General features: G+C 44.0%; 1 protein-coding gene and 6 non-coding genes across 7 annotated transcripts; all 7 read right to left on the bottom strand.

Moving 5' to 3' along the window:
- Window positions 1-29,424: 29,424 nt before the first annotated feature.
- LOC139235547 (probable G-protein coupled receptor 139) lies at window positions 29,425-51,259 on the bottom strand. The gene is made up of 2 exons (XM_070866606.1): window positions 51,160-51,259; window positions 29,425-30,317 (listed from the first exon to the last, which is right to left on the bottom strand). Exons 1-2 carry the CDS (start codon window positions 51,257-51,259, stop codon window positions 29,425-29,427), a joined length of 993 nt encoding a protein of 330 aa, XP_070722707.1.
- On the bottom strand, window positions 35,520-35,602 carry trnal-uaa (transfer RNA leucine (anticodon UAA)). The gene has a single exon. It is a non-coding gene; the product is annotated as a tRNA-Leu (tRNA).
- trnal-uaa (transfer RNA leucine (anticodon UAA)) lies at window positions 37,924-38,006 on the bottom strand. The gene has a single exon. It is a non-coding gene; the product is annotated as a tRNA-Leu (tRNA).
- On the bottom strand, window positions 40,329-40,411 carry trnal-uaa (transfer RNA leucine (anticodon UAA)). Its single transcript has one exon. It is a non-coding gene; the product is annotated as a tRNA-Leu (tRNA).
- On the bottom strand, window positions 42,736-42,818 carry trnal-uaa (transfer RNA leucine (anticodon UAA)). The gene has a single exon. It is a non-coding gene; the product is annotated as a tRNA-Leu (tRNA).
- On the bottom strand, window positions 48,686-48,768 carry trnat-cgu (transfer RNA threonine (anticodon CGU)). The gene has a single exon. It is a non-coding gene; the product is annotated as a tRNA-Thr (tRNA).
- Window positions 51,260-53,191: 1,932 nt separating the features above from the next.
- Window positions 53,192-53,273, bottom strand: trnas-aga (transfer RNA serine (anticodon AGA)). Its single transcript has one exon. It is a non-coding gene; the product is annotated as a tRNA-Ser (tRNA).
- Window positions 53,274-72,089: the final 18,816 nt, after the last annotated feature.

Here is a 72,089-nt window from a genome sequence, read left to right as displayed (position 1 = left end):
AGCATGGAAACTCTTCTGTAATTACCACAATCGCTCTTGTCACCTTTCTTGAAGATGGTCACGATCACAGCGTCTCTGAGATTCCCTGGCATGCTCACCACCTTCCAAATAAGAGAGATGAGTTTATGGATTCGCGCCAAGAATGTTTTTCCACCATACTTTAGCGCTTCAGCGGGGATTCCATCTGCTCCTGAATCTTTTTTGTTCTTCAGTTGTCAGATGTCCTTTTCAACCTCATGCCGGGCTGGGCAAGTGCTGAGGTTATGGAGTCGAGGATACTCTCGTCGAAGACAGTGTCTTGGTTAAGGAAATCATCGAAGTGCAACTTCCAGCGGGCAGTGACCCCCCCCCGCCCCCTCTCTGTCCTTCACGAGTAATGCTCCGTTCTTGGCCCTCAGTGGGGTAGATCCTTGGGTGCTTGTGCTGTAGGTGGTCTTGACTTCGATAAAGAGTGTTTGCATGTCGTGGTTGTCGGCTAGTTGCTAAATCTCCTGCATTTCTCCACACATCATCTGTTTTTAGGTCGCGAGTTTTTTGTCAGACCTCTTCTTCAGACGTCAGTAGATTTGCTTTCTTGCTCTTGAGTTGTGTTGCTATTTCGAGTTCAAGAATGCCTTAAACTTGTCGGCTATTAGCTACTGGATCTCTGATCTTTCTCGTACAACCAGTCTTGGGATTTCCTGGTCGAATGACCGAGCGTCTTTTCACAGGTGCTAATTATAGAGGCCTTGAGGCAGACCAGGCACTGTGGAGATTCTGTGCCTCTGGATCACTGGTAGTCGTCAGGTTGGCAGTAAGGCGCTGGCTGAATAGAACTTTCTTAGTCGGGTCTTTGAGTGCTCCAGTGTTGATTTTCCTGCCGCATTGCTTCTGTTGCCGTTGCTATTATGGAGCTTCATTAATGGTGATGACAGAGCGGATTAAGAAGTGGGCCGTCCAGCAGTCGTCAGCTCCTGTCATGCCGTGGGTGATGCGCATGAACTTGCGGTCCCTTGCTCGGACGATGACATAGTCTAACAGATGCCAATGCTTGGAGTGAGGGTGTTGCCATGAAGTCTTATATTTGTCTTTTTGATGGAATAAGATGTTGGTTATTACAAGGCCATGTTCCAAGCATTTCGTCAGGAGGAGGGTGGTGTTGGAGTTGGTTTTCCCTACTCCCTCTCTGCAGGACACAAATCCCCGGAGGTCTGTGTCCTTTCCAACTCTGGCGTTAATTTCGCTGAGGAGGATTAGATTGTCGCCCGCTGTTTTGGATCATAACAATAATAACAGACCCAGGTTCGGGATCTGGATGAATGTTAACTAAGAGACAAGACAAATGAAGTAAAGAATAAAATGCCGTTTACTGAGAGAAAAGAAACATTAGTAATACAGTTTACGAAGAAAAGAGAAGTATGATAAGATGCAACAACACTCACGGTCTTCTGCCCGTCTGGAACTCCTCAAGGGACGCCTGGTCTGGAGCATTGGGGTCCAGGCACCGCTCGCGAATCACGGTCCAAGGTGAAGTTCGAAGAGCTACGGTAGAGTGCTGTACCTTTATACTATCAAATAACATATTATTGAGCAAAACATGTGTGCATGTGGCTTATGGCCAACTCCTAATCTGTAAGGCCCCAGGTGCTCGTCCACAAAGCATGAGACCTCAAGGTCTCTCTCTCTCTGTTTCTCTGCATAACATTCCACGAGGCCTGGGGCAGAAACACACACAAGATGACTAAATATCATAATTAACCTTATATGATTAACCCTATAAAATACAATCCACCCTTGATATCTAGACATTCTAAGTGATATAATCAAGTTAAAGGCGTAATGCATCAGTTACACGTTGAGTAGGCACAAGCAACACACGCAATCTTCACCAAAGAATACTTACAAGCAGTAATATCAGTAATAACACGACGAGTCAAATGACGATCAGTGTTAGCTTTTAGAAATTGAGCTAAACGAGTTAGGTCTGCAGTGGGAGGAAGGTTAGTCATTGTCGTGCATACGACCAGTGTTAGCTAACCGCCACCCTATACAGCCATCCCATGCTGTGTTTGAGGATGGAGTAGCACGGTCACAGATAACGAGACATAGAGACTGGCCAGCATGAGTTGGTAAGTCGCCATTTTGGGCAGAATTCCTGCGGGAGGAAGCATAGGTATGTTAATTCAGCCTCGTTTAGTCAATTTACCCTTGTCAACACAGCGAGGAATATCTTGACCAGTCAGGAACACCCAATAAGTGTTTTCTTCTCCTTTCGCTAAGATTTCTCCTGCTTGTAAGGGTTGCTGGGGGTACTGCACCACCACTTTTCCTCCTTCACAAACTGAGTCCTGAGTCTGATTTTCCTTTTCAATAGCAGGGACACTAACTTTGCTTAACATGTGGCTTATGGGAGCTCCCCCCGCTTAATGGTCGGTGATTCAGATTGCGCACTGCTTGTGGTACGACCTTTAACCACCCTTGCAAGGTGTTAGTGGGAATTAATATTAATCTGTTGTTTAAGTAGACCATTCATGCGTTCTATTAACCCTTTGCTTGCAGATAGTAAGGTATGTGAAACATCCAATAGATCCCATTGTCTAACACCCACTGTTGCACTGCTTGACCTATGAAGTGCGACCCATTATCGGACTGTACTTCTGCTGGCTCTCCGTAGTATACGTTTAAATTCTCCAGTCGTTTAATCGTACTTTGTTGATTCGCTTTAGTCACTGGATAAGCTATCAAAAGTCCAGAATAGTTATCGACAGCAGTGACGAAATATTGGAACCTTTGTTGCAATGGTAAGGTCCTATATAATCAACTTACCATATCTGTGCTGGTTGAGTCCCTCTCTTAATATGGACACCGGTTTGTCATTGTAGGGAAAATGCTTCACCGTTTGACAAATTTCACAGGTGTTTATGATCTGTTTAACACCGTCCGTAATCAAATGTAACCCCCTATTTCGTGCCCATTTTATCGTACCCTGAATGCACAAACGTCCAGATTTGTGGTGGGTCCACTTGCCTATGCCATAGTCTTCCTCTTCCGCCTCTTTGACAGCCCATACCCGGGCTATATTATCAATGGTGTTATTATATTCAGAGGTCTTTGAAGTGTTTTTCATGTGAGCGTCCACATGATATACAGCTATTTTCATCTTCTGGGCTTTGAACGATATTTGTTCCCATAAGTGCTTTCACCACAAGTCTTTGCCAGTTATTTGCCAGTTATGTTCATGGCAGTTTTGCATCCAGCTCGCCATGACTTTGGCTACTGCCCATGAGTCAGTATATATGTTTACTTGTTGCTGTTCCTCTTCTAACGTAAGGACTACAGCTGCTAGTTCTGCGAGCTGGCTGGAGCCTCCCACGCCCTCATCATACACATTTGTCTGGGTTTTTGTATTGAAGGCAGCGGCTCGCCATCACCGAAGGCCGTTTTAGCCAGACCGCTGAGCCATCTGTGAACCAGGCATGGCTACGTTCTTCAGGTGTTAACTGTTCAAAAGACACGCCCCAGGAGATCGGTGACTCTTTGGTTAAACTGACAGACGACTGCGTAAGTTCAATCTCAGCTATATGTAGGCACTCATCCACATGATCATGTAGTCTGGTGATTCCTTCTATTCCTGTACTTGCTCTGTCTGCGAAATACAATTTCCAGCGCATTATGGAGCTTTCCTGCGCTCGCCTGACCTTGTGTGTCTCATTGGCCAGGTCGATTACCGCATACCACTCCGCACCTTCTTCAGACAGCCGCTCTGTTATAGTTGCTACATCTGGGACAGCGGTTGCCAGGGGAGCGGTAAATTTGTTCAGTTGTCGGTAGTCCACAGTCATTCTCCAACTTTTGTCGTGTTTCTGCACAGGCCAAACAGGACTATTGTAGGGAGACACTGCGTGTCCAATGATACCCGCCCCCAAGAGCACTTGTATGGTGTCCGCTGTATGGTTCACACTTTCTGAAGACTTCCCACATACAGGACAACACTACGAAGGGTTAAACATGTTTTCACTCTGTTTGAAAAAATGGGTGGAGCTAAAACAAACAGGCAGCTCCACTATTTTTCCAAAAAGGCTTTCAGACATATGAAAAATTCATTCCGCAGTCAAAAAAACACAAATGCGCTTTCATTCACAGACAGTCATTCACAAAGTCTTTCGTCATTCAACAAACCTGATTATGTTTACTCCGCTGTCATGTAAGTAAGCAGAATATGTGGCCTCAGATCCCTGGGAGCTTGGGTTTATATGGTTGTAACGGGGGGTGCTCCCGGATTCCGGCAACACCCCTAGTCGAGGGGATCTTCTACATCCTCTAACTGTCTTAAAAATAGGCAGGCGTGCGCCACCCGCTGCCCTTGGGCTGGTCCCAATAATGCGTGTAGCGCACCCCTCATCATAGGAGGGCCACTCTTCATCAGGCTGCTCCGCCTTCCTGCCGTAAAGAGCTCCTGATCTGGCCCCCCAGATTGTTGGTGATATATTCCTCCCTGTGTTGCCATGTTGCGCAACTGTATTGCACACTCTGCCATAGTATTTCAAGGTTTTACGTCCCCTTCCCAATCAACGGCAGAGGGATTGTTTTGCTGGACCCCAATAGTAACCATTTCTTGTAACTCACTAGTGGTGAAGTCATGCACCCCTCTAGCGGTTACCGGCTGTTCCCCATCTTACTGTTTCGTCTTATTTGTCATAAGTGGTCTAGCTTCCGTGCTCGCAGCGTATGGGGGAGGGTCTTTAGTTTCTCCCGTTCCCCCCTCCTCTCCATTTCTTCCAGCTTGTATACATTCCCCATATGATTTTGCATGGGCTTTTAAACACTCACTGGGATCGGATTGAGCAAGCCCATACCACATGCAGCAGCAAATACAAACGATATATTTCGAATCCAGCTGTAATTTCCGTCGTCTAGCTTTCTTTTTAATTTGTACTGTCACCAGACGGCATATTAAAGATTCTGTTTGTTCATTGACCTTGTCCGCCCGCTCTTGTGCAGTGTGGACTGCTTCAGTCAGGGTCGAGTTTTGACTTTCCAAAACCTTAACAGCTGTTTTTAGCGGTAGGTTTTCTGTCTCACTTTCCTTCAGTTGTTTACACATCGCCCTTAAGGCTATCAACAAAATCCATTCCATTTGTGGGAGACTATTTTTCTCCTGTGGGAAGCCCTCTTCATCCAGGAGAGGCAGTACTGCGTGGGGTACGGCTCTACCTTTATTCTGTTCCAATAACGGCGTATCCCCATGTTGCCGGGGTCCAAACCGGGCTAGCACCTTGGCAAGAGAGCCAAAACCCTCATCCCTCGTGCCCCACCCTGGTATTCTATACTTCTCTCTCGCAGGAGGAGACTGCTTCTCGTCTTTTCTCTTCAGCATTTTACCAGATCCTGTTTGTGACGCCAAAATGTTTTGGATTGATAATAATAGACTCAGATTCGGGATCTGGATGAATGTTAAATAAGAGACAAGGCAGATGAAGTAAAGAATAACATACCGTTTACTGAGAGAAAAGAAACATTAAAAATACATTTTACGAACAAAAGAGAAGTATGATACAAAGTAACAAAGCTCACGGCCTTCTGCCCGTCCAGAACTCCTCAAGGGACGGCTGGTCTGGAGCATTGGGGGTCCCGGCACAGCTCGCGAATTTCGGTCCAAGGTGAAGTTCGAAGAGCTACGGGACAGTGCTGTACCTTTTTATTATCAAATAACATACTATTGAGCAAAACATGTGCATGTGGCTTATGGCGAACTCCTAATCTATAAGGCCGCAGGTGCTCGTCCACAAAGCATGAGACCTCAAGCTCTCTCTCTCTGTTTCTCTGCTTATCATTCCATGAGGCCTGGGACAGAAACACACTCAAGATGACTAAATATCATCATTAACCCTATATGATTAACCCTATACAATACACCCGCTGAGCCGAGGGACAGGGATTGTTCGAGCCTGGAGTAGAATTAGTCTTTGGTCACGTCTGTTGCTTCCAGGGTTGGGGGGTACGCTCTGTAGACCGTAGCACCCTGGTTCTGGGCTAGGGTGAGGCAAAGAATCATGACGCTTTCGTTTATCCAGCAAGGGGAGTCTCTGACACGGCCGACTAGCTCATTTTTTTATGGCGAAGCTAACACTACGGAGCCGGCATTCTTCTTCTGGTTTATCTTTCCTGAAGAAGCTGTCCCCACCGCCTTGATTTTTGAGCTGGCTCTCCCCTAGCCGCTATCTCGCTTAATGCGGTGATGTGTCCATTAAAACGTCAGAGTTCCCGGGCAACGACAGTAATGCGACATTTCTGTCTGTCACTGTTGAAGTTGTCCATGAGGGTCCTGACGTTCCAGGTCCAGCACTTCCTTTTGAAGGGAGGAAAATGCCTGTATGTGATATATTTTAAACTCGGGTTGCGGTTGCACACCAGCTATCACACGGGCTTGGCAGAGCAAGGTCTTGGCCAAGTGGCAAGGGGATACAAGTTGACTGAAGACCACGCTCTGCTGCAAAGGTATAGTACGTACACTCATGCATACACCAATTGTCTTCGTCTCTCGTTCCAGCAGTTCCTGTCTCCCTGGGATACATGGGACTCGAAGTTGCTGCTCATGGGTACTGACCTCGCTGTTCCCAACATCTATTCCTCGCCACTTCCCATCTCCAGGCCTCGCTGGTCCCGTCCTCCGCTCCTCGCTAATGTCCACAGCTCGCCGACCTCCTGTCCTCTCCCTAATCGCCGACTTCCGAACCTCCTGCTGCAGGCCGACCTCCGAACCTTGCCACTGCTCCCACTGCTCACCGACCTGCGCAGCTCGTGCTGATCGGTGACATCCGGAACTCCCACTGGTTACCGTCCTCCGGACCTCACGCTGCTCGCCAACCTCCGAAACTTTCCATTGTTCGCCAAACTCTTCTGGGCCCCGACCTCGCCGCTTGGCTCGATGTCACTCCAAGTTACGCCAACAACCAGCTACCTGAGTTGCTGTGAAGTCGGTTTTGTCACCCACTTTGCTTTTGTCTTCCTCTCAGGACGGCTTACGCTGCTCCCTGCGTTGGGCTAGCTCATCTTATCTCCGCTGTAGTTGCTGGTGTTCCCAACCAGGTCGGCCCCGGTGACTCCACCACTCTTTCAGGCAGTGCATTCCAGATCTCAACCAGTAGCTGTGCGAAAAAGTTTGTTCCTTATATTGCCTTTGGTTCTTTTACCAATCGCCTTAATCTGTGTTCTCTGGTTCTCTATCCTTCTGCCAATGCATACCGTTTCGTTCGATCTGCTCTGTGCAGCACCTTCATGATTTTGGACACCTCTATCACCTGCCAAACATCTCTGCTCTAAGAAGAACAACCACAGATCCTCTAGACTGTCCAGGTAACTGAAGTCCCTCATCTGTGGAATCATTCTTGTAAAACTTTTCTGCACCTTCTCGAAACCTTTCGGATCGTTTTTAAAATGCAGTGCTCAGAATCTGACACAATACTCCAATTGAGTTGGAACCAGTGTTTTGGGCGTGTTCATAACAATGTCCTTTGTACTCTATACCTGTATTCTTGAAGCCCGGTGTCTCGTGTGACTTGTAACCGCTTTGTCAACCTACCCTGCCCACCTTCAACGATTTGCACACATATACAGCTAGCTCTCTCTGTTCATGCACCCACTTTAGGATTATAACCTTCAGTTAACATTAAAACAGCCCCTGAGCTCAGGACTGGGTCGCTGGTAACACACACTCGGTTCTAAACACAGGACTCGGCCTCTGTTAACATTAACCCGGCCCCTGGTAGCAGGAGTCAGCCTCTGTTAACATGAATCCGGTCCCTGAAGTCAGGACTGGGTCTCCGCTAACATGAACGCGGCTCTGAGCACAGAAATCGATCTCTGTTAATATGAAACCGGCCCTCTGAGCACAGAACTCGGTCTCTGTTAACAGGACCTCGGCTCCTTTAACACAGGACTCGTCTTTTCATCAGAAATGATAGAATAGTTACAACGCAGAAGGAGGCCATTCTGCCAGATAAGCCGGTACCGGGTCTCTGCCAGATCATAGAAACATAGAAACATAGAAAACAGGTGCAGGATTAGGTCATTCGGTCCTTCGAGCCAGCACCGCCATTCAATGAGTTCATGGCTGAATATGCAACTTCAGTACCCCATTGCTGCTTTCTCGCCATAGCCCTTGATGCCCCTAGTAGTAAGGACTACATCTTACTCCTTTTTGAATATATTTAGCGAATTGGCCTCAACAACTTTCTGTGGTAAAGAATTCCACAGGTTCACCACTCTCTGGGTGAAGAAGTTTCTCCTCATCTCGGTCCTAAATGGCTTACCCCTTATCCTTAGATTGTGACCCCTGGTTCTGGACTTCCCCAACATTGGGAACATTCTTCCTGCATCTAACCTGTCTAATCCCGTCAGAATTTTAAACGTTTCAATGAGATCCCCTCTCATTCTTCTGAAATCCAGTGAATACAAGCCCAGTTGATTTAATCTTTCTTGATATGTCAGTCCCGCCATCCCGGGAATCAGTATGGCGAACCTTCGCTGCACTCCCTCAATAGCAAGAATGCCCTTCCTCAAGTTAGGAAACCGAAACTGTACACAATACTTTGGTGTGGCCTCATCAAGGCCCTGTACAACTGTAGTAACACCTCCCTGCCCTGTAATCAAATCCCCTCGCTATGAAGGCCAACATGCCATTTGCATTCTTAACCGCCTGCTGTACCTGCATGCCAACCTTCAATGACTTATGTACCATGAAACCCAGGTCTCGTTGCACCTCCCCTTTTCCTAATCTGTCATCATTCAGATAATAGTCTGTCTCTCTGTTTTTACAACCAAAGTGGATAACCTCACATTATACTTCATCTGCCATGCATTTGCCCACTCAACTAACCTATCCAAGTCACTCTGCAGCCTCATAGCATCCTCCTCGCAGCTCACATTGCCACCCAACTTAGTGTCATCAGCAAATTTGGAGATACTACATTAAATCCTCTCGTCTAACTCATTAATGCACAGTGTAAATAGCTGAGGCCCCAGCACAGAACCTTGCAGTACCCCACTAGTCACTGCCTGCCATTTTGAAAAGTCCCCATTTACTCCTACTCTTTGCTTCCTGTCTGCCAACCACTTCTCAATCCAAGTTAGCACACTACACCCAATCCCATGTACTTTAACTTTGCACGTTAATCTCTTGTGTGGGACTTTGTAAAAAGCCTTCTGAAAGTCCAAATATACCACATCAACTGGTTCTCCCTTGTCCACTCTACTGAAAACATCCTCAAAAAATAAGAAATATGATGGTTGGGAATTGAACCCAGGTCAACTGCTTGGAAAGCAACTATGTTTACCACTGCACCTCTATGACACAAAGTACGTCGAAGGTACCTGGGTGAGGGAATTGAGTTACATGGAGAGACTGGACAAGCTGTGGTTGCTCTCCTCAGAACATGGAAGTTGGAAAAGTGACGAGATTGAGGTGTTCAAAATGTAGCTAGCTCCACTACCCCGTCCTTTCCCCGTATCTTTGCAGTTTTTTTTCCTTCGGGTTCTTATCCAACTCCATTTTGAAGGCAGTGATTGAAACTACCTCCATTCCCTTTCAGGCAGTGCATTCTAGATTCTAATCACTAGCTGGATAAAAAATGTGTATCCTCATGTAGCCTTTGGTTCTTCTGCCAATCACGTTAAATCACCTGTCCTCTGATTCTCCACCATTCTGCCAATGGGAATAGTTTCTCTCTAACTACTTTGTACAGACCGCTCATAATTTTGAACACCTCAATCCAGTCACTTTTCCAACTTCCATGTTCTTCTGAGGAGAACAACCACAGTATGTCCAGTCTATCCATGTAACTCAATTCCCTCACCCAGGAACCTTTGACGTACATTGTTTCTGCACCTTCCCTAAGGCGTTAACAGCCTTCGTAAAATAGTTGACCAGAATTGGAGACAATAATCCAGTCGATGCCGTACCAGTGTTTCATAAAGGTATGTCAAAGCTTCCATGCTTTTGTACTCTATGCCTCTATTTTGAAGCCCAGTATCTTTTAACGCTTTCTCAACCTGCTCTGCCATCTTCAACGATTTATGCACATATAACCCCTGGTCTCGCTATTCATGCACCTCCTGTAGAATTGTCCCCTTCAGCTAACATGAAGCCGGCCCCTGACCAAAGTTTTCGGCCTCTGCTAAAATGAACCCGGCCACTTAACATACAACTCAGCCTCTGTTAACATGAACCAGCCCGTGAACTGCAGGGTTTGCCACGATTTGCCGAATCATTTAACCTCATTTAAAGGTCTATATCCATTTTGAGCCTCCTTGCATCCTGCCCACAAATTACCTTCACACGTCACATTGTTTCATCAGAAAACGTGGATATATTTCTGCACGTCTCCTCATTTAGTCATTGATGTAGATTTGAAATTGCTCAAGCCAAAGCATTCGTCTTCTTGGTAACCCACAAGTTGCAACCAGCCATTCAGAAAAATACCTGTTTATACCTGCTCTCCTTTCCAGCCGTGGCTCGGTAGGCAGCACACTCACCTCTGAATCAGAGCTTCTGGCTTCAAGTCCCACACCAAATAGTTCAGCACAAAACTCTAGGCTGAAGCAGTGTTGAATTGTTGGCGTTGCCGTCTTTCAGATGAGACAATAAACTGAGGCCCCTGCTGTGCTCTCAGGTGTATGTAAAAGATCCCACAGCACTGAATAGGGGAATATTCCCCGTTGTTCTTGCCAATATGTATTCTTTAATAAATATCCCTTAAAACAGATTATCTCGACATTGCACATTGATGTTTGCGAGAGATTGCTGTGTGAAATTGGCTGCCGTGTTTCCTACAATACAACAATAACTACACTTCAAAAGTCCTTTATTGACTGTAAAATTCTTTGTGATGTCCGGTGTTCATGAAGCGTGTTCTATAAATGCAAGTCTTTCTTTTTCATTTTTACTGGCCGTAAGCAATCCTCAATCCATGCTACATTTTGCAATTGCATGATCCCTAATCCTGTGTAAAAACCTCTTGTGTGGCAACTTATTGAATGCCTTATGGAAGTGCAAATATACTACATCCACCGGTTCCGCCTTATCTACCCCTTAAAAACATGAATATATTTGTCAAACACTATTTTCCTTTCATTAAACAATTTTGGCTCTACCTATCTTTTTTGAGTTTTTCCAAGTGCCATGTTGCTATGCCCTTAATATTAGATTCTTGCATGTTCCCTATTCCTGATGTCAGGCAAACCAGTTTATGGTTTCCTGTTTTCTCTCTCCCTCCTTTCTTGTATAGCCGGGATATATTTTCCACCTTCCAATCCACTGGTACCGTTCTAGATTCTGGGGAATCAATGCATCCACTATCTCTGCAGCTACCTCTTTTAGAGCCCTATGAGGTAGGCCGTCAGGTCCAGGGGATTGTCGTCTTTCAGTCCATTAATTTCTCCAATACTTTTACTTTACTGATAATAAATACTTCAAGTTCCTCACTATAAATACACATTTGATTCCCCACAATTTCCGTTATGATCTTTGTGTCTTCTACTGTGAAGACACACAAAAAACATTTGTAGAAACCCTCTGCGATTTTCTTATTACAATTAACATTTCTCATGTCTCTGCCTCTCAGGGACCGACGTTTAATTTCGCTCATATGTTTTTTTCCATACTTGCAAAAGCTTTTAATATCTTTTAAAGTTTATTTCTGTTTAACTCTCATAATTTATATTCTCCCTGTTCATCAAGTTATTACTCATCATTGCTGATATTTAAAACCTTTCCAATCTTTATGGTTATTAGTAGTTTTTGAAACACTATAAGCCTCTTCTTTTAACCAAGTACTATCCATAACTTGTTTAGTTCGTCATGGCTGTCGTGATTTTCCAATGGAGTTTCTTCCCGTACGTTATGTATACTCGTTGACAATCATGAATTATTTATTGAAATATTTTCCACTTCATCTTCCGTCATATTTTTTAATCTAATTACTAGAATGTATCTCAGCCAACTCGCCTCTAAATGGCATTGTTTAAATTTAAGACTGATGTTTCGGACTTAACATGGAATACTATCATAATTTGATGACTCTTCTCCAGATGATACTTCACTAGAAGATTACTAATTAACCCTGCCTCGTCACACAATGCTAGATATAAAATAACCTGTTCCTTTTTGGTTCATCGACACATTGTTCTAGTAAACTCTCTCGAATGCATTCCAATAACTCATCCTTCAAGTACTTTTTGCCAATGTGTTTCTCACAGTCCATATGAAGATTAATAATCATTCACAATTTATATATTGTCCACTACTATTAGTACTCTCAGTGCAGCTATAAAGTACTCCCACCACTGTTTACTGCCCTTTGTTTCATCCGACCTCCACCCATACTGAGCCCACATTCTGATGTTCTGAGCTAAGAGCCTTTCTCCCCACTGCCTTTACCTCTTTCTTTAATATCAGTGCTACCGCAACTCCTTGGACTGATCATCCATGCTGGAGAAATAAAGTCATTTCTGTATACTGAAATGACATGTGCAAACTCGAAGCATGTTGGAAGAATCAGCGATGGAAAGAGTTTGACGAACATTGGTAAGATGTTTGGTGTCAACGTTATGATATATATCTACGACATGACATGAATCTGATAAATCGGTGGGTCACTGGTCAGAATCTGTTTTACACGCAGATGGGGATCGACTCCAAACACATCCTGTTCCTGAGGCTGTTTGTATCCCTGGTAAAATAAATGGGAATATTGTCTCTCAGTGACTCACTGTGACTCCCATCGATATCGTTCATCTAGGAAAGCGTTTATTTGGGAGTAACTGACTGAAGTAGAGTTAACATGTCAGAGTCATATTTTATGCTCTTATCCTTCATAAAAGCTTCTCGAAGCAGCAAAGAATGTCATCTTCCAGTCTAGATGGCTTCCGAAGTTGGTCCTTGCAGATGACATGGGGCAACTTCTAACGCAGCAGGTACAGAGGGTGCACAACAAAGATATTTAAGGACATTTCAGTCACACAGCGGCGTGCCTGAGTGGTGGTGACAAATGAGGGAAAGACAGCGGATGGGCATGGTAGGTGTTCTAAATTCAGGAACCTTCCTATTATTGGTAATTGAATCCTTCGCAGGACGAACATTTAGTTAACATAGAAACATAGAAAAATAGGTGCAGGAGTAGGCCATTCGGCCCTTATAGCCTGCACCGCCATTCAATGAGTTCATGGCTGAACATGCAACTTCAGTATCCCCTTCCTGCTTTCTCGCCATACCTCTTGATCTCCCTAGTAGTAAGGACCATGACACCCAGGTCTCGTTGCACCTCTCCTTTTCCTAACTTGTCACCATTCAGATAATAGTCTGTCTCTCTGTTTTTACCACCAAAGTGGATAACTTCACATTTATCCACATTATACTTCATCTGCCATGCATTTGCCCACTCACCTAACCTATCCAAGTCACTCTGCAGCCTCATAGTATCCACCTCGCAGCTCACACTGTCACCCAACTTAGTGTCATCAGCAAATTTGGAGATACTACATTTAATCCCCTCGTCTAAATCATTAATGTACAGTATAAACAGCTGAGGCCCCAGCACAGAACCTTGTGGTACCCCACTAGTCAATGCCTGCCATTCCGAAAAGTACCCATTTACTCCTACTCTTTGCTTCCTGTCTGACAAACAGTTCTCAATCCAATTCAGCACACTACCCCCAATCCCATGTGCTTTAACTTTGCACATTAATCTCTTGTGTGGGACCTTGTCGAAAGCCTTCTGAAAGTCCAAATATACCACATCAACTGTTTCTCCCTTGTCCACTCTACTGGAAACATCCTCAAAAAATTACAGAAGATTTGTCAAGCATGATTTCCCTTTCACAAATACATGCTGACTTGGACCTATCATGTCACCTCTTTCCAGATGCGCTGCTATGACATCCTTAATAATTGATTACTTCATTTTACCCACTACTGGGTTCATGCTGACCGGTCTATAATTACCTGTTTTCTCTCTCCCTCTTTTTGTAAAAAGTGGGGTTACATTGCCAACCCTCTACTCGATAGGAACTGATCCAGAATCAATGGAATGTTGAAAAATGACTGTCAATGCATCCGCTATTTCCAAGGCCACCTCCTTAGGTACTCTGGGATGCAGTCCATCAGGCCCTGGGGATTTATCGGCCTTCAATCGCATCAATTTCCCCAACACAATTTCCCGACTAATAAGGATTTCCCTCAGTTCCTACTGCTTACTAGACCCTTGACCCCTTTTATATCCGGAAGGTTATTTGTGTCCTACTTAGTGAATACCGAACCAAAGTACTTGTTCAATTGGTCTGCCATTTCTTTGTTCCCCGTTTAAGACTTCCCCTGATTCTGACTGCAGGGGACCTACGTTTTTCTTTACTAACCTTTTTATCTTTACATAACTGTAGAATCTTTTGCAATCCGTCTTAATATTCCCTGCAAGCTTCTTCTCGTACTCCATTTTCCCTGCCCTAATCAAACCCTTTGTCCTACTCTGCTGAGTTCTAAATTTCTCCCAGTCCCCAGGTTCGCTGCTATTTCTGGCCAATTTCTATGCCACTTCCTTGGCTTTAATATTATCCCTGATTTCCCTTGATAGCCACGGTTGAGCCACCTTCTGTTTTCTATTTTTACGCCAGACAGGAATGTACAATTGTTGTATCTCATCCATGCGGTCTCTAAATGTCTGCCATTGCCCATCCACAATCAACCCCTTAATTATCATCCACCAATCTATCCTTGCAAATTCACGCCTCGTACCTTCAAAGTTACCCTTCTTTAAGTTCTGGACCATGGTCTCTGAATTAACTGTTTCATTCTCCATCCAAATGCAGAATTCCACCATATTATGGTCATTCTTCCCCAAGGGGCCTCGAACAATGAGATTGTTAATTAATCCTCTCTCATTACACAACACCCGGTCTAAGATGGCCTCCCCCCTAGTTGGTTCCTCGACATATTGGTCTAGAAAACCATCCCTTATGCACTCCAGGAAATCCTCCTCTACCGTATTGCTTCAAGTTTGGCTATCCCAATCTACGTGCATATTAAAGTCACCCATTATAACTGCTGCAACTTTATTGCATGCACCCCTAATTTCCTGTTTGATGCCCTCCCCAACATCACTACTACTGTTTGGAGGTCTGTACACAACCCCCACTAACGTTTTTTGCCCTTTGCTGTTATGCAGCTCTCCCCATAAAGATTCCACATCATGAAACTAACATGAAACTAAAAGTCTAACACATCATTGTTGCGTTTACATAGTATATGGTTATACATCACACTATTGGATTAATTCGTTTATATTATTGGTTATTGTCATGTATATTTATTGCTTTATGTGAAGATATTATAGAATAGTGTCATATATCGCTATTTACTTTAAGTAGAGGCATTATTGATAATTGTCATGTATCTGTATTGCCTATGTTTAGACGTATTATAGCATATTGTCATTTATCCTTATTGCTTTAATATGAAGGTATTAAAATTCATCATGCATTCTTTACCTGTAACACAAGTTCGAAAAATGGAAAACAATTAAAAGATTATTTAAAGCTCCTGCATTTATATAGCGCCTTTCATGAACCGCAGATGCACCAAAGCGCTTTACAATCAATAAAGTTCTTCTGAAGTACAATCGCTGTTGTAATGTAGGAAATCAATTGAAAGAGATAATAATACACACCAATTATGCACAATGCATATGAGATCGGTAGTATTTATAAATAATTTGCAAATGATTGGTCATCAGGAGATCACATGCGTGTTGTGTTTGCTTTTTACACTAGCCTCAGAAGAAGCAGATTGAAGATTTTCCAGCAGCTTCAGACAGTGGTATTTTTCTAAAGAATGTTTGTACCATATGTTAGGACTACCTCTCTGCGTAAATGCTATTGATACAGTTGCACTCATTTTGTCCTAAGTTTAACTGTTACCATTTGTTGTGCATGTGTTGATGTCTTATATCTTCAAACCTTTATTTCATAATATTGATTTTCTCTTTTCTAAGCTGGCAATCGAAATTCCTTCTTCACACTCCCCTCTGATAAAAGCTCACTTCTACAGCTTTGCATCTCGCTGTTGTGTGTTTTAACCTTACAATCTTACAGTACTTTCGTTTAATTACACAAAATACCAACTAAGTTATTTTATTTCATAATCTATACGTGCATCTGCTTATATTCAATAATCTGACTATCTCAATTATTAATGTCGAGATTGTCAAGGGTGATTGGCGCTCTAAAATCTGTGCAAAAGTAAGACAGCGCCTGCAGAATGGATAGAATTACTGAAAACCTAATCAGAGCCTTTTACAAGATTCGATTTGGGAGAAATAGTTAACATACCCTCAAACATGCCCACGTTGTGTGTATGTGGAACAATCTTGGAGCGAGAGGCAATCTGAGAGTTCCGTGTGAAAGCAAAGGTAGTGAGTGCATATGTTTGGTAAAGGTCTGCATCGTGGGATATTGGACAGAATCAATGTTACAATCTATGTAATTATGTAAATCATTTAACAAGTAGATTGAGAGGAAAAGTCACCATATTCTTCAACTGTTGTCTGAATTTATTCTGGATAATGGCATAAATACAGGTGTTGGTGTAGGAACTCAAAAGCTTCAGCATAGTTACAAATAACCTGAAAATAAACTTTGGCTCATTGAAATTGAAACCCACGGAATAATTATCTTTTGTAATTTCAACAAATAATACCTTTGCAACATAGCCATCAATAAAAAGTTAAAACTTCCTGACATGGCGAAGAGTAAAACGATGGAATTTCTGCGGTTCTCTGTTTCTAGCTCACTCTGAGTATCTTCATTGCCGTGGGCTCGAAGTCTCCTGCGGGCTCTACTGGCCTAGAATGCGTCTAACGGTCAGAGCATTGAGCAGCAAGATCAGAATCAACGGGAGCCACGGGGCTAGAATGCAGCCACACCAGTTAAACGCTGTCCATAAAGGAGGCGTATAAAAAAGTAACTTAACGTTGCAGTAACACGATATCTTGTTAATTATATACGATGATTTATAAATAAAATCAAAATGGATGTAAAGCACAGCGCACAGACCGTTCAAAAACCACAGCCGCCGTTTTCTCGATGCTGTATTTTGTTTTACGATTTTGCAAGAAATGGCTACAAATTGATCGAAAGTGAAAGCGATGTGTGAACCAGGCCGAACTGGCTGCAAATATTAATACACTACTGACATTAAACAGCGGGGTAATGGATAGGAAGCTACCTGGGGAATAAGTAATACTGATCCTATTTCATATTACAGCGATGATAATGACCAGGAGATCGGTCAGCCCCATCGACACCAGATACAAAATGATACATCTGGAGAGACCACACCTTCCTTGGGAAGGGATCCCTTTCGTCACAAAATTCGCTGCAAGTAAGAGAAATGGCAGATTAGAATTCCAATATGACTTTGTGTGAATGGTGTCTGAAGTTAGTAGCCTCTTTATTTTACAGAACTAACATAGTGTCCATTGATACCGATGCATGGCATATAACCAAGTGGTATAAGTGCGAAAGTAAATTGTGAGGAGGACATGAAACATTGCAAAGACCTGCAGTACATAGGTACCTGTGGGGTCCTTGTGCATGAAAAACAAAGAGTGAGTATGCAGGTGCAGCAAGTAATCAGGAAGGCAAATGGGATGTTGACCTTTATTGCAAGAGGGATAGAACATAAAGCAGATAAGTTCTCCAACAACTGTACAGGGTATTGGTGAGGCCACACCTTGAGTACTGCGTACAGCTTTGGTCTCCGTATTTAAGGAAAGATATACTTGCATTTGTCGGTGTTCAAAAAAGGATATTTCCACTCATAGGGGAACTTAAACTCGTGGACAGAGATTCAGAATCAAGGCCGACCATTTAAAATTGAGGTGAGGAGGAATTTCTTCTCTCAGAGTGTTCTAAATCTAAGGAATTCTCGACCCCGGAGAGCTGTGAATGCTGGGTCATTGAATAGCTGTAAGGCGGGCAGAGACAGATTTTTGAGCGGAAGTGTTTATGGGGAGCGTGCAGGGACGTCCATGATCACATCAGCCATAATCTCATTAATTGGCGTTGCAGGCTCGAGGGGCCAGGTAGCTTAATCCTGCTTCTTTTTCACATATTCTTATGTTTTTATGGAATAATACAGGAACATTTGAAATTACAACTGAAGTTTGTCAAAAGACCTGAGTGAAAGTAAAATAACGTGAAAAATAATGGGTTAAAAGTGAAGGTAGTTTGTTGCAGTACATGGAACATTGAAGTTAATTGGAAAATAAGAAACTGTGAAATCACAATAAATTAAAAAGTAACGGTAAATGCTGAAAATATAAAAACAGAAAATGAGCTTTCAACGTCAAGGTAAGAATTAATAATTTAATGAATCATCAATTCAAAATCAAGCAAATAATTTGGCCAGGATTTTGTATTTGTAAGAATCACGAAACTCGCAGCGTTTGCCTTCATTAACTTATGAAACTACCAGCACATTCTAGTGTCCAAAGACGCAGATTTAAATGTCGAAATCTGGAAGTTGCTGCAAGTAATACCCTGCTCCTCCATAGGATGCACTGATGAAGCTCTCGAAGAAAGAAATCTTAAAATCATCGGAATTAACGTGAACTTCCACTTTTACACTCTAATATCGCATCTAAAAAACTGAAAACGTTATGCCTTGTTGAATGCGGCGAACGGCGGGTTTAAAGGCATAGCAAGTCATAATTACTGTTAAAACGCTCTCTTGCATTGGATAAATACGTTGTAGACTGTTAGATTTCTGCATTGTGAAAAAAATCCTAGATTGTTAAATTAATACAATATATATTTAAAGTTTTTTTAATTTATATTTCAGCTTCATTCTTAATGCCATGAGTATGTCCCAATATCATTTTCGCTTGCTATTAAAAGAGTAAAAAGTGAATGATAATCCATGCTTTCTACTTCCTGTGTTGCTGTTTAAAGAATTCTTCATTGTCACCGTCTTCTTAGCCTGCTTGATGACATCACTGTCGCTGCACGCCAGTGATCCCCTATAGGTAACACCAGAATGAAATTAATGTTGGGAAAGGTGCAATCCATGCCACAGTGATCGCTAGATGATTGTGGGCAGTATTAATTGAGGGCAGCTAACTGCAAAATCCGTGCCTCTCCTTTATCCTCTCCTTTTTTTCCATCACTTTCTTTTGCTTTGTGTCCATGACTTGGATTTTGATTAACTATTATAACTTACACTTCCTGGATCAAACTTCGCATGTCTGTGTAAGGATTTCTTTCAGTCTGGTTGGTTCAGGAGATACGCAGTTACTGGTCCTCTACACACACTGATCGGCGCTGTTTTGGATTTCTGCAGACCAAAAGTTCCAGTGCAAAAATCCATATAAAGTCTGTGGGCAAGTGTAAGTACAATGAACGGCTAGCGTTGTTCGTTGAACGCTGTCCACAATTAACCAATCAGATCGAACATTCCGCAGAATCTGTACCAAGAAGTGTAGTTAGAATAGTTACTTCAAAACCAATCAGGTAAAGCGAAATAAATTGAAGCAACGAAAGCTAGGATAAAGGGAGACAGATAAAAGTGAAAGAAATAACAAATATTTATCTTTTACACTTATTGAACATCTCCAACAAAAATTAACAACTGAAGGAACAGGACTCTGCATATGTACACGTTATGTTACAGTCCCAGAGAGATAGCTTGACAGTCATTAATAATTATCTCGCCGTTAAAAATAATTTACATATCAATTGACTTACCCTAAATGATTCTGCGGTGTAAAGTGTGTATCTATCACATAACTATTCCTACTTCACGCCGTGTATTTGAAAGCCGAGTCTGTCGGCAAGTACCGGTTAAAGGATACAGGAAGCTCCTGTAGGATCCAAGCAACTCGGATGGCAACTTTCTGATTTCACCATTTGATTCTGCATGTGTGGACGCCGCAAGTTGATGTCAGATTTAATTTTAATAAGAGTAAGCGCTGATAGCCTCGCCTTTAATTGTTTTAGCAAAGTCAGGGCCAAAGCTTTTAAACCTCATTTCAAGGCACTCATCAGAAGTAAGACACAATGTCTCGGATTTTCCTGTAGAAACAACGGCAAGGCTATCAGTGCTGTGTTCCATAAACTGGGCGGGTTCAGATACGAGGCTGCAAATCGGTTGTGAAGGAGAATAATCCTGTATCCATTGTGTGCATGAGTGTGTATGAGTGTGTGTAAGAGTGTGAATCGGAAGTTAACTAATTGTTTCAAAAAAATAAAAAACAGAAAGCTGGGATACATTATTGTCTCAAAGGATACAACTTTAAGGGAGGAATTGGTGGTTAAGACAACGAGACAATTATAACTTAACTCCAACAAGTAAGCGATTTGTATCAATAATAAATTAATACAATAACTTACATGGCACTCCGAGAGCTGCAAGAACGATGTAGTAAATGGTATAAATCAGGCTCTTTTGTGGTGCATGCATTTTCTGTGAGCCATTCTCTGTGACACATAAAAGGGAACTTTGTTTATATCTGGTGTTACTCGTCCGAGAGACGATTTGATCACATCATAAATTTATTTTTGTCAGTTATTGAAACAAACAAATTAACAATGATTTTCACGCATGGGAATTGAATACAGTGAATGGAACAAGCAGATGTGAGTCACTTTTACTCGAATGGGTTGGATGCATTAGACTGGATTCAAATAGAAATTATACAGGCCTAAAGCGATTTTAAGAGATTCTATGAAAAGCTTGTTGTGGAATTGCCATGGTGAAACAAAGAGCCAAACATGAAAGGAGGTCACAGTAACACTGTTACTGTTCAAACCTATTTGGCAGAGGGAGGGAAACAAGGGTGATGTGTCAGAGAGGAGAAACATGTCAAGAATATAACTGGGAGAGAAGGCACGTTAGAATAAAGAGTAGTCTAGAAAGAGAAGGAATCAGACAGAAGTTGCTGTCAGATTCACAGGATAAACGTGGTGAACGCTGACAGTTTCGCTGCAATTGCAACCGCAAAATCCGAGCCATTACGTCTACTGCATTACCCTTTATTTACTTCCTCAAATAAATTAAGCAGATTGGTTAGACAACATCGGACCTTTTGTATTCCGCAACGATTAATCTTTATGACATCTAGTTTCTAGTTTATAGATGTTTTTCTACTACATCTTTTGGTAAATGTTGAGTAAGTAGCAAGAAAGATAAAAACAGATTGTAAGACCTTTTACAAGTATGTAAAAAGGAAGAGATTAGCAAAACTAAGTGTTGGTTCCTTACAGGCTGGAACAGGTGAAATAATGAAATGGCATAGACTTTAAACAAATATTGTATTTCTGCCTTCACAGTAGTAGACACAAAAACATAAAAAAGCAATGGAAAAACAAGGGAATATTAAGAGTGAGGAACTTAAATTCATTAATATCAGAAGAGAAAAAGTACTTGAGAAACCAAAATGACTAAAGGCCTACAAATCCATTCGACCGGATTGCCTACACCCTAGGGTGCAGAGATAGTGGATGCATTGGTTGTCATCTTCCAAACTTTTCTGATAATAGAATGGCCCAGTGGATTGGGAGGTAATAAATATAACGCCACTATTCAAGAAATGGAGCAAAGATTAAAAAGAAAGGGAACTACAGGCCAGGTAGCCTGAACTCAGTCGTCGAGCACATGCTGGAATACATTACTGAGGAAATGATAAAAGAATATCATAACTCAAATAAATGTGTGAAACGTGATTTCCTTGGAGCAGCTGACTCCATCCCTCTGCCCAACTTCTGTCTGAGACTGAAGCAAACCTTGATATCATATTTTGACACTGAAATGAGCTTCTGACGACGTGGCCACAGCACTTGCCTCAGCGCATCCGGTGCTGTAGCCCTCATCCATGTTTTTGTTACCTCTAGATGTGTCTGTTCCAATGCACTCATAGCTGGCCTCCCACATTCTACCCTACATAAACGATAGGTATCCAAAACTTAGCTGCCCGTTTCCTGCTCACCTATCGTCCCTGGGCTCACTGAGCTACATTGGTTTCTGGTTAAGTAATGCCTTAATTTCAAAATTACCATCCTTATTTTGAAATCCCTCCATGGCATCGCCTCTCCAATCTCTCTAATTTCTTCCAGCCTCTAATTCTGCCCTCTTGCGCATCCCTGATTATAATCGCACAACCATTGTTGGCCGTGCCTTCTGTTCCCTGAGCTTCAAGCTCTGGATCTCCTTCCCTAAACCTCTCCGCCTCTCTACCTCCCTTTCATCCTTCAAGGCGCTCCTTAAAATCTACCTCTTTGACCAAGCTTTTGGTACCTGCGCTAATTTCTCCTAATGCGGCTCGGTGTCAAATATTTCAGTAGCAAAATTCACATTCGGGTTTCTGACAGTTGCCCCTATCAAGAACCAACAAAGATTGGTGGAAAATTAGGTTTAATTTATTAACAAGTTTGATTATTTACATACGCATGCACTGCAGTCAAAGGTTAGCTGCGGGTGTATAGTTTTATTAAAACAAGATTAAAACTTGTAACCTCTACAGGGCATCAAATCCTGCAGTAGGTTGATTGTACAGCCCGCCCTAATTTATTTATTTGTTAATGGGAATCAAATCGGATGGGGTATATGCTCTCTTGTAAGATCCATGCAAATTGGGCGAAAGTTACTGGCGCCCAGATTGAGGCATATACTGGTTCATAGTTCAGCGTGATTGTTAAGTAACTAGGATCCAGGAAATTCCTGCTCGAAATTCAGGAGGAAGCCATGTGAAATACATTTTAAATGCAAATCTAGCAGTTAACTGGTTTATGTTGATGTGGGGTGAGGGCATTATGCGGTCTGGTTGCAAAGTCTAAAACCCACAGTTCCTGGATATAGCTCCTTGACCTAATCTGCAAGGGGAAATGATTTCCCAGCCCAATGGAGATCACACGCCTACAATGCGAGATGAATGGGAAAGCACTCTATTGGAATTGAACTGTATTGATGCAAAGTCTGGCAAAGAATGCTGAATAGCATAGAACATAATAAATAGGCGCAGAAGTCGACCATACGGCCCCTTGACCCTGAGCGCCAATTAATAAGATCATGGCTGTTCTTCGACCTCAACCCCAATTTTCCACCTGATCCCCATATCACATGATTACATTTGCGTCCAAATATCTATCTCTCTAAGCATTGAATATAATCAACGACTGAACATCCACAGTCCTCTGCGTTACAGAATTCCAAAGAATCGCAACCCTCTGAGCGAAACAAAATCTCCTCATCTCAGTCCTCAATGGTCGACCCTTGTTCCTGAGATGAAACATCCTATTTCTAGACCATCCAGGCAAGGGAAACACCGTCTGAGCATCTAGCCTATCAAACCCTCTGAGAATCTTACGTCTTTCAATGAGATCATACTTAATGCCAATACATTGAGATATAATCCAAAACCGGGCAAAACTGTGGCAGTTGGAGTTTAACGTCAGTATGTTTGAGATCATCCAATTGGACCTAAGAGAGATAGATCAGAGTATTTACTAAATTGTGAGAAGCTTGGAACTTGAGAGGAACAGAGAGGTTCCCACGTACAGGAAGCACTACAATTCAGTGGACAGGCACTAAATATATTCAGAAAGGCTAATGGAATATTGGCCATTATCGCAAGTTATTACAAGCGAACTGGAATACAAAAAGGTGGAAGTACAAGTACATATATAAGACTGTAGGTAAAACACATTTAGTGTATTGTGTTCAATTCTGGACCTCTTTCAATTCCCATTCCAGCACTGTTATCTCTGGAGTTCCCCAAGTATCTATCCTTGGCAACTCATGCTTCCCATCTCCGTGCTGCCCCTCGGCGATTATATCCGAACACAATATTACAGATTGCACATGTATGCTGATGACACCACGCTTTACTTCATCATCTGGTCTCTCGACACCTAAACTCTCTCAGATTTGTCAAACAGCCTGTGCTACATCCAGTACTAAATATCATTGTCTTTGGTCTCTGGCACAAACCCCGTTCCCTAATTACTGACTCTACCTAGTAACTTTCTGAGCCTGAACGAGACTGATCATAATCTTGGTGCCATAATTGAACATTGGATGTGCACCCTACCACATTACTGATCCATCACCACGACCGCCTACTCCGAACTCCATAACTTCGCAAAATCTATCTCTGCCTCAGCTCAGCTGCTGCTGAAAACATGAGCCATTGCTTTTTGACATCTAGACTTGACTTTGCAATGCACTCCTTGCAGCTTACCTACATTCTACCCCACCGTAAACTTTAGATCATCCAAGACTCTGCTGTCCATGGCTTAATTCGCTATAAATCCTGCTTACCAATCATCCCTGTGCTCGCTGACCCACGTTGGCTCCTCGTCTGATAAATGCTCGATTTTATAACATTAATTCTTGTTTTCCAATCCCTCTACGGTCTCGCCTCTCCCGACATCTGTAGTCTCCTCCAACCCGACACTCCTACGAGATCTCTGCGCTGCTCCAGTTCTGGCCTCTTGAATATCTCCGGTAACTGGGAGGCCAGAGGATTGGGAATTTTTTTTAACAGCAAAGGATGACTAAAAAAAAAACTCAGAGAGGAAAGATAGATTATGAGAGTAAATTAGCAAGAAATATAAACAAACAGATAGTAAGAGCTTCAACAGGTATAAACAAAGGACGAGAGTAGCAAAAGTAAATATTGGTCCCTTACATGATGAGACTGGTGAAAACATAATGGGGAACAGGGAAGTGGCTAATACTTTGAATACATATTTTGTATCGGTTTTTATGGTAGAATAAAAACATCGCAATAAAAATAATCAAGGGGGTATAGGGAGGGAGGAACTTTAAACTATCCTTATCACTAAAGTAAAAGCACTCGGTAAAATATGGCGACTAAAGATGGACAAGTCATCTGGACCTAGTGGCCTGCATCCTAGAATCTTAACAGAAGTTGCTGCGGAGATACTGGATGCATTGGTTCTAATCTAGTAAAATATCCTGGAGTTTGTAGAGGGCTCGGTGGATTGGAAAACCGCAAATGCAACACCCCTATTTGAAAAGGAGGCAGATAGAAAGCAGGAAACTATAGACCAGTTAGACTAATATCTGTCGTTGGATAATTGCTGGAGTTCATTATTAAGCAAGCAATAGCAGGACATTTGGAAACCAATAATAAAGTCAAGCAGAGTCAGCTGTGTTTTATGAAAGGGAAATCATGTTCGACAAATTTTCTGGAGTTGTTTGAGGATATAAAAGGGGGAACCAGTGGATGTGATGTGTTTGGATTTCCAGAAGGCAGTCTATAAAGTGCCACATAAAGGGTTACTGCACAAGATAAGAGTGCACGGGGTTTGGGGAAATATATTACCATGGATAGCGGACTGGCTACCGAACAGAAAACATAGAGTCTGGAATAATGCAACATTTTCCGGTTGGCAAATGATAAAGACTGCGGTGCAAGTGTCTCAACTATTTACAATCTATAATAATTATTTGGATGAAGGGTCCATGTAATGTTGTCAAGTTTGCTAATGATACAATGATGGGTGGGAAAGCAAATTGTGAGGAGGACACAGAAAATCTGGCAGGAAACATAAAAAAGCAAATTATTATTTAAATGGAGAATAATTGCGAAATGCTGCAGTACAGAGTGAACTGGGGTCCGTGTGCATGAAACATAAAAATTTGGTATGCAGATACAGCAAATAATTGGGAAGGCAAATGGAATGTTAACCTTTATTGCAAGGTGTAAAGAGTATAAAAGCAGACAAGTCCTACAAATCTGTGTAAAGTATTGGTGAGAACACTCCTAGAGTACTGTGTACGAATTTGGTCTCATTATACAAGCAGGGATATACTTGCATTGGAGGCTATTCAGAGATGGTTCACTAGGTTGCTTCTTGAGATGAACAAGTTGACTTGTGAAGAAAGGTTGAGCAAGTTGGGCATATACTCCTTGGCGTTTAGAAGAATGAGAGTTGATCTTATTGAAACATACAAGATACTGAGAGGGCTCGTCACGGTAGATGCAGAGAGGATTTTTCCCCTCGTGGGTTATTCAAGAGCTAGGGGGCATAGTTTTAAAATAAGGGGTCGCCCATTCAGAGCGGAAATAAGGAGGAATTTTTCTCTCAGTGTGTCTTACATCTCTGGATTTCTCTGCCAAGGAAAGCTGTGGAGGCTGGGTCACTGAATATCTTTAAGCGGAGATAGGCAGCTTTTTGAGTGATTAGGGTGTAAAGGGTGATGGGGAGCGATCAAGGAAGTGGAATTGATTCCGTGATCAGATCAGCAATGATCTTAATAAATGGCGGAGCAGGCTCGACGGGCCAAATGGCCTATGCTTGCTCCTATTTCTTGTGTTCTTAATCGCTCAACCTTTGACAGCTGTACCTTCAGCTGAAAAGGCATAAGCTTTCTAATTCCCTCCCTAAACATCTACGCCTCTCTGACGCCTTCTCCTTCTTTAACACGCTCTTTATACCCTACCTCTTTGTCCAAACTTTTGATCACCTGCGCTAATATCTCCTTAAGTGACTCGTTGTCACATTTTGTTCGATAAAGATCCTGTGAAGTGCCTTGAGATTCTTTACTATGTTAAAGGCGCTGAATAAATGTAATTTATTGTTGTTGTGCACCGCGCAAGAGGAATGATATATTAGCCAGAATAACACGAAGCATTTATTTTTTGGTATCAGCGAATAGCACACGGAAGAGAAACGTGTTGATTTGGTGAATTGCAAACATTCCTTTAAAGCCATAAAGTTCACAGTGTATATTTATACATTGAAGAAGTGCCAGTCAGTGCCTGGTAATCAGTTGGCCCAGTACATCACCATGTTTTCTCTAACACTTACCCTTCACGTTCCTATTTCACAGTCTCAGTGTATACATTCTTATCATTTCATTGGAACAGAGGCAGCTGGAATGGATAGGGGAGGTTCATCACATGTAAGACTGAAGAGTTGTTCTTCAAATTACAACAGGCAGATATTGCGATGTAAAAGTGCGTGCTGTTTACATTAATCAACGATTAATGCAACAGAACAACATTACGAAAAAGCTGCGACCGAGATGTAGTCCCACTTTTGTGTGTAGACACTTTACAGTTTTATTTTTCGGAGATTTCTAGCGAAATATTGTACAAACATTCTTTCAATTTCGCTAGAACTAACGATGGAGAATATATTTTCTTATATTTACTGTATCAGTAATGGAGCAATTATTCCTTGCCCGTTTAGGCTATTCCAAGTGAAAACAACGAGGGCCATTTTGTACATCCAAGTGAGCTGGCAGTGTTATGTTTAAGATTCGGGCCTGTAGCTCTCTCATTAATGGATACAGCTACTTGTGTTTAAAGTGGAGACAGCAAATTTGGTAAAAAGGAGAACGAAAGAGGGATAATAAAATTATAGCTTATCTCTGCTAGAGGCAAAGTAACAGTATTCCATTTTCGGGACACAACTCACTCGCTGCAGTTTCAATCTTTTTCCCTTTCCTGATGCAATGTCCAATCTCAGCTGTACGGACAAAGGACTGCGGCTGAGCGGTGGGCACTAGGAGGATAGAACAACGAAGCTGTTCTCATCTGGGAGCAGTAATGAACTTGTCTGTCCAACCTATCGGGAGGCTCCAAAGGGCGTTGCAGCGAGGGTTGACCAAAAGAGTGTGACATGCAGGAAGGTACCAAAGAACTTTACAACCAGGGAGGTTCCAAAGCGCTTTACACCCAGGGAGGTTCCAAAGGGCTTTACACCCAGAGACGTTCCAAAGTGCTTTACACCTAGAAAGGTTCCAAATGGCTTTACACCCAGGGAGGTTCAATGGAGCTTTACAGCGAGGGAGGTTCCAAAGTGCTTTACACCCAGAGATGTTCCAAAGATATTTACACCCAGGGAGTTTCCAAAGATATTTACACTCAGGGAGGTTCCAAAGTGTTTCATACCCAGTGAGGTTCCAAAGTGCTTCACACCCAGGGAGTTTCCAAAGAGATGTATCCCCAGGGAGGATCGAAAGTGTTTTACACGCAGGGAGCTTCCAAAGAGATTTATACCCAGGGAGTTTCCAAAGATATTTACACCCAGCAAGGTTCCAAAGTGTTTTACACCCGGAGGTTCCAAAGTGTTTCACAGCCAGGCAAGTTCCAAAGTGTTTTACACCAAGGGTGGTTCCAAAGTGTTTTCATGCAGAGAGGTTCCAAAGTGTTTTACAACCAGGGAGGTTCCAAAGAACATTACACCCAGGGAGGTTCCAAAGTGCATTACACCCAGGGAGGTTCCAAAGGGCATTACACCCAGGGAGGTTCCAAAGAGTATTACACCCAGGGAGGTTCCAAAGTGTTTTACACCCAGGGAGGTTCCAAAGTGTTTTACACCCAGGGAGGTTCCAAAGTGTTTTACTCCCAGGGAGGTTCCAAAGTGTTTTACACATAGGGAGGTTCCAAAGTGTTTTACACCCAGGGAGGTTCCAAAGAGCATTACACCCGGGATGGGGGGTGGTTCCAAAGTGTTTGACACCCACAGGGAGGTTTCAAAATGTTTTACACCCAAGGAGGTTCGAAGGCGATTTACACCCAGGGAGGTTCACTGGAGCTTTACACCCAGTGAGGTTCCAAAGTGTTTTACATCCAGGGAGGTTCCAAATTGTTTTTCTCCCAGGGAGGTTCCAAAGTATTTCAGACCCAGGGAGGATCCAAAAATTTTTACACCCAGGAAGGTTCCAAAGTGTTTTACTCCCAGGGAGGATCCAAGGCGATGTACTCCCAAGAAGGTTCCATGGAGCTTCACACCCAGGGAGGTTCCAAGGTGCTTTATATTGAAGTGTAGTCACTGTTGTAATGCAGGGAAACGTGGCAGCGGATTTGCACTCAGCAAAGTTCCACCTACCGAGAAATAAATACAGGCGCAGATAATCAGTTTTGGTGATATTTGTTGAGCGATAAGCATTGGTCAGGGCATCGGCAGAACATTTACTCACTTCTTGAAAATAATACACTCAGATCCTTGGCATCCACCTGAGAGGGAAGACGGAACCTCGGTTTAAAGTCTCACTTGAAAGACAGCACCATCTGACAAAGAAGCATTCCATCAGTACTGCACTGGCGGGTCAGCCTGTAATGGGACTTGAACCCACATTCTTCTAACTGAGGTGCAAGAGGGCTACCACGGCTGAGTGCATCCACCTCAAAAACCAAGTTATTCCTAAAGATACAACTGACTTACTGCACTAAGGTAAGTGTCAGCATCCATAGGACATGACGGGTCACTTGGAAATAAAATAAATCAGTTTACAACATTAAATTGGGTGATAAAGTGTATGTTTCCACTGTGGAGAATAGGAATGACCAGCGGGTTTGGAGAATTGGAACGAAAGACTACAGTGCAGAGCTTAATGGAGGTTGAGTGCTGGAATAGCTAGTTTCGTTATAGAAGTAATTTAACAACTAGATTCAATGGATATTTCAGCGCGTTCTTTAACTGCTGTCTGAAGTTACTCTGAGTCACTGTATAAATAAACGTGTTAGTGCAGCAGCTTAGGAGCTGAAGCATGTTTCCACTTTCCTGCAGAATAAATTTGGGGTCATTGAAATAATTATTGTTTTCAATTCGGACACAGAGAAAATTGATAACATACGTCAACCACAACAGGATGAAACTTCCCGAGATGGTGAAGAGTAAAATTATGGACTTTCGCCGGCTCTCCATCTCTGGATCACTCTGACTCGCTCCATTGTTTTGGGCCCGGAGTCTCCTGCGAACCCTACTAGCCCCTAGAATGTATCCGACGGTCACAGCATTGAGCAGTAACATCAGGAGGAACGGTGCACACGGGGTTAGAATACGGTCCAGCCAGGCAAACGCTGTCCAAGCGGGTGAAACATAAAAAGTAAGTTTTATGTTGCAGTACCAGGCCACCTTATTAATAGTAAATAATGGCTCATACGTGAAGTAGAAAGGGATGTTTTTTAAAGAACTCAGGGCACAGACCGCTCCTATCACCACAGCCGCCGTTGTCTCGGTGCAGTATTTTGTTTTCAGCTTCTGGCAACAAATGGCCACAAATCGATCAAAGGTGAACGCGACCGTTAACCAGACAGAACTGTCTCTTGATGAATAAATGAGCACAGTGCTGATGCTGCACGCTGGTGTGGTGGACAGAATGCTATTCCGGAAATAGATACCACCAATTCTATTCAATATCACAGCGGTGATAATGACCAGGAGATCGGTCACCGCCATGAACACCAGGTACCGAGTGATACACCTGGAGAGACCGCACCTTCCTCGGGACAGGATCACAATCGCCGCGATGTTCGCTGCAAAAAGGAGCAAAATGGAAATTACACATCAGACTACCATCATAAGAACATAAGCATATATGAAATAGGAGCAGGAGTAGGCAATTTGCCTCCGACCGCACCCCCCTCCCCCGGGCCTGCTCCGCCATTTAATAAGATCATGGCTGATTTGATCATGGATCAGCTCCACTTCCTTGCCCAACCCCCCGAAACCTTCTTTCACTTATCGCTCAAAAATCTGTTTATCTCCGCCTTAATTATCTTCAGTGACCCAGCCTCCATAGCCATTCAAAGTATTAGTTTGACTGGACTTGGTTTCTGAGTTCATTACCTGATCAGTTGATGGAAACCAATCAATTTGCCAGATCAGCAGAGTTTACTAAATACGGAACAATATGGAATCGCAGGTAAAGCGTTTTGCTCGATAGACTTGAAGCTATAATCGCCTGAACTCGGCACAAAAAGAGAAGGAGAGCGAAACTGACCATAGTAAAGAACAGACATAAACTAATAGTTAATGAATAATTTATCCCAACATTAAATATGACAAGCTAAACATAATGTCACCTTGAAAATTGATGGTAGAAAGAGTGCGATCGACTCCTATTTACACCTCAGGACAATCGTAAAATTCCCATATGGAATGACTCCATATTACGATTGTTGCTATCTGGTTAATGGAGCAGCCATTCTGCTAATGGGTGGTTAAAAAAGGCAATGAGATCATTGACCAGCAAACTGCACCTTTGTGATATTGTTTGAGGGACAAATGTTGGTCAGGGCACAACTCCCAGCACTCGGTCCAGTTGTTCCTTGACCATTAGACAGTGTCATGGTATCCAGTATCACTGTAATGGCGGCACTGCAGAGAACCTGTCAGTGACAACTGGGTTGAGCCTATAAACTGCAGGATAAGTGGTGAGTAAGCGTTGTATGGGATCCACTCAGTGAGAGCCAGAGGTGAGTCCATAACCTGTGAGATAGAAGGTGAGGGAGCGTATAGTGTGAGCCACGTCTTGAGAGCTGGGGGTGAGTATATAAATTGCGCGATAAGTGGTGAGAGAGTGTTTAATCGGAGCCACTCAGTGAGAGCCGGGGGTGAGTCCATAACCTGTGGGATAGGTGGTGAGGGAGCGTTTAATGGGAGCCAGTCAGTGAGCGTCGGGTGCGAGTACATAATCTGTGGGATTGGTGGTGAGGGTGCATTTAATGTGAAGCACTCAGTGAGAGCCGGGGGTGAGCCTATAAACTGTGGGATAGCTGGTGAGGGAGCGTATAGTGTGAGCCACTCCATGAGAGCCGAGGTGAGTCTATAAACTGCGGGATAGGTGGTGAGGGAGAGTTTAATGGGAGTCACTCAATGAGTGCCGGGGGTGAGTCTATAAAATGCGGGACAAGTGGTGAGGGAGCATTTAGTGTGAGCCACTCAGTGAGAGCTGGTGGTGAGTCTATAACCCATTGGACAGGTGGTGAGGGAGCGTTTAATGGGAACCACTCAGTGAGAGCCGGGGGTGAGCCTATAAACTGTGGGATAGGTGGTGAGGGAGCATATAGTGTGAGCCACTCCATGAGAGCTGAGGTGAGTCTATAAACTGCGGGATAGGTGGTGAGGGAGCGTTTAGTCTCAGCCAGTCAGTGAGAGCTGGGGGTGAGTCTATAACCCATTGGATAGGTGGTAAGGGCACGTTTAATGGGAGCCATTCAGTGACCGCCGGTGGTGAGTTTATAACCTGATGAATACTTGATGAGGGTGCGTTTAATGGGAGCCACTCAGTGAGAGCCGTGGTCAGTCTATAATATGCGTGATACGTGTTCAGGGAGCGTTTAACATGAGCCACTCAGTGACAGCCGGGGGTGTGTCCATAACCTGTGGGTTAGGTGGTGAGGGAGCGTTTAATGGGAGCTACTCAATGACAGCCAGGGATGAGTCTATAACCTACGGGATAGGTGGTGAGGGAGTGTTTAATGGGAACCACTCAGTGAGAACCGGGGGTGAGTCTGTAACTTGTGGCATAGGTGGTCAGGGAGCGTATAGTGTAAGCACTTCTTGAGAGCCGGGGATGAGCCTATAAACTGCGGGATAGGTGGTGAGGGAGCGTATAGTGTAAGCTACTCCTTGAGAGCCGGGGGTGAGCCTATAAACTGCGGGATAGGTGGTGAGGGAGCGTTTAATGAGAGCCACTTAATGAGAGCTGGGGGTGAGTCCATAACCTGTGGGATAGAAGGTGATGGAGAGTATTGTGTGAGCCACTCCGTGAGAGCCGTGGGTGAGTCCATAACCTGTGGGATAGGTGGTGAGGGAGTGTTTAATGGGAGCCACTCAATGAGAGCCAGGGGTGAGTCCATAACTTGAGGGATAGGTAGTGAGGGAGCGTTTAGTGTGAGCCAGTCAGTGAGCGCCGGGTGTTAGTCCATAACTTGTGGGATAGGTAGTGAGGGAGCGTTTAGTGTGAGCCACTCAGTGAGAGCTGGGGGTGAGTCTATAACTCATTGGATAGGTGGTGAGGGAGCCTTTAATGTGAGTCATTCAGTGACAGCCGGGGGTGAGCTTATAACCTGCGGCATAGTTGGAGAAGGAGCGTTTAATGGGAGCCACTCAGTGAGAGCCGGGGTCTGTCTACAACCTGCGTGAAACGTGTTGAGGGAGCGTTTAATGGGAGCCACTAAGTGACAGTCGGGGATGAGCTTATAGCCTGCGGGATAGGTGGTGACGGAGTGTTTAATGGGAGCCACCCATTCAGAATCGGACATGCAACAAGAAGCAGATTGTAAAAGACACGTTAAATGTTGTGAATCATTTCAGAGGTGGTGGATGTGGACCATGCCACAAGGGATGATGAACGGTCGGGTTAAATTTGGATTTTGGCTCCCGGTTTGAAGATGGGATTAGGAGTTACACGGAAACATCATGGAGGAGCAAATGAGCCACTGGTTGACCGGCTCCAGTAAAATGACCAAGGGGTTGCTCCAATCTGAAGTAGGAGGCCGAGGGCCAAGCAGAGAATGATACAGCACAGAAGTAAACCATTCGGCCCATCGTGCCTGTGCAGGCTCTTTGACAGAGCTATCGCCTGTTCTCCTCTCGGAACCGTGCTATTTCCACCTTAGAGTACTTATCGAATTCCCTTTAGAAAGTTACTATTGAATCTGCCTCCACCACCCTTTCAAGCATTGCATTCCAGATCACAACAACACGCTGCATCAAAAATGATTCCTCCTGATTCAGTCAAGAATGCTGCCACTGAACCAAAGCTGAGACAAAGGTTCACAGCCATATTTCTTTCCCCAAGTCTTTTTTTTAAGTTCCAGGACATACCAAATTCATGGTGATGATTTCCACAGACAGTTGCACATACACATAGACATTTTTATAGATAGACAGACACAGAGACACACACACAAAAATGTACACGCACCAACGGACATGCACAGATGCCTTAGACATCTCGAGGGATAGACAGACTGAATCACTGTCACAACTTTGGCTGATTTTTGTGATTTACTATCCGTATGAATCGTGAATATTGCAGATTAATGAAAGAAAGAAAACAGCGGCGGTATTGAAAGGTGTGGGACGTTGTTCCGTCTATCTCAGAATCAGTTTTGCAGGGACCTGGTTAAATTGTCAAACAGAATGAAATATGCTGAGAAACGGAGTCGGCAGGATTCAAATCTATGCGGGGAAACCCGAATGGATTTTTAATCTATGGCCTTAACAACTGGGCCACGACGACTGGCTCGCTGTCTTTTTAAATGTTACTCAGTTAAAACTCAACCATCCATCTCTGTGCAGCAGACGGCCACAGAATCGTGAAAAAGTCACCGTTTGCTAAAAATCTGGAAGAGGCTGTATTTTTGCTGCACAATATTGCCCTGGAACTTTTTAAAATGTATCTATACCAAGAAACAGAAGCAAAATTCTGCCTTTTGTAAAATGCAGCCTCCCCGTTAGGCAATTGAACAGTGGTCTCCCGTGTGAAGGTGGGGATATTCACCACTTTCCCACGAGGAATTGATGCGCATGGATTTTGTCAAAAGCAATATTCGAGCTGTGAATAGAACTGGACACCATGAGAAGTCGACAGACACATTGCGAGACAGAGACAAACCGACAAACAGGGAGAGACAGACAGCGAGATCGAGACAACGAGAGACAGCAAGTGTGAGACTGAAAACGAGAGGCAGACTGAGGGAGAAAAAGACTCTCAAACACATACATCTAAAGAGATCTGTGTGTGTGATCTATAAAGAGAAAGAGGGAAAGAGTGAGAGAAAGACAATCATAAAGAAAGTGACAAGGAGAGAGACAAATGGAGAGAGAGAGCGACATTTAGACAGAGAGACAAAGAAATAAAAAGAAAATGTTGGAAATTCTCAGCACGTTAGAGACAGGAAGTAACAGCGACAGGCAAAGAGACACAGGCAGGCAGAGACATAGATAGACAGAGATGATGGGAAAGAGTGAGACAGTGAGACAGAGACTGAATGAATCCCAATTGGAACACAACTGGACACCGTGAGAAAGAGACAGGCACATTGAGAGACAGAGACAAACAGCAAAACAGGGAGAAACTGACAGCGAGGTAGAGACAGAGAGAGACAGAAAGTTTGAGACTGAGAGTTAGGGTCAGACTGAGTGAGGCAAAGACTCAAACACATACATATACAGAGATGTGTTTGTGTGATTTATGAAGAGAGGGAGGGAAAGAGTGAGAGAAAGACAGGGACAAGGAGAGCGACAAAGAGGGAGACAGATAGAGAGAAAGATAAATAGAGAGAGAGAGACATCGAGACAACAACAGAAAATGATGGAAATACTCATCAGGTTAGAGACAGGGACGAGCAGAGACAGGCAAAGACAGAGATGATGGGAAAGAACGAGGCAGTCAGACAGAGAGTATGACAGAATCCCATTGGAACAGAACTGGATACCGTGTGAAGGAGACAGATTGAGAGACAGAGACAAACAGAGAAACAGGGACAGACAGAGTGAATCAGAGAGAGGCAGACTGAGAGAGTCAAAGACTCAAACACACAAATACATATACAGCTCTCTAAAGACAGAGCGAGAGGCAGAGACTGAGCGATACAGATACATTTCACAATTTCATTTCATTATCTGCTCAGATTGTCGCCGAGCTGCAGAAAAATGCAAATGCAACAGATGATAATCAGTTATCACTGAGCAGAATGGGAGATATCACTGTTTAATTAAGTAATTACCAGGAGTGGGGTTCGAACCCACGCGGGTATAAACCCATTGGATCTTAAGCCCAACGCCTTAACCACTCAGCCATCCTGGTGCCGTCAGCGATTGGATTCTGTCTATGTGAGAATCTGGGCTTCAACTCCACCTCCACAGACACACACAAACACATCGGGTTTCAGGGAGTATTTGCGAACATTTTTCGGAATATTGACACGGGGGCAACTCTCCTATTCTTTTTCGAGTAATGCTCTGGGACCTCTCACAACCACCCGAGTGCGTAGACGGAGCTTCAATTTAACATTTCATCCGAAAGTCAACAGTTTCAACAATGCAAAATTCCCCAAATGCTGCAGTTGAGTGTTAGCCAAGATTATATGCTCAAGTCTCAAGAGTGCGACTTGAACACACAAACTCCTGATTCAGTCAAGAATGCTGCCACTGAACCAAAGCTGAGACAAAAGTTCACAGCCATATTACTTTCCCAATTATTTTTTTTAAGTTCCAGGACATACCAAATTCATGGTGATGATTTCCACAGACAGTTGCACATACACATAGACATTTTTACAGATAGACAGACACAGAGACACACACACAAAAATTTACACGCACCAACGGACATGCACAGATGCCTTAGACATCTCGAGGGATAGACAGGCTGAATCACTGTCGCAACTTTGGCTGATTTCTGCGATTTTCTATCCGTATGTATCGTGAATATTGCAGATTAATGAAAGAAAGAAAATAGCGGCGGCATTGAAAGGTGTGGGACGTTGTTCCGTCTATCTCAGAATCAGTTTTGCAGGGACCTGGTTAAATTGTCAAACAGAATGAAATATGCTGAGAAACGGAGTCGGCAGGATTCAAATCTATGCAGGGAAACCCGAATGGATTTTTAGTCTATGGCCTTAACCAATGGGCCACGACTACTGGCTCGCTGCCTTTTTTAATGTTACTCAGTTATAACTCAACCATCCATCTCTGTGCAGCAGACGGCCACAGAATAGTGAAAAAGTCACCGTTTGCTAAAAATCTGTAAGAGGCTGTATTTTTGCTGCACTATATTGCCCTGGAACTTTTTAAAATGTATCTATACCAAGAAACAGAATCAAAATTCTGCCTTTTGTAAAATGCAGCCTCCCCGTTAGGGAATTGAACAGCGGTCTCCCGTGTGACAGGCGGGAATATTCACCACTTTCCCACGAGAAATTGATGCGCATGGGTTTTGTCAAAGCAATATTCGAGCTGTGAATAGAACTGGACACCATGAGAAGTCGACAGACACATTGCGAGACAGAGACAAACCGACAAACAGGGAGAGACAGACAGCGAGATCGAGACAATGAGAGACAGCAAGTGTGAGACTGAAAACGAGAGGCAGACTGAGTGAGAAAAAGACTCTCAAACACATACATCTAAAGAGATCTGTGTGTGTGATCTATAAAGAGAAAGAGGGAAAGAGTGAGAGAAAGACAATCATAAAGAAAGTGACAAGGAGAGAGACAGATGGAGAGAGAGCGACAGATAGACAGAGAGACAAAGAAATAAAAAGAAAATGTTGGAAATTCTCAGCAGGTTAGAGACAGGAAGTACCAGCGACAGGCAAAGAGAGACAGGCAGGCAGAGACATAGATAGACAGAGATGACGGGAAAGAGTGAAACAGTCAGGCAGAGACTGAGAGAATCCCATTGGAACACAACTGGACACCGTGAGAAAGAGACAGGCTCATTGAGAGACAGAGAGGCAAACAGCAAAACAGGGAGAAACTGACAGCGAGGTAGAGACAGAGAGAGACAGAAAGTTTGAGACTGAGAGTTAGGATCAGACTGAGTGAGGCAAAGACTCAAACACATACATATACAGAGATGTGTTTGTCTGATTTATAAAGAGAGGGAGGGAAAGAGTGAGAGAAAGACAGGGACAAGGAGAGAGACAAAGAGGGAGACAGATAGAGAGAAAGATCAATAGAGAGAGAGAGACATCGAGACAAAAATAGAAAATTATGGAAATACTCATCAGGTTAGAGACAGGGACGAGCAGAGACAGGCAAAGACAGAGATGATGGGAAAGAACGAGGCAGTCAGACAGAGAGTATGACAGAATCCCATTGGAACAGAACTGGATACCGTGTGAAGGAGACAGATTGAGAGACAGAGACAAACAGAGAAACAGGGACAGACAGAGTGAATCAGAGAGAGGCAGACTGAGAGAGACAAAGACTCAAACACACAAATACATATACAGCTCTCTGAAGACAGAGCGAGAGGCAGAGACTGAGCGATACAGATACATTTCACAATTTCATTTCATTATCTGCTCAGATTGTCAATGAGCTGCAGAAAAATGCAAATGCAACAGGGTAAAATCAGTTATCACTGAGCAGAATGGGAAAAATCACTGTTTAATTAAGTAATTACCAGGAGTGGGGTTCGAACCCACGCGGGTATAAACCCATTGGATCTTAAGCCCAACGCCTTAACCACTCGGCCATCCTCGTGCCGTCAGCGATTGGATTCTGTCTATGTGAGAATCTGGGCTTCAACTCCACCTCCACAGACACACACAAACACATCGGGTTTCAGGGAGTATTTGCGAACATTTTTCGGAATATTGACACGGGGGCAACTCTTCTCTTCTTTTTCGAGTAATGCTCTGGGAACTCTCACAACCACCCAAGTGCGTAGACGGAGCTTCAATTTAACATTTCATCCGAAAGTCAACAGTTTCAACAATGCAAAATTCCCCAAATGCTGCAGTTGAGTGTTAGCCAAGATTATATGCTCAAGTCTCAAGAGTGCGACTTGAACACACAAACTCCTGATTCAGTCAAGAATGCTGCCACTGAACCAAAGCTGAGACAAAAGTTCACAGCCATATTACTTTCCCAATTATTTTTTTTTAAGTTCCAGGACATACCAAATTCATGGTGATGATTTCCACAGACAGTTGCACATACACATAGACATTTTTACAGATAGACAGACACAGAGACACACACACAAAAATTTACACGCACCAACGGACATGCACAGATGCCTTAGACATCTCGAGGGATAGACAGGCTGAATCACTGTCGCAACTTTGGCTGATTTTTGCGATTTTCTATCCGTATGTATCGTGCATATTGCAGATTAATGAAAGAAAGAAAATAGCAGCGGCATTGAAAGGTGTGGGACGTTGTTCCGTCTATCTCAGAATCAATTTTGCAGGGACCTGGTTAAATTGTCAAACAGAATGAAATATGCTGAGAAACGGAGTCGGCAGGATTCAAATCTATGCAGGGAAACCTGAATGGATTTTTAGTCTATGGCCTTAACCAATGGGCCACGACTACTGGCTCGCTGCCTTTTTTAATGTTACTCAGTTAAAACTCAACCATCCATCTCTGTGCAGCAGACGGCCACAGAATAGTGAAAAAGTCACCGTTTGCTAAAAATCTGGAAGAGGCTGTATTTTTGCTGCACTATATTGCTCTGGAATTTTTTAAAATGTATCTATACCAAGAAACAGAAGCAAAATTCTGCCTTTTGTAAAATGCAGCCTCCCCGTTAGGGAATTGAACAGTGGTCTCCCGTGTGACAGGCGGGGATATTCATCACTTTCCCACGAGAAATTGATGCGCATGGGTTTTGTCAAAGCAATATTCGAGCTGTGAATAGAACTGGACACCATTAGAAGTCGACAGACACATTGCGAGACAGAGACAAACCGACAAACAGGGAGAGACAGACAGCGAGATCGAGACAATGAGGGACAGCAAGTGTGAGACTGAAAACGAGAGGCAGACTGAGTGAGAAAAAGACTCTCAAACACATACATCTAAAGAGATCTGTGTGTGTGATCTATAAAGAGAAAGAGGAAAAGAGTGAGAGAAAGACAATCATAAAGAAAGTGACAAGGAGAGAGACAGATGGAGAGAGAGCGACAGATAGACAGAGAGACAAAGAAATAAAAAGAAAATGTTGGTAATTCTCAGCAGGTTAGAGACAGGAAGTACCAGCGACAGGCAAAGAGAGACAGGCAGGCAGAGACATAGATAGACAGAGATGACGGGAAAGAGTGAAACAGTCAGAGAGAGACTGAGAGAATCCCATTGGAACACAACTGGACACCGTGAGAAAGAGACAGGCACATTGAGAGACAGAGAGGCAAACAGCAAAACAGGGAGAAACTGACAGCGAGGTAGAGACAGAGAGAGACAGAAAGTTTGAGACTGAGAGTTAGGGTCAGACTGAGTGAGGCAAAGACTCAAACACATACATATACAGAGACGTGTTTGTCTGATTTATAAAGAGAGGGAGGGAAAGAGTGAGAGAAAGACAGGGACAAGGAGAGAGACAAAGAGGGAGACAGATAGAGAGAAAGATCAATAGAGAGAGAGAGACATCGAGACAAAAATAGAAAATTATGGAAATACTCATCAGGTTAGAGACAGGGACGAGCAGAGACAGGCAAAGACAGAGATGATGGGAAAGAACGAGACAGTCAGACAGAGAGTATGACAGAATCCCATTGGAACAGAACTGGATACCGTGTGAAGGAGACAGATTGAGAGACAGAAACAAACAGAGAAACAGGGACAGACAGAGTGAATCAGAGAGAGGCAGACTGAGAGAGACAAAGACTCAAACACACAAATACATATACAGCTCTCTGAAGACAGAGCGAGAGGCAGAGACTGAGCGATACAGATACATTTCACAATTTCATTTCATTATCTGCTCAGATTGTCAATGAGCTGCAGAAAAATGCAAATGCAACAGGTGAAAATCAGTTATCACTGAGCAGAATGGGAAAAATCACTGTTTAATTAAGTAATTACCAGGAGTGGGGTTCGAACCCACGCGGGTATAAACCCATTGGATCTTAAGCCCAACGCCTTAACCACTCGGCCATCCTGGTGCCGTCAGCGATTGGATTCTGTCTATGTGAGAATCTGGGCTTCAACTCCACCTCCACAGACACACACAAACACATCGGGTTTCAGGGAGTATTTGCGAACATTTTTCGGAATATTGACACGGGGGCAACTCTTCTCTTCTTTTTCGAGTAATGCTCTGGGAACTCTCACAACCACCCAAGTGCGTAGACGGAGCTTCAATTTAACATTTCATCCGAAAGTCAACAGTTTCAACAATGCAAAATTTCCCAAATGCTGCAGTTGAGTGTTAGCCAAGATTATATGCTCAAGTCTCAAGAGTGCGACTTGAACACACAAACTCCTGATTCAGTCAAGAATGCTGCCACTGAACCAAAGCTGAGACAAAAGTTCACAGCCATATTACTTTCCCAATTATTTTTTTTTAAGTTCCAGGACATACCAAATTCATGGTGATGATTTCCACAGACAGTTGCACATACACATAGACATTTTTACAGATAGACAGACACAGAGACACAAACACAAAAATTTACACGCACCAACGGACATGCACAGATGCCTTAGACATCTCGAGGGATAGACAGGCTGAATCACTGTCGCAACTTTGGCTGATTTTTGCGATTTTCTATCCGTATGTATCGTGAATATTGCAGATTAATGAAAGAAAGAAAATAGCGGCGGCATTGAAAGGTGTGGGACGTTGTTCCGTCTATCTCAGAATCAGTTTTGCAGGGACCTGGTTAAATTGTCAAACAGAATGAAATATGCTGAGAAACGGAGATAGGCAGGATTCAAATCTATGCAGGGAAACCCGAATGGATTTTTAGTCTATGGCCTTAACCAATGGGCCACGACTACTGGCTCGCTGCCCTTTTTAATGTTACTCAGTTAAAACTCAACCATCCATCTCTGTGCATGGACGGCCACAGACTCGTGAAAAAGTCACCGTTTGCTAAAAATCTGGAAGAGGCTGTATTTTTGCTGCTCTATATTGCCCTGGAACTTTTTAAAATGAATCTATACCAAGAAACAGAAGCAAAATTCTGCCTTTTGTAAAATGCAGCCTCCCCGTTAGGGAATTGAACCGTGGTCTCCCGTCTGACAGGCGGGGTTATTCACCACTTTCCCACGAGAAATTGATGCGCATGGATTTTGTCAAAGCAATATTCGAGCTGTGAATAGAACTGAACACTATTAGAAGTCGACAGACACATTGCGAGACAGCGACAAACCGACAAACAGGGAGAGACAGACAGCGAGATCGAGACAATGAGAGACAGCATGTGTGAGACTGAAAACGAGAAGCAGACTGAGTGAGAAAAAGACTCTCAAACACATACATCTAAAGAGATCTGTGTGTGTGATCTATAAAGTGAAAGAGGGAAAGAGTGAGAGAAAGACAATCATAAAGAAAGTGACAAGGAGAGAGACAGATGGAGAGAGAGAGCGACAGATAGACAGAGAGACAAAGAAATAAAAGGAAAATGTTGGAAATTCTCAGCAGGTTAGAGACAGGAAGTAACAGCGACAGGCAAAAAGAGACAGGCAGGCAGAGACATAGATAGACAGAGATGATGGGAAAGAGTGAAACAGTCAGACAGAGACTGAGAGAATCTCATTGGAACACAACTGGACACCGTGAGAAAGAGACAGGCACATTGAGAGACAGAGAGTCAAACAGCAAAACAGGGAGAAACTGACAGCGAGGTAGAGACAGAGAGAGACAGAAAGTTTGAGACTGAGAGTTAGGGTCAGACTGAGTGAGGCAAAGACTCAAACACATACATATACAGAGATGTGTTTGTCTGATTTATAAAGAGAGGGAGGGAAAGAGTGAGAGAAAGACAGGGACAAGGAGAGAGACAAAGAGGGAGACAGATAGAGAGAAAGATAAATAGAGAGAGAGAGACATCGAGACAAAAATAGAAAATGATGGAAATACTCATCAGGTTAGAGACAGGGACGAGCAGAGACAGGCAAAGACAGAGATGATGGAAAAGAACGAGACAGTCAGATAGAGAGTATGACAGAATCCCATTGGAACAGAACTGGATACCGTGTGAAGGAGACAGATTGAGAGACAGAGACAAACAGAGAAACAGGGACAGACAGAGTGAATCAGAGAGAGGCAGACTGAGAGAGACAAAGACTCAAACACACAAATACATATACAGCTCTCTAAAGACAGAGCGAGAGGCAGAGACTGAGCGATACAGATACATTTCACAATTTCATTTCATTATCTGCTCAGATTGTCAATGAGCTACAGAAAAATGCAAATGCAACAGATCAAAATCAGTTATCACTGAGCAGAAAGGGAAAAATTACTGTTTAATTAAGTAATTACCAGGAGTGGGGTTCGAACCCACGCGGGTATAAACCCATTGGATCTTAATCCCAACGCCTTAACCACTCGGCCATTCTGGTGCTGTCAGCGATTAGATTCTGTCTATGTGAGAATCTGGGCTTCAACTCCACCTCCACAGACACACACAAACACATCGGGTTTCAGGGAGTATTTCCGAACATTTTTCGGAATATTGATACGGGGACAACTCTCCTATTCTTTTTCGAGCAATGCTCTGGGACCTCTCACAACCACCCGATTGCGCAGACGGAGCTTCAATTTAAGATTTCATCCGAAAGTCAACAGTTTCAACAATGCAAAATTCCCCAAATGCTGCAGTTGAGTGTTAGCCAAGATTTTATGCTCAAGTCTCAGGAGTGCGACTTGAACACACAAACTCCTGATTCAGTCAAGAATGCTGCCACTGAACCAAAGCTGAGACAAAAGTTCACAGCCATATTACTTTCCCAATTATTTTTTTTTAAGTTCCAGGACATACCAAATTCATGGTGATGATTTCCACAGACAGTTGCACATACACATAGACATTTTTACAGATAGACATACACAGAGACACACACACAAAAATTTACACGCACCAACGGACATGCACACATGCCTTAGACATCTCGAGGGATAGACTGGCTGAATCACTGTCGCAACTTTGGCTGATTTTTGCGATTTTCTATCCGTATGTATCGTGAATATTGCAGATTAATGAAAGAAGGAAAATAGCGGCGGCATTGAAAGGTGTGGGACGTTGTTCCGTTTATCTCAGAATGTGTTTTGCAGGGACCTGGTTAAATTGTCAAACAGAATGAAATATGCTGAGAAACGGAGTCGGCAGGATTCAAATCTATGCAGGGAAACCCGAAAGGATTTTTAGTCTATGGCCTTAACCAATGGGCCACGACTACTGGCTCGCTGCCTTTTTTAAAGTTACTCAGTTAAAACTCAACCATCCATCTCTGTGCAGCAGACGGCCACAGACTCGTGAAAAAGTCACCGTTTGCTAAAAATCTGGAAGAGGCTGTATTTTTGCTGCTCTATATTGCCCTGGAACTTTTTAAAATGAATCTATACCAAGAAACAGAAGCAAAATTCTGCCTTTTGTAAAATGCAGCCTCCCCGTTAGGGAATTGAACCGTGGTCTCCCGTGTGACAGATGGGGATATTCACCACTTTCCCACGAGGTATTGATGCGCATGGGTTTTGTCAAAGCAATATTCGAGCTGTGAATAGAACTGGACACCATGAGAAGGCTATGGGACCTTTCACATCCACCCGAGTGTGCAGATGAAGCTTCAATTTAACATTTCATCCGAATGTCAACAGCTTCAACAATGCAAAATTCCCCAAGCACTGCATTTGAGTGTCAGCCAAGATGACGTGCTCAAGTCTCAGGAGTGCGACTGACACACACAACCTCCTGATTCAGTCGAGAATGGAGCCACTGAAAAAAAGCCGATACCAAAGATCACAACCGTATTATTTTCCCGAAGCTTTTTAAAATTTCCAGGACGCACCAAATTCATGGTGATGATTTCCATAGACAGTTGCACATACACAGAGACATGCATACAGACAGACATACACAGACACACACACACACAATAACCAAAAATATACACGCATCAACATAGAAACATAGAAACAAATAAATTAGTTGCAGGAGTAGGCCATTCGGCCCTTCGAGCCTGCACCATCATTCAATAAGATCATGGCTGATCATTCAACCTCAGTACCCCTTTCCTGCTTTCTCTCCATACCCCTTGATCCCTTTAGCCGTAAGGGCCATATCTAACTCCGTTTTGAATATATCTAACGATCTGGCCTCAACAACTTTCTGCGGTAGAGAATGCCAGAGTGAAGAAGTTTCTCCTCATTTCGGTCCTTAATACCTTACCACTTAATCTTACACTGTCATCCTTGGTTCTCGAATTCCACAGCAATGGGAACATTCTACCCGCCTCTAACCTGTCCAATCTCGTCAGAATTTTATATATTTCTATGGGAGCGCCTCTCATTCTTCTAAACTCCAGTGGATACCAGCCCAGTTGATCCAGTCTCTCCTCATATGTCAGTCCTACTATCCCGGGAACAAGCTGGTGAATCTTCGCTGTACTCCCTCAATAGCAAGGACGTCCTTCCTCAGATTGTGAGAACAAAACTAAACACAATATTCCAGGTGTGACCCCACCAAGGCTCTGTACAACTGCAGTCAGACCTCCCTGCTCCTGTACTCAAATCACCCAGCTATGAAGGCGAACATGCCATTTGCCTGCTTCACCGCCTGCTGCACCTGCGTGCCAACTTTCAATGACTGATGTACCATGACACCCAGATCAAGATATACACAGAGTGCCTTATACAAATAGATGGATAGACAGGCAGGTTCACTGTCGCTACTTTGGCTGGCTTTTTTTCCATCTATCTCAGAATCAGTTTTGCATGAACCTGGTTAAATTATCAAACAGAATGAAATATGCTGAGAAACGCAGTCGGCCGGAATCAAATCTGCACGGGGAAACCCGAATGGATTTTCAGTCCATCGTCTTAACCACTCGGCCACAACTACTGGTCCGCTGCCTCTTTAAATGTTACTCAGATAAAACTCAGTCATCCATTTCTGTGCAGCAGACGTTCACAGAATCCTGAAACAGTCTCCGTTTGCTAAAAATCTGGAAGTAGCAATCTGATCTTGCTGTATTTTTAATGTTCTATATACTCTGGAACTTTTTAACATGAGTCGATACCAAGAAACAAAAGTAAAACTTTGTATATTTGAAACAACTGCCTCCTCGTCGGCGAATTGAACCCCAGTCTCCCGCATGACCAGCAGGGATACTCACCACTATACTAACGAGGAACTGACAGTTAGTGTCTCTGTCAGACCTGGAATCGAGATGTGAACAGAACTGGACACCATGAGAAGCCGACCGACGTATTGAGAGACAGAGACAATCCGACAAACAGGGAGAGACAGACAACGAGATAGAGACAACGAGAGACAGAAAGTATGAGTCTGAGGCAGACTGAGTGAGAAAAAGACTCAAATACAAACATATACAGAGATGTGTGTGTGTGTGATTTATAAAGAAAGAGAGGGAAAGAGTGAGAGAAAGACAATGATAAAGACAGTGACAAGGAGAGAGACAGATAGCGAGAGAGAGATAGAGACAAAAAATGAAAATGATGGAAATACTTATCAGGTTAGAGACAGGGACGAACAGAGGCAGGCAAAGACATGGTCAGACAGAAATGATTGGAAAGAGAGAGCCAGTCAGACAAAGAGTCTGAGAGAATCCCATTGGGACAGACGTGGACACCGTGAGAAAGAGACAGATTGAGAGACAGAGACAAATCGAGAAACAGGGACAGATAGATTGAGACAAAGACTCAAACATACAAACGCATACACAGCTCTCGAAAGAGAGAGAGAGGCAGAGACCGAGCGACACAGATACATTTCACAATTTCATTTCATTATCGGCTCAGAGTGTCACATAGGTACAGAAAATTGCAGATTCAACAGATGAAAATCCGGTATCACTGATCGGAATGGGAGGAAATCCGTGTTAAATTAAAGAGATACCAGGAGTGGGGTACAAACCCACGCGGGAAAAGTACATTGAATTTTAAAGCCACCGCCTTAACCACGCGGCCATCCTGGTCCTGTCACAATCTGGATTCTGTCTCTGCGAGAATCTGGATTCAACCCCACTCCCTCAGACACACACATACACATCGTTTTTCAGTGAGCATTTACGAACATTTTTAGTAATATTGACACGGGGGCAACTCTCCTATTCTTTTTCGAGTCATGCTCTGGGATGTTTCACATCCATACGAGGGTGCAGACGGAGCTTCAATTTAACATTTCATCCGAACGTCAACAGCTTCAACAATGCAAAATTCCCCAAGTGCTGCACTAGAGTGTAGGCCAAGATTATATGCTTAAGTCTCAGGAGTGGGAATTGAACACACAAACTCCTGATTCAGTCGAGACTGCTGCCACTGCAACAAAGCCGATACCAAAGTTCACAACAGTATTACATTTCCCAATTCTTTTTTATAAGTTCCAGGACATACCAAATTCATGGTGGTGATTTCCACAGACAGTTACACGCACCAACGGAGATGCACCGATGCCTTTGACATATAGAAGGATAGGCAGTCTGAATCACTGTAGAAACTTTGACAGCTTTTTGCGTTTTTCTATCCGTATGTATCTTTAATATTGCAGATTAATAAAAATCAGAAAGAGAAGTCAGTGTTGAAAGGTGTGGGATGTTATTCCACCGATCTCAGGATCAGTTTTCGAGAGACATGGTTAAATTGTTAAATGCAATGAAAAATGCTGGGTATCGAAGTCTGCAGGATTCGAAACTGCATGGGGAAAACTCAATGGATTTCGAGTTCATCGCCTTAACCACTCGGCCACGACTAATGCATTTCTGCCTCCTTGAACGTTACGCAGAAACAACTCAGTCATCCATCTCTGTGCAGCAGACGGCCCAAGAATCATGAAAAAGTCTCCGTTTGCTCAAAATCAGGAAGAGGCAATCTCCTCTACCTGTATTTTTACAGTTCTATATTGCTCTGGAACTTTTTAATATGAATCTCTTCCAAGAAACAGAAGTAAAATTCAACATTTTGAAACAACTGCCTCCCCGTCGGGGAATTGATCCCCGGACTCCTCATGACCGGCGGGGATACTCAATACTATACAAACGAGAAACTGACGAGCATCAGTTCTGTCAGAGCAGGAATCGAGTTGTGAATAGAACTGGACACCATGAAAAGTCGACAGACACATTGAGACACAGAGGCAAACCGACAAACAGGGAGAGACAGACAGCGAGATAGAGACAACGAGAGACAGAAAGTGTGAGACTGAGAAGGAGAGGCAGACTGAGTGAGAAAAAGACTCAAACACATACATATACAGAGGTCTGTGTGTGTGATCTCTTAAGAGAGAGAGGGATAGAATGAGAGAAAGACAATGATAAATACAGTGACAAGGAGAGATACAGATAGAGAGAGAGAGATAGAGACAAAAGCAGAAAATGATGGAAACTCTTATCAGGTTAGAGACAGGGACTAACAGAGACAGACAAAGAGAGACAGACAGGCAGAGACATAGAAAGACAGAGATGATGGGAAAGAGTGAGACAGTCAGAAAGAGAGACTGGGAGAATCCGATTGGAACAGAACTGGACACCGTGAGAAAGAGAGAGACACATTGAGAAACAGAGACAAACAGGGAAACAGGGAGTGACAGAAAGTGAGATAGAGACAGAGAGAGACAGAAAGTTTGAGACTGAGACGGAGGGTCAGACTGAGTGAGACAAAGACTTGAAAACATACATACACATAGATGTGTTTGCGTGCTCCAAAAAGAGAGGGAGGCAAATAGTGATGGAATGAAAAGAAAAAGCCAGGGACAAAGAGAGAGACAAAGAGGGAGACAGATAGAGAAAAAGACAGATAGAGAGAGAGACAAAGAGGCAAAAACAGAAAATGATGGAAATACTCATCAGGTTAGAGGCAGGGAGTAATAGAGACAGGCAAAGACATGGACAGACAGAGATGATGGAAAGAGAGAGACAGTCAGACAGATAGTCTGAGAGAATCCCTTTGGAACAGAACTTGACATCGTGAGAAAGAGACAGATTGAGAGACAGAGACAAACAAAGTAAAAGGGACAGACAGAGTGAATCAGAGAGAGGCAGACTGAGAGAGACAAAGATTCAAATACACAAACACATACACAGCTCTCTAAAGGGAGAGAGAGGCAGAGACTTAGCGACACAGATACATTGCACAATTTCATTTCATTATCTGCTCAGAGTGTCACCGAGTTACAGAAAAATGCAAATGCAACAGATGAAATTCGGGTATCACTGAGCAGGATGGGAAAAAAATCTTTGTTTAATTAAGCAATCACCAGGAGTGGGATACGAACCCACGAGCGTAAAAACCCATTGGATCACGAGCCCAACGCCTTAACCTCTCGGCCATCCTGGTGCCGTCAGCAATTGGATTCTGTCTCTGTGAGAATCTGGGCTTCATCTCCACCCCCACAGCCACACACATGCACATCGGGTTTCAGGGACCATTTCCGATCATTTTTAGCAATATTGACACGGGGGCAACTCTCCTAATCTTTTTGAAGTAATGCTCTGGGACCTCTCACATCCACCCGAGTGCGCAGACGGAGCTTCAATTTAACATTTCATCCGAATGTCAACAGCTTCAACAATGCAAAATTCCCCAAGTCCTGCAGTTGAGTGTTAGCAAAGATTATATGCTCAAGTCTCAGGAGTGCGACTTGAACACACAAACTCCTGATTCAGTCGAGAATGCTGCCACTGAACCAAAGCTGAGACAAAAGTTCACAGCCGTATTACTTTCCCCAAGTCTTTTTTTTTAAGTTCCAGGACATACCAAGTTCACGGTGATGATTTCCACAGACAGTTGCACATACACAGAGACATATATACAGATAGACAGACACAGAGACACAGTCTATTCAATCTCTCCTCATATGTCAGTCCTGCCATCCCGGGAATCAGTCAGGTAAACCTTTGCTGCACTCCCTCAATAGCAACAAAGACCTTCCTCAGATTACGAGACCAAAACTGAACACAATATTCCAGGTGAGGTCTCACAAAGGTCCTGTACAACTGCAGTAAGACCTCCCTGCGCCGATACGCAAATCCCCTAGCTATGAAGGCAAACATACCATTTGCCTTCTTCACTGCCTGCTGGAACTGCATGCCAGCTTTCAATGACTGATGTACCATGACACCCAGGTCTCGTTGCAGCTCCCGTTTTCCAAATCTGCTGCCATACAGATAATATTCTGCCTTCGTGTTTTTGCCACTAAAGTGGATAACCTCATATTTATCCACATTATACTGCATCTGCCATGCATTTGCCCTCTCACCTAACCGGTCCAAGTCACCCTGCAGCCTGTTAGCGTCCTCCTCACAGCTCACACCGCCACCCTGTTAGTATCATCTGCAAACTTGAAGATATTACACTCAATTCCTTCATCTAAATCATTAATGTATATTGTAAATAGCTGGGATCCCAGCACTGAGCGCTGTGGCACCCCACTAGTCACTGCCTGCTTTTCTGAAAAGGACCGTTTATCCCGACTCTCTGCTTTCTGTCTGCCAACCAGTTCTCTATCCACGTCAGTACATTACCCCCAATACCATGTGCTTTAACTTTGCACACCAATACGTGAGTGGGACCTTGTTGAAAGCCTTTTGAAAGTCCAAATACACCACATCCACTGGTTGCCCTTGTCCATTATACTAGCTACATCCTCAAATAATTCCAGAAGTTTTGTCGAGCTTGATTTCCCATTCATATATTCATGCAGCTTGGACCGATCCTGTCACTGCTTTCCAAATGCGCTGCTATTTCATCTTTAATAAATTGATTCGTACATTTTCCCCACTACTGATGTCAGGCTAACCGGTCTGTAATTATCCGCTTTCTATCTCCCTCCTTTTTTAAAATGTGGTGTTACATTATTTACCCTTCAGTTCATATGAACTGATCTAGAGTCGATAGACTGTTCGAAAATGATCATCCGCTATTTCTAGGGCCACTTCCTTAAGTACTTTCCAATGCAGACTATCAGGCCCCGGGGATTTATCGGCCTTCAATCCCATCAATTTCCCGAACACAATTACCTGACTGATAAGGATTTCCTTCAGTTCCTCCTTCTCGCTAGATCCTTGGTGCCCTCGTATTTCTGGAAGGTTATGCGTTTCTTCCTTCGTGAAGACAGAACCAAAGTGATTGTTCAACTGGTCTACAATTGCCTTCTTCCCCATTATAAATTCACCTGAATCTGATTGCAAGGGACCTACGTTTGTCTTCTCTAATCTTTTTGTCTTCACATATCTATCGAACTTTATTATGTTCCCAGCAAGATTCCTCTCATAATCTATGTTCCCCCTCCTAATTAAACCCTTTGTCCTCCTCTGCCGAATTCTAAATTCCTTCCAGTCCTCAGGTTGAAGCTTTTTCTGGCCAATTTATATGCCTCTTCCCTGGATTTAACACTATCCTTAATTTCCTTTGTTAGCCACGGTTGAGCCACATTCCCCATTTTATTTTTAGTCCAGACAGGGAAATACAATTGTTGAAGTTCATCCATTTGATCTTTAAATGTTTGCCATGGCCTATCCACCTTCAACCCTTTAAGTATCATTCGCCAGTCTATTCTAGCAAATTCACGCCTCATACCATCGAAGTTATCTTTCCTTAAATTCAGGACCCTAGTCTCTCAATTAACTGTGTCACTCGCCACCTTAATAAAGAATTCTACCTTATTATGGTCACTCTTTCCCAAGGGGCCTCGCACAACAAGATTGCTAATTGGTCCTTTCTCATTACACATCACCCAGTCTAGGATGGCCAGCTCACTAGATGATCCCTCGATATACTGAGTGAGAAAACCATCCCGAATACGCTCGAGGAAATACACCTCCACCATATTGCTACCTGTTTGTTTAGCCCAATCTACATGTAAAGTAAAGTCGCCCTTGATAACAGCTGTATCTTTATGGCACGCATCCCTAATTTCTTGTTTGATGCTGTCCCCAACCTCACTACTACTGTCTGCTGATCTGTACACAACTCCACTTGCGTTTTCTTCCCTTTGGTATTCCGCAGCTCCACCCATTCATATTCCACATCATCCAAGCTAATGTCGTTCCTTACTATTGCCTTAATTTCCTCACTATTGCCCTAATTTCCTCTTTAACCAGCAACGCTACCCTACCACCTTTTCATTTCTGTCTATGCTTCCTGAATGTTGAATTCACAGCCTTGGTCACCCTGGAGCCATGTCTCCGTGATGTCAATTATTTCATATTCAGTAATTGCTGCTTGTGCAGTTAATTCGTCCAGCTTATTACAAATACTCCTCGCAATGAGGCACAGAGCCTCCAGGCTTGTTATTTTAACACACGTTGACCCTTTAGAATTTTGCTGTAAAGTGGCCCTATTTGATTTTTGCCGTGGGTTTCTCTGCCCTCCACCTTTACTTTTATTCTTTCACTTCTGCGCCCATTCTACTTCCCTCTGTCTCCCGTCGCCCTGCCATATTACTTTAAACCCTCCCCAGAAACACTAGCATGCACTCCCCCTTGAACATTGGTTCTGGTCCTGCCCAGGTGCAGACCGTCCGGTTTCGTTCTGGTCCCACCTCCCGCAGAACCGGTTCCAAAGTCCCAGAACTTGAATCCCTCCCATCTGCACCACACTTCAAGCCACGTATTCATCTGAGATATCCTGCGATTGCTGCTCTGACTAGCAGGTGGCGCTGGTAGCAATTATGAGTTTGCGACCTTTGAAATCCTACTTTTTAATTTAACTCCTAGCTCCCTGAATTCAGCTTGTTGGTCCTCAGACACATTGAGTCAGAGACTCAAACACGTAAAGATATACAGAGCTCTCTAAAGACATAGAGTGAGAGGCACTTCACAATCCCATTTCTTGGTCAGTTGAGAATGTGACAGAGGGTATCACTGAGCAGGATGGGAGAAAATCGGTGTTAAATTCAAGAGTTACCAGGAGTGGGGTTCGAACCCACGTAAATATAAACCCATTGGATCTTAAATGCAACGACTTATACACTCGGCCATTCTGGACTTGTGAACCTTCACATTCTGTCTCTGTGAGAATCTGGGCTTGAGCTCCACCCTCACAGACACACGCATACACACAGGTTTTCAGTGAGCATTTCAGAATATTTATATAAAAGTGACATGGGGGCAACTCAGTACTCTTTATCGAATAATGCTGTCGGAACATTCACATTCACCCGAGAGAGCAGATGGAGCTTCAATTTAACATTTCATCCGAAAGTCAACATCTTCAACAATGCAAAATTCCCCAAGTACTGCACTTGAGTCTCAACCAAGATTATATGCTCAAGTCTCAGGAGTGGGACTTGAAGTCGAAAATGCTGTCGCTGAAGCAAAGCCGATATCAAATGTCACAACCGTATTATTTTCCCCAAATCTTTTTTTAAAGTTCCAGGACATACCAAATTCATGGTGATGATATCCGCAGACAGTTGCGCATACACAGAGACATATACACAGATAGACAGACACAGAGACACACACACAGATAGACAGACACAGAGACACACACGCATACGTAACCAAAAATATAGATGCACCAATGGACATACACAGAGTGCCTTAGACATATAGAGGGATAGACAGGCTGAATCACTGTCGCTAATTTAGCTGATTTTTGCGTTTTTCTATCCGTATGTATCGTAAATATTGCAGATTAATGAAAATGAGAATAACATGTCAGTGTTGAAAGGTGTGGGACGTTATTCCATCCAACTCAGGATCCGTTTTGCAGGGACCTGGTTAAAGTCTGAAATTGAATGAAAAATGCTGGAATCCGTAGTCGGCAGGATTCGAACCTGCGCGGGTAAACTCCAATGGATATCTAGTCCATCGCCTTAACCACTCGGCCACGATTACTGCGTCTGTGTGTTTTTAAATGTTACTAAGATATAACTCAATCATCCATCTCTCTGCATCAGAACACCACAGAGTCCTGAAAAAGTCTCCGTTTCCTAAAAATCTGGAAGAGCCAATATCGTCTTGCTGTATTTTTACTCTTCTATGTTGCTCTGGAACTTTTAATATGAATCTATACCGAATAACAGAAGTACAATTCTACATTTCGAAAATGCTTCCTCCCGCATGACAGGTGGGGATACTCACGACTATACTAACGAGGTACTGACGGGTGTAGATTTTGAGACAGCAGGAATCGAGCTGTGAAAATAACTAGACACCATGAGAAAGAGACAGACACATTGAGAGACAGATACAAAAACAGGAACAGGGAGAGACAGACAGCGAGCTAGAGAAATAGAGAGAGAGCAAGTGTGAGACTGAGAGGGATAGGCAGACTGAGTGAAACAAAGACTCAAACACACACATACACAGATATGTGTGTGTGTGTGCTCCATAAAGAGAGGGAGGCAAAGAGTACAGGAAAGCCAGAGACAAAGACAAAGACATGGAAAAAGGGAGCGTCAAAGAGAGAGAGAGAGAGATAGTGAGAGGTGAGAGCGAGAGACAGAGATAAAAACAGAAAATGATGGAAATACTCAACAGGTTAGAGACAGGGTCGAACAGAGACAGGCAAAGAGAAACAGACAGGCAGAGACATAGACAGACAGTAATGATGGGAAAGAGAGAGACAGTCAGACGGAGAGACTGAGATAATCCCTTTGGATCAGAACTGGACACTGTGAGAAAGACACGGGCAGATTGAGAGATCGAGACAAACAGAAAAACAGGGAAAGATAGAGTGAGTCAGAGAGAGGCAGCGTGAGGGACACAAAGACTCAAACACGCAAACACATGCACAGATCTCTAAAGAGACAGAGGTAGAGAGTGAGGCAGAGACTGAGAGACACAGATACATTTCACGATTCCATTTCTTTATCGGTTCAGAATGTCATAGAGTTACAGTAAAATGCAGATTCAACATATTCTTACTGCAGTTGTACAGAGCCTTGGTGAGGCCTCACATGGAATATTGTGTTCAGTTTTGGTCTCATAATCTGAGGAAGGACGTTCTTGCTATTGAGGGAGTGCAGCGAAGGTTCACCAGACTGATTCCCGGGATGGCCGGACTATCATATGAGGAGAGACTGGATCAACTGGATTTTTATATATTGGAGTTGAGAAGGATGAGAGGGGATTTCATAGAAACATAAGGATTCTGGCGGGACGGGACAGGTTAGATGCGGGTAGCTTGTTCCCGATTTTGGGGAAGTCCAGAACCAGGGGACACAGCCTTAGGACAGCCATGTCTCCGTGGTGCCAATTATATCATATTCATTAATTGGTGCCTGTGCAGTTAATTCGTCCACTTTATTACGAATATTCCTCACATGGAGGCACAGAGCCTTCAGGCTTGTCTTTTTAACACACTTTGTCCCTTTAGACTTTTGCTGTAATGTGGCCCTTTTTGAAAGGAATGACAAGGGTGTATGCGGTTACAGGAGGATGTGAGGGGAAACAAACATAATACGAGGGGAAGAGTGCATCCGCGATGGACCAGTATGAGATCAAAAAGAATGGAAATATAAGGGGAATATCTTTATCCATGTGCCGGAGAGAAGGGAGTCTAACTATATGCCCTCACCCAGTGGGAGACGGGAGCAAGGATAGCTGCGGGTTTGACAATACTACGGAAGGATGTGTCATGGGAATAAACCCTGCCCGAACCGAACCCACACATTACACCTATCATGGGCGAGGAGAATATTGTGTGGTAACTAGCCTGGGAACTTACGTTACTCCAAGACTGTCGGTGGCAGTGGGAAGAGCAAACATGACATGCCAGGAAGACAATGACATGAAATATAAGTGATGAGATTAAGCAAGGCATGGATGTTTACATGGAAGAGCAAGCACAATCAATTCACCTGTTACTTGAAGATTTAACTGAGCTCAAGAAATAACATTAAAATATATTAAGAGCTGAAGGAGAAAGCTGAAGAACTGGACAGTGAAATAAAGGATAACCTGAAAAACCCGCCTTGGTACTTGAGATTATACATCCCTGGATAAGGATCCTTTCCCATACCCTAGTGGCAGTAAAGATAGTAACAGCCTTGAGTTGGTTGGTGATGTTATGTAACAAGTGCAAAGACAGGCGAGGCTTACCCGAGTAAAGTTACAAGATAGGGATTCGAATTATATCCCATGTGTTAGTCCTAGTGCAGCTGATAGTGGTGTTGATGCTCCTGGGAGACTGCACAGGCAGATACAAGAGATGCAGGAAGAAGAGGTTGGCCAAGGCCCGTAACCAAGAACGCAGAAAGCCTTTGCTAGATCCAAAGAGGGTTAATCAAACAAAACAAAACGGCATGAACACCTGATCTGAGTCGTGAGTGTCCCAATCCTATCGCCTGATCAACGAAACCGAGGCGGGAGACAGAGGAATCAGGTTAGGATAAGGCAGGGAAAGGAAGATTGTTGTTCATGGTGGGATACTTTTAAGGTCTGGTCACCTGAAGCCTACGCAGTCCTCAAATTGATGTGGCATTTAATTGAGATAATAATGGTACTGGAAGGGACATGTATCGTGATCCAACTATATCTGATGTGTCAGATCAGAGAGATATACAACCACGTGGTTCTAGCCGAACATCAAACAGCCTTGTTAATTATGTAATGTAGGCATGATAGGGAGGCGAATGATTTTGTAACGCGTTAGGGAAACAACCAAGACCCCCGAGCTTATGCACTGTATGTACAAAAAGAAATATAAATGGCGTGCCAATATCCCAGGGGAATGGTCAGGGGTAGTGTGTAAAGATTCCGCAAAAGATGGAACTATGAGCGATCCCAGGAATATGGACTTGATATCACCATTTCCAGCAGATGGCTCAGAACATATATGTGGTCAGCTGATTATTTAGAAATAATCAGGGATCAACAGGAGGGACTGAAAGGGCAGATTACAAATTGAAATTACAATTAATAATAACAATTGCGATGTTTTAAAATGGAGTTAAGAGGTTTTTAAAATGGATCCCACAGCCTGTTTTCAGACTGTGGGAACCATGTGTGGGATGCCTTCCACAGAGGAGCAGATGTTCCAATTCATAGACCAAAGGCCTTGGGAGCTGGGCACAGACACAGATAACATAGAATTTGAATTGTATAGCAAGATAAGAGTTAATTAAAAAGAATCATAACAACATGTATTTGGAATTGCCAATTAAGGCATATAGAAGCCAGATTGGAGGAAGCGCTGTTCCAATCATGTATTAATCAATCAGCATGTATTAATTCGAACTTACGTATTTACTTAATGCTATAATCTGAAACTGTATAAAGTAATATGTCTCTGGCTCTATCTTCGAGCATTCCTTCAAGGATAGCTTCCCTGCCGGCTTGTATTAATAAAACCTGCATTTACTTTAAGGCTAACAGAATCCTAGTGGTGGGTTAAGTTAACCCTAACAACGTTAGCGAGATCGGGAGAGGTGGAGGGGCTCGAAGAGGTTAGAGAGAGAGGGAGGGGTGTAGGGCTGGAGGAGGTTACATAGATAGGGAAAGGTGTAGGGCTGGTGGAGGTTACAAAGATAGGGAGAGGTGTAGGGGCTCAAGGAGGTTAGAGAGATAGGGAGGGGTGTAGGGCTGGAGGATGTTACAGAGATAGGGACGGGTGTAGGGTCTGGAGGAGGTTACAGAGATAGGTAGGGTTGTAGGGACTGGAGGAGGTTACAGAGATAGGGAGGTAGTAGGGGCTGGAGGAGGTTACAGAGATAGGGAGGGGTGTCGGGACTGGAGAAGGTTACAGAGAGAGGGAAAGTTGTAGGGGCTGGAGGAGGTTACAGAGATAGGGAGGGGTGTCGGGACTGGAGAAGGTTACAGAGAGAGGGAAAGTTGTAGGGGCTGGAGGAGGTTACAGAGATAGGGAGGGGCGGGGCCATCGAGGGGTTTGAACAGGAAGCTGAGAATTTTAAAATCAGCGCCTCACTGGGGCTGAGGAGGGGGGAGAAGTGCAAGAACACAACCCCCTCACTACCTACCCTGCACTAACCCCCATCATCTGTTACATCACCTGGAGTTCCAGCGACACTCCTCCCCCTCTCTCTTGGTGTTTATCTACTCACTGCCTCACTCAAAACTTATCTCCCATTGACAGTCCATGTGAGTGCCCTCGTTGTCCCAGAATTGCTCCCCGTGGACACCGACTGACCTTTCCCGTGCCTCCGCCACCCTCCTCCTGTTCCGTGACGGCCGTCAAATTCAAGTTGTGTTCCAGTCAGCAAGCAAATGATCGGGGCGGGGGGGAGGGGAGGGTTCATATAAATTAAAACACGTGGTGGGCCGGAGGAAGAGGCTTGCGGGACCGTGTTCGGCCCGCGGGCCGTATGTTTGACACCCCTGATGTATACTGTCAAACCCTGTAAGAATTTTTATGTTTTAAAATGAGATCACCTCTCATTCTTCTAACCTGTACAGAATATAGGCCTAGTCTACTCAATCTCTCCTCACAGGACAATCCCTCCATCCCAGGTATCAGTCTGGCGAACCTTCGTTGCCATCCTCAATGGTAAGTACATCCTTCCTTAGGTAAGCAATCATAACTGTACACAATACTCCAGGTGTCGTCTCAGCAGGGTCCTATATAATTGCAGTAAGATGTCTTGGAGCAAGTTATTATTTAAATGGAGAAAGATTGCAATGTGCCGCAAAACAGCAGGCCCTGGGGTTACTTGTGCATGAAACACTAAAGGATAGTATGCAGGTACAGCAAGTGATCAGGAAGGCCAATTGTTTTTTGACCTTTTTTGCAAAGGGGATGGAGTATAAAAGCGGGGAAGTCTTGCTGCAGCTATAGAAGGTTTTGGTGAGGCAACACCTGGAATACTGAATGCAGTTTTGGTTTCCATATTTAGGAAAGAATATAATTGCTTTGGAGGCAGTTCAGAGAAGGTTCACTAGGTTGATATAAGGGATCAGCAGGTTGAATTATGAGGAAAGGTTGAGTAGTTTTGGCCTCTACTCATTGGAATTCAGAAGAATGAGAGGTGATCTTATCGAAACGTATAAGATGGGGGGAGACTGGAACTAGAGGGCATGATCTTAGAAGAAGGGGCTGCCCATTTAAAACAGATGAGGAGGAATTTCTTCTCTCAGACGGTTGTAAACCTGTCGAACTCGCTGCCTCAGAGAACTGTGGAAGCTGGGATATTGAATAAACTTGAGACAGAAATAGTTTTTTAAATTATAAGGGGATAAGGGGTTTGGAGTGCTCGCGGGTAAGTGGAGCTGAGTTATGATCAGATCAGCCATGATCTCATTGAATGGCGGAGCAGGCTCGAGGGGCCGTATGGCCTACTCCAGTTCCTATTTCTTATGTTCCTGTTCTTATGTTTACTATTATCCTCAACTCCTCTTGTAATAAAGGCCGACATACCATTTGTTTTCTTAATTGCTTGCTGTGCCTGCATGTTAACTTTCAGTGATTCGTGTACAAGGACACCAAGGTCCCTCTGAACACCAACATTTCCCAATCTCTCACCATTTCAAGTAGCTGTTTCCAGTCCACTTTGGCTAAACCACATCTCAGTTCAGTAAAATTGGCTTTCCCCCAATTGAGAACTTTTATTCCTGGTCTATCTTTGTCCTTTTCCATAACTACCCTAAATCTAAGAGAATTACGATCAATAGCACCAATGCTCTCCCACTGATACCCCTTCCACCTGCCCAGCTTCAATCCCTAATACAAAGTCCAGAACTTCCCCCTCTCTTGCTGGGCTTGCTACATACTGGCTAAAAGGTTCAGCTAGTTGCTGACCCCTCTGCGAAGGGAAATAGGTCCTTCCTATCCACTCTATCTAGGTCCCTCATAATTTTCTACACCTCATTAACGTCTGCCCTCAGCCGCCTCTGTTCCAAAGAAAACAAACTGTTAAGAGGATTGGTGGGCTGGAGAAGGTTACAGAGATAGGGATGGGTGAGAACCTGGAGAGATTTGAACACGAGAATGTGTATTTTAAAGGTTGATGCCACCAGTCATCTCGCCCAGCACAGAATGTAAATCACTACCAACAGGAAGGATGTTACTTTTAATACTGCAAATGCATAATGAGAGGAAATCAATCTCTTTCCCTTTAACTAACAGCGACATGAAAAGAGGGAATGAATGACCTTTAAATACCTGGTAAACTTGGAACTGAAGTGTCTGAAACTCATAATATCAACTCATAAATGGAAATAAAATACTGACAGATGTTAAACTGTTTTGTTGACAAAGGAAATCTCAATTTAACTTTTAAAGATAAATTGTTTAACAGATGTTGAAACATACTCACCCGATGGGTCGACTCAGGATCCACCCCTCAAGCACCGTGATTTGTTGCAGAACACGCTGCACCCTCTGCCCTCCGGCCTCTGACATCTCTTCCTGTTGGTTCCCAGGGCAATCAATCACCACTCGCCAACATTACGCTGCCAGATTAAGTTGTGGGGTTCGGAGGAAGAAATAAAATGAGGCCGTGAATCAGAGTTAAGAAATAAAATTAGAAAAGCATGATTAAATGAACAAGGAGAGACAATATAAACGAATGGGTACAATCCTAAAGGGGATGCATGAACAGTGAGACCTGCGGGTATATGTGGACAAATCGGTGAAGGTGGCAGGACAGGTTGGGAAAGCAGTTAAAAAAGCTTGCAGGATCCTGGGCATCACAGAGTACAAAAGCAAGGAGGTTATGATGATCCTTTGTAAAACACTGGTTCGGTCTCAACTGGATCATTGTGTCCAATTCTGGGCACCGCAGATTCGGATGTGATGGCCTTAGAGAGGGTGCAGAAAAGATTGACAAGAATGATTCACGAGAATAGGGACTTCAGTTCCGTGGATTGACTGGAGAAGCTGGGGTTGTTCTCCTTGGAGCAGAGAAGGTTGCGAGGAGAATTGATCGAGGTGTTCAAAATCATGAGGGGTCTGGACAGAGTAGATTGAGAGATACTGTTCCCATTGGTGGAGGGGTCGAGAACCAGAGGAGACGGATTTAAAGTGGATGAGAAGAAGAACCAAAGACAATGGAAGAAAAATCTATTTTATGCAGTGAGTCGTTAGGATCTGGAATGCACCGCCTGAAAGGGTGGTGGAGGCAGACTCAATCACAGCTTTAAAAAGGGAATTGGATAAGTATCTGAAAGAAAACATTTGCAGGACCGGTGGGAAAGGGCGGGGCAGTGAAACTGGTTGGGAGCCCGCAAGGGCTCGACGAGCCGAATGGCCTTTCGTGCTGTAACCATTCTTTGATTGTGTGAGCAGAACTACTCTGTTCCCTGACTCAATCTAAAGCCTTCCTGATTGTGAACAACTCTGTTAAACCTGTCTACCTCAGCCTTAAATATATTCAATGACCCAGCCTCCACAGCTCTCTGGGGCAGAGAATTCCACAGATTACAACCCTCTGAGAGAAGAAATTCCTCCTCATCTTAGTTTTAAATGGTCTGAGGAGAAAAGCTGCATTTGTAAATGGAACAGGATTTACTGGGATTGCTTTGGGCACTGAACCATGTTCATTCTGGCTGCTCTTGTTTGTTTCCGATTATCTTAATAACCCCTATATATGGGCTGGAGATTAATATCTTGTATAAATGTTGAACAAATTATCTTCGTTTCAAAAACAGTGTGTCGACTTTTTGATTGCTCCATGATCAGAGGAGACTAATTGATGTTCTGTTACCGACTGTTCCATTTTAGTGCTTTTTCTGAATCTAACTTACATCACTTCTCACCTAGTTCACCTTCTATTATATCAAACCCCAAACTTGTTCCGTTTGAGTACACGAGTTGTCGTTGTAATAGACTGAACTGCAGTTTAAACTCAGCTGAAATCCTTTGAACCGCCCCTTTATTGAACTGTCTTGCATAAGATTTGAAATCCGTAACTTTCTGTAACCTGGTTTTTCAACCGATTGAATTTTAAAATGCATCCACACATTTTGCACGTGATAGCCTGTGAAATATTCTGATATTTGTAATTGTCATTGCCACAAACTCAGCTCTCTAGCCACCGACTCAATCCCTCTCCCCAACTTGTGTCTGTGCCTGAACCGGACTGTTTGCAACCTTGGTGCCATACTTAACCCTGAAGTATGTTTTTGACCACATATCCACAGCATAATTATGAATACATATTTCCACCTCTGTAACATCGCCGTTGCCTCAGCTCATCCGCTGCTGACCCGTCATCCCTGCCTTTGTTACTTCTGGACTTGACTATTCCAACGCATTCCTGCCACATTCTCACCTGCATAAACTTGAGTTGATCCAAAATTCGGTTGCCCATGCCCTAACTCTCACCAAGTCCAGCTCACCCATCAGCCCTGTGCTCGCTGAACTATATTGGCTTCTCGTTCAGCAACGCCTTGCTTTCAAAATTCTAATACATTTTCAAAACTCTCCATGGCCTCGCCCCTCCCTAGCTCTGTAAACTGCTCCAGCCACAACCAGCACCACACCGCCCCCCCCCCCCCGCCCACCCATGAGATATCTGTCTTCCTGAGCATTCCTGATTATAATTGTTCAACCATTGATGGCTTTGGTGGCTGTGCCTTCTGTTGCCAAGGCCCCAAGTTCTGGAAAACCCAGCCTAAACATTTCTGTCTAACCCGTGCTGTACCTGCCCTGGCAGTTCTTGATTGGATAGTGTAGAGCAAGCTTTTCTCTCCATCTACTCCGTGTTGCATCTTTCCACGGAGTGTTTGATAGGAGAGTGTAGGGTGAGCTTTACTCAGTATCTAAACCGTGTTGTTCCTCCCCTGGGTGTGTTTGATGGATAGTGTTGGGGGAGCTTTACATTGTAAGTAACCCGTGCTATAGCTGCGCTGGGAGTGTTTGATGGGGCAGTGTTGCAAGAGTTGTACTCTCTATCTAATTCATGACGTAACTGCGATGCGAGTATTTGATGGATCAGTCCATGGGGAGCTTTACTCTCTGACTAACCCCTGCTGTGCCTATTGTGTGAGTGTTTGATGGGACAGTGTAGAGGGAGATTAACTCTGTATCTAACCAATGTTGTACATACCCTGGGAGTGTTTGGGACAGGCAAGAGGGAGATCTAACCTTCAATAAACAAAGCTGTATCTGCCTGGGAATGTCTGGTGAGACATTATAGAGGGAGTTTTACTCTGCATCTAACCTGTGTTATCATCATCATCATCATAGGCAGTCCCTCAGAATCGATGAAGACTTGCTTCCACACCTGAAGTGAGTTAATTGGGGCTGAACAGTCTAATACGAGAGCCACAGACTCTGTCGCAGGTGGGACAGATAGTTGTTGAAGGAAGGGGTGGGTGGGACCGATTTGCAGCACGCTCTTTCCTCTGCTTGCACTTGTTTTCTGCATGCTCTTGGCGATTAAACTCCCGGATACACTTCCTTCACTTAGGGTGGTCTTTGGCCAGGGACTCCCTGGCCAGGGATATCAGTGGTGATCTCACACTTTATCAGGGAGGCTTTGAGGGTGTCCTTGTAACGTATCCGCTGCCCACCTTTGGCTCATTTTCCGTGAAGATGTTCCGCATCGACCACTTGCTTTGGGAGTCTCGTGTCTGGCATGCGAACTATGTGGTCTGCGTAGCGGAGCTAATCGAGTGTGGTCAGTGCTTCAATGTTGGGGACGTTAGCCTGGTCTAGGACGCTGATGTTGGTGTGCCTGTACTGCCAGGTGATTTGTAGGATTTTGCAGGGACATTGTTGGTGATATATCTCCAGCGAGAAAAAGTGTCTACTGTACATTGTCCATGCCTCTGAGACATACAGGAGGGCGGGTATTACGATAGCCCTGTAGACCATGAGCTTGGTTGTACCTGCCCAGGGAATGGTTAATGAGACAGTGAAGAGGAAACTTTACTCTGTCTCCAACTCACGCTGTATCTGTTCTGGGAGTGTTTGATAAGAACATAAGAACATAAGAATTAGGAACAGGAGTAGTCCATCTAGCCCCTCGAGCCTGCTCCGCCATTTAACAAGATCATGGCTGATCTGGCCGTGGACTCAGCTCCACTTACCCGCCCGCTCCCCATAACTCTTAATTCCCTCATTGGTTAAAAATCTATCTATCTGTGATTTGAATACATTCAATGAGCTAGCCTCAACTGCTTCCTTGGGCAAAGACTTCCACAGATTCACAAACCTCTGTGAGAAACAATTCCTTCTCAACTCGGTTTTAAATTGGCTCCCCGGTATTTTGAGGCTGTGCCCCCTAGTTCTCGTCTCCCCGACCAGTGGAACAACCTCTCTGCCTCTATCTTGTCTATCCCTTTCATGATTTTAAATGTTTATATAAGATCATCCCTCATCCTTCTGAACTCCAACGAGTAAAGACCGAGTCTACTCAATCTATCATCATAAGGTAAACCCCTCATCTCTGGAATCAGCCGAGTGAATCGTCTCTGTACCCCCTCCAAAGCTAGTATATCCTTCCTTAAGTAAGGTGACCAAAACTGCACGCTGTACTCCTGGTACGGCCTCACCAATACTCGATACAGTTGCAGCATGACCTCCCTGCTTTTGTACTCCATCCCTCTCGCAATGAAGGCCAACATTCCATTCGCCTTCCTGATTACCTGCTGCACCTGCAAACTAACTTTTTGGGGATTCATGCACATGGACCCCCAGGTCCCTTTGCACCGTAGCATGTTGTAATTTCTCCCCATTCAAATAATATTCCCTTTTACTGTTTTTTTTCCCAAGATGGATGACCTCACATTTTCCGACATTGTATTCCATCTGCCAAACCTTAGTCCATTCGCTAAACCTATCTAAATCTCTTTGCAGCCTCTCTGTGTCGTCTACACAACCCGCTTTCCCACTAATCTTTGTGTCATCTGCAAATTTTGTTACACTACACTCTGTCCACTCTTCCAGGCCATCTATGTATATTGTAAACAGTTGTGATCCCAGCACCGATCCATGTGGCACACCACTAACCACCGATTTCCAACCCGAAAAGGACCCATTTATCCCGACTCTCTGCTTTCTGTTCGCCAGCCAATTCTTGATCCATGCGAATACATTTCCTCTGACTCCGTGTACCTCTATCTTCTGCAGTCACCTTTTGTGTGGCACCTTATCCTTTTGGAAATCTAAATATACCACATCCATCGGTACACCTCTATCCACCATGCCCGTTATATCCCCAAATAATTATAGAAGATTAGTTAAACATGATTTCCCCTTCATGAATCCATGTTGCATCTGCTTGATTGCACTATTCCTGTCTAGATGTCCCGCTATTTCTTCCTTAATGATAGCTTCAAGCATTTTCCCCACTACAGATGTTAAATTAACCGGCCTATAGTTACCTGCCTTTTCTCTGCCCCCTTTCTTAAACAGAGGCGTTACATTTGCTGCTTTCCAATCCGCTGGTACCTCCCCAGAGCCCAGAGAATTTTGGTAGATTATAACGAATACACCTGCTGTAACTTCCGCCATCTCTTTTAATATCCTGGGATGCATTTCATCAGGACCAGGGGACTTGTCTATCTTGAGTCCCATTAGCCTGTCCAGCACTACCCTCTTAGTGATAGAGATTATCTCAAGGTCCTCCCTTCCCACATTCCCGTGTCCAGCAATTTTTGGCATGGTTTTTGTGTCTTCCACTGTGAAAACCGAAGCAAAATAATTGTTTCAGGTCTCAGCCATTTCCACATTTCCCATTATTAAATCCCCTTCTCATCTTCGAATGGACCAACATTTACTTTAGTCACTCTTTTCCGTTTTATATATCGGTAAAAGCTTTTACTATCCGTTTATATGTTTTGTGCAAGTTTACTTTCGTAATCTATCTTTCCTTTATTTATTGCTTTCTTAGTCATTCTTTGCTGTCGTTTATACTGTTCCCAATCTTCTAGTTTCCCACTAACCTTGGCCACCTTATAAGCATTGGTTTTTAATTTGATACTCTCCTTTATTTCCTTGGTTATCCATGGCTGGTTATCCCTTCTCTTTCCGCCCTTCTTTTTCACTGGAATATAATTTTGCTGAGCACTATGAAATAGCTCTGTATCTCACCCGTGCTGCACCTGTACCGCGAATATCCGCTGGAACAGAATAGAGGGATATTTTCTCTAGATCTAACAGATCTGTATCGGCCCTGGAATGGCTGAGACAAGTTAGAGGGAGATGTAGTCTGTGTCGAACCTGTGCTGTACTTGCACTGGAAACGTTTGGTGTAACAGTATAGAGTGAGTTTTATTCTATATTTAACCTGTTCAGTTCAGAAAAAGTAATGTGATTGAGTACTGTAGACGTGAGTAATTGTGACCTGTCTCTTTATTCTAACTTCAGAGTGCACGTACAACATGGAAGGTCTGCTTATATACAGTGCTCCCAAGGGACGCTGGGATCCCTTGGGACTCCAACAGATACGGCCTATTGTGGTGGTAGAATTCTGGTTACATAAATTGCACACATAACATCACTCCCTCCCAAAGTCAATCGTATACTTATTTGCAAGCTGAGATGATCTGAGGCTTTTCGCTCCTGAGTCGATCGTCTCAGTACAAATACAGGTGCAGGTGAGTTGGTTGGTTCTTCGCTGGACTGCTGCGCAGATGACCTTGCTGGGCTGCTGGGGATGATGAGTTCAGCTTCGTGGTCTACCATGATGTTGGCTGCCACTTGTGTGTGCGTCGGAGGGTCGAAGTTGGTTGCTTGTGGCTGTCTGTGAATCGCAGTTTGGTTTGGTCCAAATGCTTTCTGCAAGTTATTCCATTTGCGAGTTTGACCTGAAACACCCTCCTCCCTTCTTTGTCTATGACAGTGCCAGCAAGCTATTTGGGACCATGTCCATAGTTGAGTACAAATACAGGGTCATTGACTTCAATATTGCGTTACAAATTTGTGCGATCACGGTACATGCTTTATTGATGCCGCCTGCCCTCGACTTGATCATGGAGATCAGGGTGAACGAGAGAAAGCCTTGTTTTGAGCACCCTTTTCAGGAGCAGCTCAGCTGGGGAACCCCGGTGAAAGAATGGTGTCTGGTGCAGTGGCTGAGCAGGACTCGGGACAGGTGGGTCTGCAGGGATTCTTTTGACAGGTGTTTCAAGCTTTGTTTGATGGTTTGGACTGCACGTTCTGTCTGGTCATTGGATGCGGGCTTGAACGGGGCAGTTGTGATGTGCTTGATCCCATTGTGTGTCATGAATTCCTTGGATTCAGCGCTGGTGAAGCACGACCCGTTGTCGCTGACAAGGACATCAGGCTGGCCGTGCGTGGCTCGTAGGTTTTCGAGGGTGGCAGTGGACGTGCTTACAGACATTAGTACACACTCAATCCAGTTGGAATAAAAATCCACAAGAACGAAGAACATTTTGCCTAGAAATGGGCCAGCAAAGTCAGCGTGGATCCTAGACCACGGTTTGGAGGGCCATGACCACAAACTTGGGTGCCCTGGGTGCATTGCTCAGTTACGAGCAAGTGATGCATTGGCACATGCAAGACTCCAAATCTGAGTCGATATCGGGCCACCTGTATGGACATTTCGTCTTTACGCTGCTGGAACAGCTTGATCTCTTCATGCATCTCCGCTGGGATGCTGGACCAGCTCCCATGGAGGATACAGTTTTAACAAGGGACAGTAAAGGACCCTGGCTGGTCCAGGTTCTCATCTGGCGGCCGTAACGGGTGACTTTACATTTTCAAATGCATCCTTCACCAAGAGCAATTCTGCAGGCTGTGCCATTTCCACCCCGGTGGTGGGAAAAGTAGCCGACTGAAGGCATCAGTGCAGTTCTCTGTGCCTGGCCAGTGATGAATTACATACTTATATGCATACAGCGTGAGCACCCATCTTTCGATGCGAGCAGAAGCATTGGTTTTAATACCTTTGCTCTCTGTGAATAGCGATATGAGCGGCTTATGTTGAGTTTCTAAATCGAACTAAAGCCCAAACAGATACTGCTGTATTTTTTCATCCCGTAAACGTATGCCAGAGCTTCTTTTTCAATCATGCTGTCGGTTCTTTCGGCCTTGGACAAACACCTGGACGCATAGGCGACCGGTTGCAATGTTCCCAATTCGGTTGCTTATTGTAACATACGCCCGACCCCATACAAAGATGCATCGCAAGCTAGCACTAAACGTTTACATGGATCATACAGGACAAGCAGTTTGTTGGAACATAACAGATTTCGGGCTTTCTCAAAAGCAGTCTCTTTTGATCTCCCCCATGCCTAATAATCTCCCTTGTGCAGCCATATATGTAGAGGTTCTAGCAAGGTGCTCAACCCGAGTAGGAAATTACCAAAATAATTGAGGAGCCCAGGAACGACCGCAGCTCCGTCACGTTCTGTGGTCTCGGTGCGTTCTTGATGGCCTCTGTCTTGGCGTCAGTGCGCCTGGTGCCATCTGCCACGATTCTTCTGCCTAAGAACTCGACATTTGGCGCCCGGAAAGCACACTTCGAGCGTGTCAACCTGAGTCCCACATGATCTAGCCGATTTGGAACCTCTTCCACGTTCTGCATGTGCTCGATGGTGTCCCGACCTGTGACCAGTATATCATCCTGGAAAACCACGATGTGCAGCACCGACTTTAGCAGACTCTCCATGTCCCTTTGAAAAATAGCCGCGATCGATCGAATTCCAAACGGGCATCTAATGTCGATGAACAGACCTTGGTGCGTGTTGATGCAGGTGAGGCCTTTTTAATATTCCGCCAGCTCCTGCGTCATGTAGGCCGAGGTCAGGTCAAACTTGGTAAATATCTTTCCTCCTGCCAGTGTCGCAAATAGATTGTCTGCCTTGGGTTGCTGGTACTGGTCCTGCAGCGAAAAATGCTTAATAGTTAATTTATAGTCCCGCATATGCTGACCGTGACATCACCCTTGAAAACCAGAACAATCTGACTATCCCACTCGTTGAACTCCACCAGTGCGATGATGTCCTCTCATTGCAGCCTGTCTAACTCGATCTCCACTTTCTCTCGCATCATATATGTCACTGCCCGTGCCTTGTGATGGATGGGTCATGTACCGGGAATCAAATGGATCTGCACTTTCGCCCTCAAGAAACTTCCGATCCCTGGCTCAAACAATGATGGAAACTTGCTCAGAACCTGGGCACATGAGACGTCATCGATGGATACAAGCGCTCGGATGTCATCCCAGTTCCAGCGTAATTTTCTCAGCCAGCTTCTGCCGAACAGTGTGGGGCCATATCCTGACACGATCCTTAGTGGTCGTTCGTGTACTGTTCCATCATAAGAGACTTTTAATATGCTGTGCTGTCAATTATAGGGATCAGCTCTTTCGTGCACGTTTTCAGCTTGGTGTGAATGGGGCTCAGCTTGGGCCTGTCGAAGGCCGTTTTCTCATGATGGACTGACTCGCACCCATGTCCAATTCTATGGATACAGAATTCCGTTCAGTTCAACATTTAACATGATCGGTGGACATTTCGTGGTGAAGGTGTGTACCCCATACACATCTGCCTCCTCGGGTTGAGTCTCTAGTTCAGTTTGATCCACCATGGATCGGTCTTCCACTGCAATGTGGTGCTTTGCAGTGTTTGCAGCTCATCTGCACATTCGCTGGAGGTGTCCCATTGTTCCACAGCCTTTGCACGCATAGTGTTTGAAGCTGCATTGATGGGCTCGATGATCACCTCTGCAGTGCCAACAAGCTGTTAACTGCATCGCATTAACGCTTGATGGCAGACTCTGAGTCATCTGAGATCATGCAGCTGCAGGCGTGTACATTCTGCCATATGCATTCCTGCCTGAAAACGATGTTACTTTGTGTACAGTACTTGCCGAAACATCTGATTGCTGCGAAATTTGTTTGGTGTTATCGCTGGTGGACATAAATGCCTCGGCTATCATTATGGCTTTGCTTAGGTGCAGTGTTTCAACAGTCAATAGATTGCGAAGGATATCCTCATGGCCAATGCCAAACACAAAAAAATCTCTTAGCATTTACTCCAGGCATCCATCAAATTCGCAATGTCCTGCAAGATGCCTTATTTCGCCGACGTAGCTCGCCACTTCCTGGCCTTCAGACCGTTGACATGTGTAAAATCGATACCTTGCCATCAGAATGCTCTCCTTCGGATTTAGGTGCTCCTGGACCAGCGTGCACAGTTCTTCATGCGATTTGGTTGTTGGTTTCACTGGAGCAAGAAAATTCTTCATGAGATCATAGGTTGTTGCCCCGCAGAGAGTGAGGAGGATCACCCTTTGTTTGGCTGCATTCACATTCCCTGCCAGTTGGTCATGAAGTATTAGTCGAGTCGCTGCATGAAGACATCCCAATCGTCCCCTCCAGGATACCAACAGTTCTCTGCATTTTTGTATGATGTTTCATTATCTCGTCGCCAATTGTTATGTCCAGAATAAAGTAATGTGATTGAGTACTGTAGACATGAGGATGTGTGATCTTGGTCTCTTTTTTTCTAACTCCAGAGTGCACGTACAGCATGGGGGGCCTGCTTATATACAATGCTCCCAAGCGATGCTGGGATCCCTTGGGACTCCAACAGAAATGCCCTCTGATGGCGGTAGATTGTTGGTTTCATCAGGTTGCATACATTACATAACCCATGTTGTACTTGCCCTGGGAATGTCTGATGGGACAGTGTAGAGGGAGCTTTAATCTGTATCTACTCCATGTTCGTTGTACTCCGTAGAGAACGAAATCCACATTGTGACTCCAGGAGGAGCTCCTCAGCCACAGGGGAAGACGGTTGAGGAGGATTCTAGCGATGACTTTCCCAGTGGCTGGTAACAGGGAGACTTATCTGTAATTGCCACAGTCGGACTTGTCTCCTTTGTTAAAGATGGTCACGATTACTGCATCTCTGAGATCTCCAGGCCTGCTCTCCTCCTTCCAGATGAGAGAGATGAGGTCACGCATTCATGCCAATATTGCCTCTCCACCATACTTTAGTGCCTCAGTGGGGATTCCATCTGCTCCCATTGCCTTGTTGTTCTTGAGCTGGCGGATGGCCTTTTCTATCTCATGCAGGGCTGAGGTTTTGCTGAGATGTTGGCGGGTAGCATGCTGCTGGATGGAGTCGAGGACACTCGAATCAGAGGCAGAGTCTTGGTTCAGGACATCTTCGAAGTGCTCCTTCCAGCGAGTCCTGACGGCCTCAGTGTCCTTGATGAGTGTTTCCTCATTCTTGGCCAGCAGTGGAGTGGTGCCTTGGGTGCTTGGGCCATAGGTGGCCTTGACTGCGATGAAGAATCCTCGCACATCATGGCTGTCGGCCAGCTGCTGAGCCTCCTTTAATTTCTCCACCCACCATCTATGCTTTAGGTCACAGGTTTTTTTCTTGGACCTCGGCCTTAAGCCGTCTGTAATGCTGATTTGCTGCTCCAGAGTTGGGTTGTAGTTTTAGGTTCAGAAATACCCTGTGCTTGTGATTAATTAGCTCTTGCATCTCCTGGTCATTCTCATCAAACCAGTCCTGGTGTTTCCTCGATCAGGCTAACATCCCCATCATCGAAGCACTGACCACACTCGACCAGCTGCATTGGGTGGGCCACATTGTTCACAACTATTTTAAGTAGAACAATAATCAGGTTCCCCCTGATTAAAGGGTGGAGGGGGGTCACACTCCATAAACTTTCATGAAAGTGCCCCCTTGTTTTTTGGGGGGGAACCAAAAACACAAATTAACAATTCAACATAAAGGTAACTTTTGTCAAATCAAATCAAATGAATTAAAATTACAATTCTGTTCCCTCTGGAATGATGCACTCCAGTCTCTCTGGTGCTCACCTCTCATGGAAGGCCACGAGTCTACCGGTGGACACTGCATGCTCAATCTCCAGGGATACCCTGGCTCGACACATTGTTCACATGCCTGACACAAGATTCCCAAAGCAAGGCTCTACTCGGAACTCCTACGTGGCAAGCGAGCCTACAGTAATAAGAGGAAACCTTTCAACGACACCCTCAAAGACTCCTTGATAAAATTCTACAACCCCCTGATACATGGGAGTCCCTGACAAACGTCCGCCCTAAGTTGAGGAAGTGAATCCGGGAGGGCTCTGAGCAGCTCGTGTCTCATCACTGAGAGCATGCAGAAACCAAGCGTAGGAGCATGCGGCAAACCAGTCTCACCCACCCTGTCATTCAACGACTGGCTGTCCCACCTGTGACAGAGACTGTAATTCCCGTACTGGATTGTTTAGTCACGTAAGAACTCACCTTTAGAGTATAAGCAAGTCTTCCTCGATTTTGACGGACTGCCTGTGATGATGATGATGTGTACCTAACCTGTGTTGTGCCTGTCCTGTGCATTTTGGGATTGGCTGTTTAGAGAGACGTTTACCCTGCATCTAAATTATGCTGTACTTGCCCTGGGAGTGTTTGATCGGACAGTGTAGACGGAGCTTCACTCTGTATCTAACCCATGCTGTACCTGCACTGGGAGTGTTTAATGGGACAGTGTAGAGGGAGATTTACTCCGTATCTAACTGGTGCTGTACCTGACCTGGGAGTGTTTGATGCGTCACTGTTGATGGAGCTTTACTCTGTATCTAACATGTGCTGTACATATCCTGGCAGTGTTTGATGGGACAGTGTAGAGGGAGCTTTACTCTGTATCTAACCCGTGCTGTACCTGCCACCAGTGCGCTTGCAGCCTTCTGTAAGAGGTCGGCACCGGAGGGACTGGAGTGCATCATCAGCTCCAGCAACCAAATTTTAATTTGATTTAAGTTTACCGTCCAAAGTTTAATTGGTTTATTTTGTCGGTTATAGTTCCCCTCCATCCTTT

The sequence above is a fragment of the Pristiophorus japonicus genome, chromosome 23 (assembly GCF_044704955.1).
Source record: "Pristiophorus japonicus isolate sPriJap1 chromosome 23, sPriJap1.hap1, whole genome shotgun sequence".
NCBI lineage: Eukaryota > Metazoa > Chordata > Chondrichthyes > Pristiophoridae > Pristiophorus > Pristiophorus japonicus.
The sequence above is the reverse complement of the archived record's forward strand: the minus strand, read 5'-3'. Positions and strand labels throughout refer to the sequence as shown.

What these genes read in the sequence shown, in the direction of transcription:
- LOC139235547 (XM_070866606.1), bottom strand. Translation starts at nt 51,259, where the DNA reads ATGGTGGAGGTGTATTTCCTCGAGCGTATTCGGGATGGTTTTCTCACT. An exon ending in CATCCTAGACTGGGTGATGT is followed by an intron (nt 30,318 to 51,159) that starts GTAATGAGAAAG and finishes TCCTTTTTGCAG; the next exon opens with CGAACATCGCGGCGATTGTG.